This window comes from Dipteris shenzhenensis, chromosome 7 (genome assembly GCF_047967505.1).
Source record: "Dipteris shenzhenensis isolate YYH24624 ecotype China chromosome 7, Dip_SZ_1.0, whole genome shotgun sequence".
Taxonomy (NCBI): Eukaryota; Viridiplantae; Streptophyta; class Polypodiopsida; order Gleicheniales; family Dipteridaceae; genus Dipteris; species Dipteris shenzhenensis.
In genome coordinates this window covers 24937966-25010054 of record NC_141602.1, presented here as the reverse complement: position 1 = coordinate 25010054, position 72089 = coordinate 24937966, and the positions used below count along the sequence as shown (strand labels likewise).

Sequence of the window (72089 nt, the reverse complement as noted above, 5' to 3'; positions counted from 1 at the left end):
CTAGGTTGCAGTGTAGGAAAAGTATTGTGCCCATCGGATATACTTTGCATGGTCGATCGAGCATTAAATACTATTTTTGCTCTAGTGTCATGCACATCCATAAAAAAAACATGTTGCTAGACTTATGTTATCCGATCAAGCACTTATAGGATGGGTGTGCCACTTTTCATGTAATTCAATTCCACCTAGTTGAAGGTGTGCGCAAAGTATTTTGCCCATCGGATATGCTTTGCATTGTCGATCAAGCATAAAACACCGTTCGTGCCTTAGTATCATGCACAACCATGAAAAAACACGGTCCTAAGTGTGTTAATCAAACAAGTACTTATCGGATGGGGGCTCTAGTTTGCACGCAAGTCCGTTTCAACTAGGTTGATATGCGTGCAAAGTATTGTCACCATTGATCGATTACGCATTATACAACGTTTTTCCCGTAGTGATATGCACATCCGCAAAAAAACATGCCCTTAGGTATGTTATCTCACCAAGTACTTATCGGATGGGTGTGCCTCTTTGAGAACATTTCAATACCACCCAGGTTGAGGTATAGGAAAAGTATTTTTCCCATCAGATATGCTTTTCATGGTCGATCGAGCATTAAATACCATTTTTGCCTTAGTGTAATGCACATCCATAAAAAAACACGCTGCTAGGTGTGTTATCCGATCAAGCACTTATGCGATGGGAATGCCACTTTGCATGTAAGTCAATTCCACCTATTTGAAGGTGTGTGCAAAGTATTGTGCCCATCGGATATGCTTTGCATTGTCGATCAAGCATAAAATACCATTTTTGCCTTAGTTTCATGCACAACCATGAAAAAACACGGTCCTAAGTGTGTTAATTAAACAAGTACTTATCGGATGGGGGCTCCACTTTGCACGCAAGTCTGTTTCACCTATGTTGAGGTGTGCGCAAAGTATTGTCACCATCAGATCTGCATGGTCGATCACGCATTGTACACCAATTTTTCCTTAGTGATATGGACATCCGCAAAAAAACACGCCCTTAGGTGTGTTATCTGACCAAGTACTTATCGGATGGGTGTGCCTCTTTGAGAACATTTCAATACCATCTAGGTTGAGGTGTAACAAAAGTTTTGTGCCCATGGGATATCCTTTGCATGGTCGATCGAGCATTAAATACTATTTTTACTCTAGTGTCATGCACATCCGTAAAAAAACACGCTGCTAGGTATGTTATCCAATCAAGCGCTTATGTCGGCGTGCCACTTTGCATGTAAGTCGATTCCTCTTAGTTGAAGGTTTGTGCAAAGTATTGTGCCCATCAGATATGCTTTGCATTGTCGATCAATCATAAAACACCGTTTTTGCCTTAGTGTCATGCACAACCATGAAAAAACACGGTCCTAGGTGTTTTATTCAAACAAGTACTTATCAGATGGGGGCTCCACTTTGCACACAAGTCCGTTTCAACTACCTTGACCTGTCTGCAAAGTATTGTCACCATTAGATATGATTTTCATGGTCGATCACGCATTATACACCGTTTTTTTCCTAGTGGTATGCACATCCGCAAAAAAACATGCCCTTAGGTGTGCTATCTGACCAAGTACTTATCGGATGGGTGTGCCTCTTTGAGAACATTTCAATACCACCTAGGTTGAGGTGTTCGAAAAGTTTTGTGCCCATCGAATATCCTTTGCATGGTCGATCGAGCGTTAAATACTATTTTTGCTCTAGTGTCACGCACATTCGTAAAAAAACACGCTGCTAGATATGTTATCCGATCAAGCACTTATGGGATGGGCATGCCACTTTGCATGTAAGTCAATTCCACCTAGTTAAAGGTGTGTGCAAAGTATTGTGCCCATCGGATATGCTTTGCATTGTCGATCAAGCATAAAACACCGTTTTTGCCTTAATGTCATGCACAACCATATAAAAACACGTCCGTAGCTGTGTTATTCAAATAAGTACTTATCGAATGGGGGCTCCACTTTGAACGCAAGACTTTTTCAACTACTTTGAGGTGCATGCAAAGTATTATGACCATCGGATACGATTTGCATGGTCGATAACACATTATACACCATTTTTTCCCTAGTGATATGCACATCCGCAAAAAAACACGCCCTTAGGTGTGTTATCTGACGAAGTACTTATTGGATAGGTGTGCCTCTTTGAGAACATTTCAATTCCACCTAGGTTGAGGTGTACGAAAAGTGTTGTGCCCATCGGATATCCTTTGCATGGTCGATCGAGCATTCAATACTATTTTTGCTCTAGTGTCATGCACATCTGTAAAAAAACACACTGCTAGGTATGTTATCCAATCAAGCACTTATGGGATGGGCGTGCCACTTTGCATGTAAGTCAATTCCACCTAGTTGAAGGTGTGTGCAAAGTATTGTGCCCATCGGATATGCTTTGCATTGTCGATCAAGCATAAAACAACGTTTTTGCCTTAGTGTCATGCACAACCATGAAAAAACACGGTCCTAGGTGTGCTATTCAAACAAGTACTTATCGGATGGGGGCTCCACTTTGCACGCAAGTCTGTTTCAACTAGGTTGAGATGTGTGCAAATTATTGTCACCATCGGATATGCTTTGCATGGTTGATGACGCATTATACACCATTTTTTCCCTAGTGATATGCACATCCGCAAAAAAACACGCCCTTAGGTGTGTTATCTGACCAAGTACTTATCGGATGGCTGTGCCTCTTTGAGAACGTTTCAATACCACTTAGTTTGAAGTGTACAAAAAGTGTTATCCCCATCAGATATCCTTTGCATGGTCGATCGAGCATTAAATACTCTTTTTCCTCTAGTGTCATGCACATCTGTAAAAAAACATGCTCCTAGGTATGCTATCCGATCAAGCACTTATGGGATGGGCGTGCCACTTTGCATGTAAGTCAATTCCACCTAGTTGAAGGTGTGTGCAAAGTATTGTGCCGATCGGATATGCTTTGCATTGTTGATCAAGCCTAAAACACCGTTTTTGCCTTAGTGTCATGCACAACCATGAAAAAACACGGTCCTAAGTGTGTTATTCAAACAAGTACTTATCGGATGGGGGCTCCACTTTTCACGCAAGTCTGTTTCAACTACTTTGAGGTGCGTGCAAAGTATTGTCACCATCGGATATGATTTGCATGGTCGATCATGCATTATACACCGTTTTTGGCCTTGGTGTCATATACAACCATCAAAAAACACGGCCGTAGGTGTGTTATTCAAATAAGTACTTATCGGATGGGGGCTCCACTTTGCACGTAAGTCCGTTTCAACTACATTGAGGTGTGTGCAAAGTATTGTCACCATCGGATATGCTTTGCATGGTCGATCACGCATTATACACCATTTTTTCCCTAGTGGTATGGACGTCCACAAAAAAACACGCCATTAGGTGTGTTATCTGACCAAGTACTTTTCGGATGGGTGTGCCTCATTGACAAAATTTCAATAACACCTAGGTTGAGGCGTACGAAAAGTGTTGTGCCCATCGGATATCCTTTGCATGGTCGATCGAGCATTAAATACTCTTTTTACTCTAGTGTCATGCACATCCATAAAAAACACGCTACTAGGTATGTTATCCGATCAAGCACTTATGGGATGGGCGTGCCACTTTGCATGTAAGTCTATTCCACCTAGTTGAAGGTGTGTGCAAAGTATTGTGCCCATCGGATATGCTTTACATTGTCGATCAAGCATAAAACACCATTTTTGCCTTAGTGTCATGCATAACCATGAAAAAACACGGTCCTAGGTGTGTTATTAAAACAAGTACTTATCGGATGGGGGCTCCACTTTGCATGCAAGTCCGTTTTAACTATGTTGAGGTGTGTGCAAAGTATTGTCACCATCGGATATGCTTTGCATGGTCGATCATACATTATACACCATTTTTTCCCGAGTGATATGCACATCCGCAAAAAAACACACCCTTAGGTGTGTTATCTGACCAAGTACTTATCGGATGGGTGTGCCTCTTTGAGAACATTCCAATACCACCTAGGTTGAGGTGTACAAAAAGTGTTGTGCCCATCGGATATCCTTTGCATGATCGATCGAGCAATAAATACTATTTTTGTTCTAGTGTCATGCACATCTGTAAAAAAAAAACGCTGCTAGGTATGTTATCCGATCAAGCACTTATGGGATGGGCGTGCCACTTTGCATGTAAGTCAATTACACCTAGTTGCAGGTGTGTGCAAAGTATTGTGCCCATCGGATATGATTTGCATTGTCGATCAAGCATAAAACATCGTTTTTACCTTAGTGTCATGCACAACCATGAAAAAACACAGTCCTAGGTGTGTTATTCAAACAAGTACTTATCGGATGGGGGCTCCACTTTGCATGCAAGTCCGTTTTAACTATGTTGAGGTGTGTGCAAAGTATTGTCACCATCGGATATGCTTTGCATGGTCGATCATACATTATACACCATTTTTTCCCGAGTGATATGCACATCCGCAAAAAAACACACCCTTAGGTGTGTTATCTGACCAAGTACTTATCGGATGGGTGTGCCTCTTTGAGAACATTCCAATACCACCTAGGTTGAGGTGTACAAAAAGTGTTGTGCCCATCGGATATCCTTTGCATGATCGATCGAGCAATAAATACTATTTTTGTTCTAGTGTCATGCACATCTGTAAAAAAAAAACGCTGCTAGGTATGTTATCCGATCAAGCACTTATGGGATGGGCGTGCCACTTTGCATGTAAGTCAATTACACCTAGTTGCAGGTGTGTGCAAAGTATTGTGCCCATCGGATATGATTTGCATTGTCGATCAAGCATAAAACATCGTTTTTACCTTAGTGTCATGCACAACCATGAAAAAACACAGTCCTAGGTGTGTTATTCAAACAAGTACTTATCGGATGGGGGCTCCACTTTGCACGCAAGTATGTTTCAATGACATTGATGTGTGTGAAAAGTATTGTCACCATCAGATATGCTTTGCATGGTCGATCACGCATTGTACACCATTTTTTCCCTAGTGATATGGACATCTGCAAAAAAACACGCCCTTAGGTGTGTTATCTGACCAAGTACTTATCAGATGGGTGTGACTCTTTGAGAACATTTCAATACCACTTAGGTTGAGGCGTACAAAAAGTGTTTTTTCCATCGGATATCCTTTGCATGGTCGATCGAGCATTAAATACTATTTTTGCTCTAGTGTGATGCACATCCGTAAAAAAACACGCTACTAGGTATGTTATCCGATCAAGCACTTATGGGATGGGCGTGCCACTTTGCATGTAAGTCGATTCCACCTAGTTGAAGGTGTGTGCAAAGTATTGTGCCCATCAGATATGCTTTACATTGTCGAACAAGCATTAAACACTATTTTGGCCTTAGTGTCATGCACAATCGTCAAAAAAAGCGGTCCTAGATGTGTTATTCGACTAAGTACTTATGGGATGGGCATGCCACTTTGCATGTAAGTCAATAATACCTAGGTTGAGATGTGTGCAAAGTAGTGTGATGATCGCATATGCGTTGCATTGTCGATTAAGCATAAATCAACATTTTGGCCTTAGTGTCATGGACAACAACCAATAAAAAACATGGTCCTAGGTGTGATATTCTAAAAAGTACTTATTGAATGGGCGTTCCACTTTGCACGGAATACCATACCACCGCTTTTGAGGCACGTGCAAAGTATTGTGCCCATCGGATATGCTTTACATGGTAGATTGAGTATTAAATACCATTTTTGGCCTTGGTGTCATGTACAACGGTCAAAAAACACGATCGTAGGTGTATTTTTCAAACAAGTACTTATCGGATGGGGATGCCACTTTGCACACAAGTCAATACTGCCTAGGTTGAGGAACGTGCAAAGTCTTGTGTCCATTGGATATACTTTGCATATTTGATCTCACATGATACACCATTTTGTTCCTAGTGTTATGCACAATCGTCATAAAATACGTTTGGAGGTGTGTTATCTGAACAAGTACTTACGGGATGGGTGCACCACTTTGTATGCAAGTCAATAAGACCTAGGTTGAGGTGTGTACAAAGTTTTGTGCCCATCGGAGAAATGTAGATGCGATAATATTAGAAAATTCTCGATATGTCTATATATGTGTGTGTGTGGCAAACAATTTTGATACAACAAAGTAAACACCTAGTGCACAAATTATGCACTTCATACCTTGAGTAAATAAGCTTGTTGATGAGGATAAATATGCCCTTGAATAAAAGCACAGTTGTTGTATGACCACAATAGGATAGCTTTGAAACCTGTGATTTTGCCCACATGTAAGTTTGCAAATAGTATAAAAAATCATATAATAATATATTAATAGTTTGCAAATGTGTATAGCAAGTGAGTAATGGGAAGTGGAAGTGGGAGTGAGGAGGGAGGAGTGGAATGGGAGAGGGAAGTAATAGGGGTGTATGATAATAAGTATAAAAAATAGTATAATAATATATTAATAGTTTTCAAATGGCAAGTGAGTAATGGGAAGTGGAAGTGAGAGTGGGGAGGGAAGAATGGAATGGGAGAGGGGAAGGTAATAGGGGAGTAGGATAATAAGGGAGTGAAATCAGTGAGGGAGTTAATAGGGGATGAAAAAGAGGAGGGTGAGATGGGGAAATATGGGATTTTGGGAAATGGGAGGAGTATGAGACGTGGTGGAAATGTGGGATGCGAGTGGTGGCAATGGGGAGGAAGAAGAAATGGATGGATGGGGGGAGGGCTAATGGAAGATTGGGATGAGGGATGGGGGTCCAATGGGAGAGGGGGAGTAATGGGAGCCAATGGGAGAGGGGATAAATGAAAAGCCAATAGGAGAGAGGGGAGGAATGGAAAGCCAATAGGAGAGGAGGAAAACCTAATTTTTCTTATATATAGTCTTCCTTCTTCATTCATTCTCCCCTCATTTCATTCATCGAAGCAAGAAAGCAAGGACGATCAAGAGAGCAAGGAAGGAAGAGCAAGAAAGCAAGAAAGAGCAAACTTACAAACTTTTTCCAGGTACTTGCAAAATTTTTTGATTAATTCTTTATCTAGATTTTTTTTTAAAATTTAAAGAGAGAGGAACTAGAGAGAGAAAGGTTGTGGGGAGGAGAAGAAGAGGATGGAGGGGTTGGAGGGAAGGGAGGAGGAAGGGAGGGAGAGGCAGGGGCGGAGTAGAGGGAAGGGGGGCAGCGGGGGACTGGGTCTCCCTTGGAGGGGGGAAGGGGGGTGGGGGGGAAAGGGAGAGGGGGAAGGGGGGCTGGCGGAAGGGGAGGAGGGGGGGGGACTGGCAGGGGGGAAGGGGGGAGGGGGGGCTGGCGGCGGGGAGGGGGGGGGAAGGGGGGAGTGGGGAAGGGGGGGGGCAGGGGTGAAGCGGGGGGAGAGGGAAGGGGGTGGGAGGGGCTGGCGGCCGCGGCCGCCAGCCCAAGCGAAGGGGGGGGGAATGGGGGGTGGGGAAAAGGGGGGGGGGAAGGGCTGAGAGGGGGGGGGCTGACGGGTTGGCGGCCTCGGGGGAAGGGGGGGAGGGAGGGGGGAGGGGGGACGGGGAGGGGGGTGGCCGGGGGTGAAGGGAGGGAGGGGTGAGGGGGTGGGAGGGGCTGGCGGTCGTGGCCGCCAGCTCAGGGGAAGGGGGGGAAGGGGGGAGGGAGGGGGGAGAGGGGGCGGGGAAGGGGGTGGGCGGGGGTGAAGGGGGGGGGGAAGGGGGGGTGGGGAAGAGGGGGGGGAGGGCTGAGAGGGGGGGGGGGGCTGGGGGGCCACGAAGGGGGGTGGGGGAGGGCTGAGGGAGGGGCTGGCAGCCGCGGCTGCCATTTCGAGGGAAGGGGGAGGGGGGGGGAGAGGGGGCAGGGAAGGGGGGCGGGGGTGAAGGGGGGGGAGGGGCAAGGGGGTGGGGTGCGAGAGGGGGGGGCTGGGGGGCTGGCGGCCGCGGCCGCCAGCCCGGGGGAAGGGGGGAGGGGGGGTGAGAGGGGGGGCGGGGGTGAACGGGGGGGAGGGGAAGGGGGTGGGTACGAGAGGGGGAGTGCGAGGGGGGGAAGGCTGGCGACCGTCGCCAGCCCATGGAGAGGGAAGGGGGTGGGGTGCGAGAGGGAGTGCGGGAGGGGGGGAAGGCTGGCGCGGTCGCCAGCCTATGGAGAGGGAAGGGGGTGGGGTGCGAGAGGGGAGGTGGGAGGGGGTGCGAGAGGGGGGGGAGGCTGGCGACCACGGTCGCCAGCCCGTGGAGGGGGGCACGGACGTGAAGGGGCGGGAGGGGGAAGGGGGCGAGGGGGTGCGGAAGGGGGGGTGGAGGGGAAAGGGGGGAGAGGAGGGGCAGGGAGTGGGTCGGGAAAGGGGGGAGGGGGGGGCTGGGGAGTGGGTCAGGAAAGGGGGAAGGGGGTGCGAGGGGGATCGGGAAAGGGGGGAGGGGGGGGCTGGCGACCGCAGCCGCCAGCCCACGGGAAGGGGGGAGGGGGGCCGGGGGGAAGGGGGGAGGAAGGGGGTGGGACGGCGGGGGAGGAAGTGGGTAGGGGGGGCCGCCAGCCCTGGGGAAGGGGGAAAGGGGGGGTGGAGGGGGAAGGGGGTGGGACGGGGGTAGGGGAAAGGGGGTAGGGGAGGAAGGGGGTAGGGGGGGCTGGCGGCCGCGGCTGCCAGCCCTGGGGAAGGGGGGAAGGGGGGGTGGAGGGGGAACGGGGTGGGACGAGTGCGGGGGGAAAGGGGGTAGGGGGGAAAGGGGGTGGACAGGGGCAGGGGGGAAAGGGGGTAGGGGCGGGGGAAAGGGGAGGGGGGGAGGGAGAAGGGGGGGGGCAGAGGGGGAAGGGGAGGGGGGGAGTGGGAGGGGAGGGGGGGAGGGGTTTTGGCAGCGGAGGGAGGGGAGGGGAGGGGAGGGGAGGAGGGGGGGGGCTCGAGGGATTTGGCGACGGAGGGAGGGGAGGGGGAGGGAAAGGGAGGGGAGGGGAGGAGGGGAGGGTAGGGGGTCGAGGGAGGGAGGGAGAGAGGGGAGCGGAAGGAGAGAAAGGATAGAGAGAGGGAGAGGAGAGGAGGGAGCAGAAGGAGAGAGAGGGGAGAGGAGGATTTGACTTACTATCACGAGCAAGAGCGACAAATAAGATTTGACTTACGAGAAGAATGAAAAGGACTTACGAGAAGAAAGTATCAAGAAGAATGTTGAAGAAAGTATCAAGAAGAACGTTGAACACAAATTTGAATTCAAAAGGAACGTACGAGAAGAAAGTATGAGAAGAATGTTAAGCACAAATTTGAATTCAAATTTATAATGAATTCAAATTTCCCTCTCTTTTTTGAAAATTCAAATTTATGCGTAGGAGGAGTGGGCTAGTTTTTCTTATATATACTTTTCTTTCCATTCATTCATTCTAACTCTCTCCTCATTTTGAGAGTGTTCTCAATGGAAGCAAGAACAGAAGAACGAGAGAGAGAGAGAGAGGGAGACAGAGAGCCACACAGGTTTTGGTGGGTGCAGAACCACCCTAATCTTCTTTTTCATTCATTTATATATGTGTTTGAGTATTGTACATAACTGGGGTAAAGGCACAGTGACTTCAACCCCCACAACCTCCCACTTAAAGGACAATGTGCCTTTAAGGGAGAACAACCAGTGAGCATACTATCCAATGCCCATCAATACACGACAATACTCAAACCGCTGACTAGGTAGACTCTTCGTCAGCATATCTGCAGGGTTATCATCTGTATGAACCTTACAAGCTCTATGCGCTTGTCCTCAAGTACCTCCCTGATGAAATGGTACCTGACCTCAATGTGTTTGGTCTTTGCATGAAAGACCGGACTCCGTGCTAGCTGAATAGCACTCATGGAATCACTATGCAATGTCGGTACACCTGTATGAATCCCCAAATCTCCCACTAGCCGATCAAGCCATATAGCCTCCTTGCAACCCTCTGTGGCTGCAACATACTCAGCCTCTGTGGTAGACAAAGCAATGCACTTCTGTGCACGAGACATCGATGACACTGCACCACCTGCAAAGGTGAACACATAACTAGAAGTGGATCTCCTACTATCCACATGCCTTGCATAGTCTGAATCTATGTACCCAAGTACACGCATGTCTCCTTTACCAAAGTAAATGCACATCTCCTTGGTACCCTTCATGTACCTCATGATGCACTTAACTGCCTCCCAATGCCTCTTTCTTGGATTAGCCCATATACCTGCTAACAACTCCCACTGCAAATGCAATGTCTGGTCTAGTAGCTATCATAGCATACATAAGACTCCCAACCGCTGATGCATAAGGAACCTTAGCCATCATGGCCCTCTCCTCTTCTGATTTGGGACTATCTGTATGACTCAGTTTCACATATGGAGGCAATGGAGTACTCACTGCCTTCCCCCCCTCCATATTGAAACGCTGCAATACTTTTGTAACATACTCTTTTTGTGAAAGCCAAAGGAGTTTCCTACTCCGATCACGCGTGATGCGCATACCAAGAATATGACCTGCAAGTCCCAAATCCTTCATATCAAAGGCCTCATGCAACTTGGCCTTTAATGCATCTAGCTCATAAGTATTCTTGCTAGCCAATAGCATATCATCGACATATAGTGCCAGGATTATGAGGCTATTATCCTTAGCCCTTTTAGTGTAGAGGCAATGATCAATTTCACTCCTTCTAAAACCCTAGGACCGAATGAAAGCATCAAACTTCTGATACCATTCTCTAGGTGCTTGCTTAAGACCATAGAGACTCTTCTTAAGCTTGCAAACTAAATGCTCTTTGCTCTTTTCTTCAAAGCCTTCCGGCTGCACCATGTAAATTTCCTCATGCAAATCCCCATGCAAGAAAGCTGTCTTGACATCCATCTGCATAAGCTCCATATCCTCTGCTGCCACTAGTCCAATGCATCTAAGTGTGGTCATCTTCACAACTGGAGAGAATATCTCATCAAAGTCCACACCCTTCTCTTGCTTGAACCCTTTAGCAACCAAACGGGCCTTGTACCTAGGCACATCATCACCTGTGACCTTCATTTTGTAGACCCATTTACATGGCAATGCTTTCTTTCCATGTGGCAAAGAAACCAAGTCCCAAGTCTTATTCTTCATAAGTGAACTCATCTTTAATTGCATAGCATACTCCCACTTGCATTGATCCTCATGCATCATAGCCTCTTTGTAGCAAGAAGGCTCCCCGCAATCAGTAAGCATCACATAGTCTACCCCTGGAACAAACCTATCAGGCGGTCTAGACACTCTAGATGATCTTCTCAAGGGCATTTCAGCTTGCTGTCCCACTTGCATATCAGCCACATTTGGCTCATCATTTCCACCAATAGATGATCCATCATCTACCCTTGATTGTATACCTATGGGAGTACTTGGTTGTACCATTTCTTGCACATTTGGTGCATGGACAGCTTGCTGTCTATCAACATATGCAGGTGGATTCACATCCTGGAAAGTGATTCTTCTCATTTCCACATCCCTCATGGGTGCCTTATGCATCTTCTTCTCATTGAAGACCACATCATGGCTGCGTATGATCTTCTTTGCTTCTGGATCCCAGAGACGATAGCCCATCTCTCCACTTTCACCATAACCCAGAAAGATGCATTTCCTAGACTTAGGATCTAGCTTCTTTCGAAGCTCTTTTGGCACATGTGCATATGCCTCACACCCAAATATACGCAAATGAGAGTAAGAGGGCTTCTTGCCACTCCATGCCTCTTCAGGAATACCACCATCCAAACTCTTACTAGGTGATCTATTGATCACATGCACTGTAGTCTTCATTGCCTCAGCCCAAAAACCACCAGAAAGGCTTGCATTGGAAAGCATGCATTGCAACCTTTCTTGAATGGTACGGTTCATCTTTTCTGCAACTGGATTTTGCTCTGGAGTACGAGGGGATGTGAGCTCCCTCTGAATCCCACGTGTATCACAGAAATGCTGAAAGTCATGAGAGAGATACTTTCCACCATTGTTAGTCCGTAGGCATTTAAGCGTTCTACCTGACTGATTCTCAACCAAGGCCAGCCATTTCTGAAATACCTGGAACACATCACTCTTCGGAGCTATAGCATAAGCCCACACTTTCCTAGTTGCATTATCAATGAATGTCACATAGTATTCAGCCCCACCTAATGACCGTGTAGGCATGGGACCACATACGTCTGAATGCACCAAATCAAGCATTTCAAACTCTTTCTTTCCCCTTCTTTTATGGGCTGATTTAGTCTGCTTCCCATAGAGACAATGCTCACAAAATTCAAAATCAGAGAAACTCAAATGCGGTACATAACCCAAACGGCATAAGAGTTTCGTTCCATTCTGGCTCATGTGCCCCAACCTGCAATGCCACAAAGAAGTGCTTGGCTGCTCGGTTATTGCAAGAACATGATCAAATACCCCTGATATGTGTAAGGGATACAAAGTCCCACACTTGGCACCCCTGGCCAAAAGCATAGAGCCCTTTTGAATTTTCCAACTCTGAAAGCCAAAAGTGGTGTGAAAACCAGCATCATCTAGCTGACCCACTGAAATAAGACTCTTGGTTAGCTTAGGCACATGTCTCACATGTTTCAAAACAAATGGAGACCCATTTGCAAAAGAAAACTTTATGTCACCTGCTCCCACTATGTCACATGCATAGTCATTTCCAAGATGCACACAACCTGTCTTTCCACTATCATACGTGGAGAACCATTCCCTATGGGGAGTAACATGGAATGAAGCACCAGAATCTAAAATCCAATCCTGGGAATATGCATCATCTGAAGTGGTAAGCAACTCTGCAGATAAACTAGACATGAAGAGAACGTCATTGTCACTATCATGTGTGACTGCATTGATCTCCTCGATCTTCACTTTTCCTTTGTCCTCCCTTGGACTCTCTTCCTTTTGATTTGCACCCCAATTTGCATTCTTTTTCTTATTCTTTTGCTCTCTTTTCAGCTTGTAGCAATCCTTTTTCATATGGCCCTTCTTGCCACAGTGGTAACACTCAATGTTCCATGCCCTGGATTTGCTACGAGACTTCCCTCTTTCTTGGGACTTCCCCTTGAACTGTGATCTACCCCTTTGCACATTTAAGGCTGCATCCTGCTTGTTGCCATCCATAGACTTCCATCTAATCTCCTCGGCCAACAAGCTACCCGTAACATCATCAAATTTCAGCACTCCACCAGGTGCAGAGTTACTGACAGCTGTACGGAAGCTATCCCATGAGGATGGCAATGAACATAAGAGAGATATTGCCTTAGTCTCTGCATCAAAATTCATTTTCTGAGCCTGAAGCTGGCTCAAAATAATATTGAATTCATTCAAGTGAGAAGCAATGGAGACCCCTTCCTTCATCTGCAGCTCAAACAACCTCTTCATGAGGTAAACTTTATTAGAGGCAGTTTCCTTCTCATAAGTGGCACACAGTTTCTTCCACAAATCTTCCATAGTCTGCTCATTTACTACTGTGAAATAAACTGACTCTACAAGATGAAGTCTAATAGTAGACTTTGCTAATGCATCCAACTCATTCCAATCATCCTCAGACATATTTGCAGGCTTAGCTTCAATCTCTGCCAAGGGTTTAATCTACTTCTTTTGAATAAGCACATCCCTTATTTGTTCTTTCCACAAAGAAAAGTTTGTCCCATCAAACTTTTTAATGCTGAAAAACTCCTTTTCAGACGTGGAAGAGGATGCCATGATGCAAATGAAACAAAATCCCAAATGCTAGTGCCTGCAAGAGAGAATCACACCAAATACTAGGTGCACCCAAATGTGTATGCCACAATAGAGTGAAATATCACCAAAATTCAAAGCTCAAAGCATCAAAAGATGCATCTGACTCATGTGCATATACTATGCATCCATATGAGCAAATCTGGCCCAAAAGAAAATGCCAATAAGTGCCAAATGACTCAAGCATAAACACCGTCCACTGGCACATGCATCAATAATATCTCATCCAAGAGAGCATAGCACTATCAGTGCATCACCTGCAATGTGTCAAAGCTGTCCCTCAGCTTAAAATAGCATCCATGTGTAAAGCGTCCATAAAAATAGCATCCCACAAGGCAATTTGGGCCTATCAGCGCATCCAATAAGGACCACAATGCATCCAAATGGCCTATAAATCATCCACTGCAACCCAATGCATACCACGAATGAGCGCACACTGCTCAAACTGCAACCAGAGTGATCTGCATAAGGTATGCTCAAGAAATCATAGTCCCACAATAATGAGCGCTACTGAAAATAGAACCTGAGATGCCTCAAAACATGGGCGCCATTGCATAATCGGAATCGGCAAGAAAATTTGCAAATATCTCTCTTCTGCCAGAACTCCAAAATCCCAACCGATGAGTGAGAAATGGGAGTCAACACTTATCCACTGCCATGTGGCATAAATCTAAGGTTTCAAAACCTTAGAATGAAAAAATGCATAACAGAGAGACGAAATCGAATACACAGAGATCTATAACTCTGAAAATCCTCCACCAAATCGTGCAAGAACTGATAGGTAGGGGTTTTTGGGCGTCCGGAACGCAATGGGACAGACGATTTTGGAAACCGTGGTCTCAATCACTAGGTCCAACACACGGGCTGAAAAACGTTTTTTGAAACATAGCTGTTTGTAAACTCCACCGGAGTGCGATGATGAGCAACATAGAAGTTTTAGGACCTCCTGAGTCCACCGGAACTGACAGATCTGCAGATGGTTGCTCCAAACTTGAGTTCCAACACCTAGGTAAAAAACGCAAGAACTGACACAGTGAGTTAGAAATCCAATGAAATGATCCCAGATTCAAGAATGAAGGTGTTTCCAAGCTCCTGAAGTAATGTGGACACCAAAAGCAAGCAATAGTTGCCTCTACAAGTCAATATGGAGTCTCTGTCATCGAACGGAACAGGGAAAAGCTCAAAAAACGACTTTTTCTTTGAAAGCTCTTAACAGGCTCTCAAAACCACTTCGCAAAGCCAAAGTGACTTTTCCAAATGTTGCTCCAAGGTCTCTGCACACTCGGATGCAAGTAAAGTCACCCACAAAGCTTCCCACAGAGCTTCTCCTTCCTCTCACAGAGCTGCTGAGCTTCAAGCATTCATGCACGCTCAGCTAGATTACCCGAGCTCTGATACCAGTTGAGGGTGCTCTCAACGGAAGCAAGAACGGAAGAAGGAGAGAGAGAGAGAGAGAGGGAGACAGAGAGCCACACAAGTTTTGGTGGGTGCAGAACCACCCTAATCTTCTTTTTCATTCATTTATATATGTGTTTGAGTATTGTACATAACTGGGGTAAAGGCACAGTGACCTTTAACCCCCACACATTTCATTGAAGCAACCAAGAGCGGAAGAGAGAGGATAAGCAGAGCCTTACTTTTTTCACTTTTTCTAGGTACTTGCATTCTTTTTCATTCGTCTTGTAATTCTTTTTCTTTACTTACAATTCTTTTTCAATTAGTTTCTTGTTAAAGTTTTTGAGTTCTATTTCTTAAAATTCGTCTTGTAATTCTTTTTCTTTACTTACAATTCTTTTTAGTTTATTGTTAAAGTTTTTGAGGAGGGGGGTCTTTTAGAAGGCATTACAATTCTTTTTAAATTAGTTTCTTATTTGAGATTTTGAGTTCTATTTTAATTAGTTTTTTATTTATATTTGAGTTTGTAAATTTGAGAAATGAGAGAACAGGGAGGGAGGGAAAGAGAGAGGAGAGAGGAGAGAGGGAAAGAGAGAAATTAAGAGAGAGAAGAGGGGCTCTTGGAGGCTATGGCTGCCAAAGGGAGAGAGAGAATAGAAATGAGAGAGAGAATGAGAAATGAGAGGAGTAGGGAGGGAGAGAAAAAGAGAGAGAGGAGAGAGGGAGAGAGAGAGAGAGATTCACAGACAGAAGAGGGGCTCCTTAAATGAGAGAGAAGAGTAGGGAGGGAAAGAAAGAGAGAGGAGAGAGGGGGAGAGAGATTAAGAGAGAGAAGAGGGTCTCCTGGGGGCCGTGGCTGCTTGAGGGAGGGAGAGAGTAGGGAGAGAGAGGGAGAGAGAGAGAAAGAGAGAGAGGGAGAGAGAGGGAGAGAGAGAGAGAGATGTTTATCAGAATGAAACGTGGCGAAAGGAGAGAGGGAAAGAGAGAAATTAAGAGAGAGAAGAGGGGCTCTTCGGGGCCGTGGGCGCCAAAGGGAGAGAGAGAATGAGAAATGAGAGAGAAGAGTAGGGAGGGAGAGAGACAAGAGATTAAGAGAGAGAAGAGGAGGGAGGGAGAGAAAGAGAGAGAGGGAGAGAGAGAATGAGAAATGAGAGAGAAGAGTAGGAAGGGAGAGAAAGAGAAAGGGAGAGAGACAAGATATTAAGAGAGAGAAGAGGAGCTCCTTAAATGAGAGAGAAGAGTAGGGAGGGAAAGAGAGAGAGCTGAGAGAGGGAGAGAGAGAAGAGAGTCTCCTCGCAGCAATGAGAGAGAAGAGTAGGGAGGGAAAGAAAGAGAGGGAGGGAGAGGGAGAGAGAGAGAGAGAGAAGCGAAGAGGGAGACTTAGGGAGAGGGAGAGAGAAATAGAGAGAGGGAGAGAGAGAGAGAGAGAAAGAGAGAGAGGGAGAGAGAGGGAATGAAACTTCTCTGCTAGAAGTGTAGGGAGGGAAAGAAAGAGAGGGAGGGAGAGGGAGGGAGAGAGAGAGAGAAGAGAAGAGGGAGACTTAGGAAGAGAGAAAGAGAGAGAGGGGGAGAGAGAGAGAGAGAGAGAGAGAGAGAGAGAAAGAGAGAGAGGGAGAGAGAGGGAATGAAACTTCTCTGCTAGAAGAGTAGGGAGGGAAAGAAAGAGAGGGAGGGAGAGGGAGAGAGAGAGAGAGAGAGAGAGAGAGAGAAGAGAAGAGGGAGACTTAGGGAGAGAGAAAGAGAGGGGGAGAGAGAGAGAGAGAGAGAGGGAGGAATGAAACTTCTGTGCTAGAGGGAGGGAGAGAGTAGGGAGGGAGAGGGAGAGAGAGAATAAGTGGGATGAGGATAGAGAGGGAAACACATAAGAGTTGTCCGAGAGAGAGAGAGAGATTAAGAGAGAGAATGAGGTGTCTTGACTATGGCTACAGAGAGATTTAGGAGTCGAGAGAGAGAGAGAGAAAGTAAAGAGAGTTTTATATATTTACATGTTTTATATTATACTTTTAAAAAATTATAAAAGAGTGAATTTATGGTTTGTTTTGAAGGTGAGATAATATTTATATATATATTCATCTTTTAAATTGAAAAGTGTTAACTTTTCTTTAGATACTTGTTCTTCATTTATCTCACATGCAGGTTTAGCCTCTACATCACAACCCCTTCTTTTGCATATTTAAGCCTCTTAAACCCTAGCACATTAAAATGAACACAGAAAAAGAAATTATTTATTGATTTTTCTTCGCTTTGACGGTTGGTTTAGCATAGTTTAGCATAGATTAGATTGCCTTAGAGGAGAGACGATTCTCCAAGTTGCCAATCGAAGCCATGCTCAAATTTTTCTAACTAGTTCCTAATCGTTGTCAGTCCCTTCGCTCACATGTGGTTTAACACTCATAACATGCTATTAAATAAGACCTTTTACCATTTACCAAGAAGTTTATCAGTGGGCAGATTGCATGAGCAGATATCAGTGGATAGATTACATATATTAGTGGACAGATTACATGTCATGGGACATATTGGAGCTTGATGATTATTGGTTATTTTTATTGCATTTTTATAAATATTTAAGCTCCTTTATTGTCATAAAAACCCCTGTAAAGCCTTCTATGCTATTTTTTACATTTATTGTCATATGAAGCACCTTGTAATAAACCCGACCATCCCAACCATTCACTATTTAACGAGTATCAGCGGGATGCATAAGTGGATATCATGTGGGCTGCATAAGTGGATATCAGTGGAAGAGTTTTTAGTGGGTAGATTGCATCAGTTGGGTATCAGTGCACAGATATCAATGGATGGATAGATTACATGTCATCACAAAGATTGAAGCTTTATGACTAGAGGGCAAATCAATGGATGGACAGATTACATGTCTTCATGAAGATTGAAGCTTTATCACTAGACAACATTTTATATTACTTGTAAAGCTTTATTGGCTAATTTTTTTACATTTGTACAAATATTTAAGCCTTGTAAAGCCTTCTAGGCTATTTCCCACATTTATTGCCATATGAAGCCTTGTAAAGCCTTTTGGGCTATTTCCCACATTTATTGTATCAAGGGTTGTATATTGTACTTTACTTGTATGTATCTAAATTCTTCATTATCTTTTCTTGTAGGATTATGGAGCAATCAACTAATGTGATGGCTATCCTAAATGACTCTGAGATCAGAGAATGGGTTTCTGATGTCACTTTGCATTTCAAAGGAAAGGAATATAGCACCAATGGCTTTTGTAGGTGGACTCGATATCACATGGGTAGAAGAGCTTGGTTTCTTCATCAAAAGGAAAAGAGACTCTTTCTACTTATGTCAAAAAGGGAGTTCAATGGTGTTGAAGATCCATGGGATGCTACTTTCTTCAAAAAAGATATGACTTCAAGCCTTGTGGTAGGCATAATAATACAGTGAAAAGACACCTTTGTGGATATTTTAACAAAGAGTTCAAATCCTAAAGTTGGTGGTATTCATTTTATTGTGTCAAGGAGAGACTCAAAGACCTTTGTGATGCCTCCTCGTCAACCATCAAAGTTTCTAGAGCTATAAAGTGCATTAGAAACTCTTTCATATACTTGGGAGCAATTTCCTAGTGTGGTGGCAAAAAGGATGCATGCAAAGATAATGTTTGAGTACTTTCAAGATGCAGAATATGCTCCTCATATTCAAGGATCTTCACATGAAGGAGTTTTTTGGATCAAATAACATTTACAGGGCCTACACATTTTGAGGAAACCTTCAATCGATTCTTTAAAGACACTCTTAAAAATATTCCACATGAACAAGGCGAAGAGGCACAAGGTGAGAATATGCTAAAGGAAGTCAAGAAGGAATTCCTCCTTCATTGCAGATTTTAGCCCATTGATGGTCAACATTGGGCTTATGCTTGTAATCAGATCACAAGGGAAGCAAAGGAGGGCAAAAGTCTCACTCCAGAACAATTTGCAAAGATAAGTCCATTCCATTATTATCCTGCAACAATCTGTATATTCAAGCATGAGATCAAGTATTTGATTGAGTCCGAAAGACTTAATCATTATGCCCATGGAAAGCGTAAGATATCCTCAACATCAGAGGTCTTACAAAAGGCAAGGGTTATATGGACAACATTTGGTTCTCCAAATCCTGATTTGAAGCGAAAGGTCACAAAAGAAGACGCCGACACACTCACAAACTTCTATACTTCTTTGAGTGCAGTTGTGCCTAGGGGAACTCAAGAGCGAGAAGAAAGTATGACAAGCCTCAAGGTGGTGAGGGACAGATATGCCGACTACACTTCTATCATATTTCGTCCTGTTGAAGTGTTCAATGAGATGCTTGAAACGTGCATTGCTTGTGAGCATGGATAGTTGACCTATGAAGCTCCTTTGTTTATCTCCAACAAGTCAAAGGTAATGGATAAGAAGGAGTTGACAGCAAGGATGTGGAGGCCTATAAAGTACTTACTTGACAAGTATGTGTAAAGAATAAGGGAGAGAGATAGGAGACTCAAGTGCAGCTTTCTTCACAACACACAAAAGAGAGAGGACACAAGGTTGGAGGGTGAAGCCTTTCTTCACTTTTGCACACAACAACAATACAATAGAAGAGGGAAATACCCTATATGTCAAACCCTAGAATACGTGGTTCATATGTGAACCCAAACCAAAAACATACGTGGTAGTCTAACTACACCACGAGTACAACTAACATAGGCGGTGACATAAATGATAGTCATCCAGGAGATATATCGGGGGTTGAGCTTGATATCTCAACACTCCCCCTTAAGCTCAAATCCGTCTCACGTACACCAAGCAAGCTCCTAAATCTACGAAGCTTCTCGGTACCCAATGCCTTCATAAAAATATCAGCCACCTGCTCCTCAGTGCTGACATAGACAAGATCAATCTCACCAGCTAGAACCTTCTCTCTCACAAAGTGATAATGCACCTCAATGTGCTTCGTTCTAGCATGATAAACTGGGTTATTAGCAAGCATGATGCTGCTAATGTTGTCACAATGAATGACAACTGCTGCATGAATTGACTGTCCCATATCTGCAAGTAGCTTCCGTAACCAAGCTACCTCACATGCAGCCATTGCTGCACCCCTGTACTCAGCCTCTGTGCTTGACAAGGCAACTATTGGCTGCTTCTTGATGCTCCAACTGATGGCACCACTCCCAAGGGAAAACATAAAACCACTAGTAGATCTCCTGTCTGAGACACTACCAGCCCAGTCAGCATCTGTGTATCCATGTACCTGTAATGCACACCCAGCTTCATAAAACAGTCCATAATGCAATGTGGACTTCACATACCGCAGTATGCGCCTAGCCGCATCCAAATGTGGCTTCCTCGGTGCCTGCATAAACTGACTCACCAGCCCCACAGCATAGCTCGAATGCATAGCTCGAATCTGGTCTGGTTATAGTCATGTAAATCAAGCTACCTACTATGCGCCTGTACATAGTAATATCTTCAAGAAGCTCACCTGTCTCTGCATTGAGCTTCACATTCTGCTCCAATGGAACAGAGATAGGCTTACAGCCTGTCATCCCATATTTGGACAGCATGTCCAAACCGTATTGCCTTTGCAACAGCCATATCAATTACTGCTCTCACGGTTGCCATCCTTGCAACTGGGCTGAAAGTTTCCTCATAGTCAATTCCATATATCTGCGCAAAACCTTTGGCAACCAATCTTGCCTTGTACCTGCTAACAGACCCATCAGTATTGTGCTTTACTTTGTAAACCCACTTGCAGCCAATAGCCTTCTTATCATGAGGCAAAGGCATTAAATCCCAAGTGTGGTTTGCATCCAAGGCAGCCATCTCTTCATCCATAGCTGCTTCCCAATTTTTATGCCCTGCTGCATCCTCAAAACATGTGGGCTCTGGCTCCTCTAGAACCTTGACCATATAAGCATAGTGATGTGTTGTATACCCATCATATCTCAGCCTGTCAACTGGATACTTAATACGAGTGGACCTCCGTACAACTGGATCAGTTGCAGGAGTCTTTAAATCATGCCTGCTTTTCCTTGCACCAGGTGTAACAACAGAAGGAATCCCAAGTTCCTCATTAAGGCTCATTTCAGAGCCGCTTGACTCTCCATCAACATGAGAGCTACCAGCAGACACATCAAACACTGGAGCATGGTCTACTTTTTCTTTTCCCTTATGTGATACCTGCACAACACTATCAGGACTGCCATGTGACGATTCACTAGATCTCAATCTCCCTGTCCATGCATTAGATCCACTAGTAGAGGACTCTCTGGGTCCACTCAAGGCTTGAGATTGCTGCTCTGCATTTATTGCAGCATTCCCATTTCCTGCATCTGCATCTCCTACCATAACAGTTGGTGCATAATACCAACTGCTCATTTCATAAAAAACAACATCTCTGCTCACTTGCATTTTGCGGGTGGAAGGGTTATAACAGCGATACCCTTTCTGGTGCAGAGCATATCCAATAAAGATGCATTTTTCTGCCTTTGGATCCAGCTTTGTTCTCTTCTCATCAGGAACATGAACATAAGCTATGCAACCAAATACCTTCAAGTGAGAAATATCTGGTTTTTGGCCTGTATACATTTCTTCAGGCGTCATGCCATGGACAGCTGCAGTGGGGGTTCTGTTCATAATATAAACAGCAGTTGCTACTGCTTCAGCCCAAAAATAATCAAGCATGTTTTTCTCATTTAGGATCGCCCGTCCTACTTCTGCAATATGCCTGTTCTTCCTTTCTGCAACCCCATTCTGCTGAGGGGTAGACCTGCATGAGTACTTCCTTTGAATTCCCTGTTCTTTCAGATATTCACAAAATTCTTCTGAAAAATACTCTCCCCCTCCATCAGATCTTAGCACTTTAATATGCACACCTTTCTCTTTTTCAACCATGGCCTTAAAAGCTTTGAAATGGCTGAACACTTCACTTTTGTGCTTCATAAAATAAATCCACACCTTCCTAGTGTAGTCATCAATAAACGTCACATAATAATGGCATCCACCAATAGAAGCAGCTTTGGTTGTCCAAACATCTGAATGGATCACTTCCAAAGGTCTTCTGCTCACCTTAGCATTTTTGGGAAATGCATGTCTGGCCTGCTTACCCATTTGGCATGCTTCACATACCTTTTGCATACCCTCAACTCTGAATTTAGGCAAACCTGCAACAATGTTTTTCATTTGCATAGATTTCAGCCTTTGTATATTCACGTGCCCAATGCGCTTGTGCCATATCTCAATATCTGCAATGACACCTCTCCCATGCGCAAACATAGCAGCTTTCACCTCAGGCATATCAACATCCAAGGTGAACATTCTGCCATTTTTGTTGCCTTTTGCAACCAATTTGCAACCAAGCGGCACTTATTTTTCAAGTCCTCAACAAAGCATCCATCAGGATTAAATCTAACCTGCAGACCTTGCTCAACCATCTGGCCAACTGAAACCAGGTTCTTAGTGATTTTTGGAACATGAAGTACATCTGCCAAGTACTTCGTTTTGCCATCCTGCATAGCCAATGGCACTTTACCAACCTGTGTAATTGGGTGCACAGTATCATCACCTGTTTCAACATAACCTGGCTTATCCAAATTTATAACATCATGAAACCACTCACCATGACTGGTCATGTGGTTAGAGGCACCTGAATCAACATACCAAACATCATTACAAGCTGCAGCATCTCCTGACATGGAGTTAACCATATGCTGCATCACAAAAAGGTGCTCATTTCTATCGTCACCATGCCCACTTGATGATGCATAGTTGCTTTGTTGCAACTTCCCACTTTTGATGTCATTCTGCTTTTTATAGCATGTATTCTCCTTGTGTCCAGGCTTTCCATAATAATAGCATTCTGTGCTGCTATTTACTTGCTGGTTCCTTTGCCATGAACCACGGCCTCTTTGGCTCCCCCTGCCTCTAGAACTACCACGTCCTCCTCCATAGGACTGGTTTTCCTGTTGTTGCTCATGGTTCTGATTTCCTGCACGGCCACCAAAACGGCCTCTTCCTCTACCCCTGCCTCTACCTGTATTCGAGTAGAAAGCAGTCTCTTGAGAATTTGAGGTGGCTGAACCACCATTCCTTTGCTCTTCACTCAGCAAGAGAGCAATAAGTTCCTGAAAATCAGGAAATGTTTCACGGACTCCAATGGATGTCCGAAACTGTGCATAATCCTTCCCAAGACCATTCAAGGTCACGGACACTAAGTCCTCATCATCAACAGGTGCTCCAATGGAGGCAAAAGAATCTGCAAGGCCTTTCACCTTCAAGGAATATTCATTTATATTCAGATTTTTCCTTTGCACATTATGCAACTCCTGCTTTAGCTGCATCTTTCGTGCTTTGGTATTTGTGCTATACAGCTTCACCAATGTATCCCATGCCTCCTTAGGCGTCTCTACATCCTGTATATGCACAATCATAGAATCTGAAATGCTAACAGACAGCCAATACAAGCATTTTCTGGCTTTTTCATGCCATTCTTTAAAGGCCTTCAATTCAGCAGGAGTGGGAGCAGCACCCAAAACTGGTTCTGCAGTTTCACCACTGATGTACTCCCAAACTCCCTTTCCCATAAGGAAGTTTGTCATCCTGAACTTCCATGCTTGGAAGTTGTTCTTGTCAAGCTTCTCACTGACAATGGTAGACAGATTCTCAGACATTTTACAAATCACGAATTGCAACAGCAACCTGTAAACACATCAAATGCCTCACAAGGGCAAATAGCAAAACTTCTGCAAAAAGCCTCACAGGGGCAGATCTGCAACACTGACGAAAGTGGTATTTCACCACACAGTCACTTCCTAGTGACGATTTTGCATCAACAGGCAACAGGCATGAATCTGCAACTCCCAATATCTCTACACACAGGCATACGATGCAATTTCTGTGGCACCTTTCCACCGACTAGCCGCGCAGTGGTCGCAGTGGTCGCACAGCGAGAAACAGGGCCTTTTTCTGAGTGCCTGCGAAGAACTTCTGCCTTCAAAACGGGCCCCGAAACGGCCTCAAATCAAAAAAATAAAGTCACCAAGGGCTTCGCCTCCTCCCTCAGCATATACTGCGCTCTCGCCACACCGCGAAGGGCCTCTCAATCTGAAACAGTGCACTCCTGCACTTCTGGCTATGCTACCTGCAGAGATTTGCTCCCAAACTCGAAATAGGAAAGCAACACTGGTCCTCTTACCAGGACACCACAAACTTGGCTTGCTTTCTTGAGCTCCTTACCACGAACAAGGCTCTGATACCATGTAAAGAATAAGGGAGAGAGATAGGAGACTCAAGTGCAGCTTTCTTCACAACACACAAAAGAGAGAGGACACAAGGTTGGAGGGTGAAGCCTTTCTTCACTTTTGCACACAACAACAATACAATAGAAGAGGGAAATACCCTATATGTCAAACCCTAGAATACGTGGTTCATATGTGAACCCAAACCAAAAACATACGTGGTAGTCTAACTACACCACGAGTACAACTAACATAGGCGGTGACATAAATGATAGTCATCCAGGAGATATATCGGGGGTTGAGTTTGATATCTCAACAGTATGCATCCATGGCAGCACAAAAAATTTTAAAGAAAGAATGGTTTTTTGGAAAAAAAGACAAAGACCACTGCATGGAAGAATGCATCAATGTACAGGTGAGGCGTAATGCAGTGCATAGTGCCATTAAGTATTTGCTATCAGAGAAACAAATTCCACTTACTCATTGTAACATTTACTATAATGTGGTGAAGCATATAGCTTCTTTGTCAACACCCAAGGTAAAGCTATGGGCAAACAGGTGGATTAAAAAGGATGAAGATGGGTCAGAAATAGTAACCTCTTATATGAGAAAAGAAATCCCACAACAGGTGGTTGCACATGTGGAAAGATTAATCAGCGAGATAAGGATGCCGACAGATATGCACCAAAGCTTTCAATTCAATGTAGAGGTTACGGCAGAGTCTGGAAAGCTTGTGAACTTTAGGGGAGTCTCAGAAGATGACTTCTTCAAGAATGAGTCAGCATGGGATAAGCCACAACTATTCTTTATCAATGAAGTTTCTAGCAATGATATCCATAACTTCATTGATAGAATAGTATATACCACCATTAGCAAAGTGGCAATTTGCAACATTGTCATTTTTGTTGATAAAAAAGACAAAGAAGCCATGCAGGTTACTCTAGAGCGAGCATATTCATTAGATTTGAAGATCTATAGTGGTGTTTATGCAGCAAAGAGAGGCAAGACAGAATGTGGCATAGCGATTCAATCTCTTGAATCATTCTTTTTGTGTATGCAGAGTCCCAACCCTAATCACTCCTTACAAAGGACATAAGAGGGAATTCAAATAATTTGAGATTGATGCTAGAAGAGCAAGATATTCCCAGGTCCATACATTATCAAAAAAACAACTATGGAAGTCCTGCAAAAAGTGGGAGTCTCTTGCTTACCATGATGGAGAATTTGCTACCGGTAGGTTGGGAGGTCACCTTGTGCAGGATGGGATATTTATTTGAGGATGTCCTCAGAAAAGGCAACTCCACAAATATTATTGAAAATACGCATTTCATGGCTTATTTTTAGCTTCAAGCAGATCTAACCACAGGCTATGAAAAAGAGATAGACCACAAGGACACCGATGACATGGATGATTACCTTGAAGATCATAATGTCCCAGTTGATGATGATGAAAAGATGGACTTACATGACCCGTTCACAGAGAGGTTGGTGGATGAAGACAAACATGATGATGCCTTCTTTGATAATTATGGCTCGCAGGGTTATGAAAAAATGAATATTTAAAGATAATGAATCTAATCTCTCATATTTGTTTACAGGAAATAGAGGGAGAAGAAATGGATGAAGTCAATACGGAGGCACTCCCTTCTACTTCAATAATGCAACCACCTCTAAATTTGATTGAAGAATCAAATTGAGCTGCATTGGATAAAATGGAGAGCTCATTTGAAGTTAGGATCGTTTTGAAATGAGAACCTCAGTATTTGAGCTTTGGTAGAGAGGAGGTTTCAATCCTCTCCAATCCTTTAAAAGAGGTTAATGACAATGTTATCTTGGCCATTCTCAGGTAACGTTTGTTTATTTGTTGCTACTTTAATGAGCTAACATTTGTTTATTTATTCACAGTGTAGTTATATATCAGTTTCCTAATGCAGAATGCAAATCAATTCTATGAGCTAATGTTTGTTTATTTCTTGGTGCAGTGTAGTTATTTCTCAGCTTCCTAGTGCAGAGTGCAGCATCGTGTCTACATGCTCGATGCTCTCCTTTCTTCTATTCTGAGCTCTCCTCAAAAGACTATAGAAGATGTTTGTACCTGGTTAAGCCCTTTGAATTTAGATGGGGTGCGAGTCATCTTAATGCCTTATCATGAGGCGTAAGTATCAACTCTAACCTTATTTTTACTATTTCTTTGGCAAGTTTGTGTAAAACAATAATCATTTTTATTCTGGTCGTGTAGCTCACATTGGAGTCTGATCTTCTGGGACCTTGAACTCAACCGTTTATGGTTTGTGAATTCAATGGAAGGCTATCATGCCAACTCCCCATGGTAATTATTCTTGATACTTTCTTATTTTGTATCTTATGATCATGACATATTCATATATTTAATATGTCATGATGGACAGTGCTGCATATCGGCTAGTATCTACTGTCAGAACAACCACGGAGCAACAAGATCAAGTAGAATTCAAAAGACGTCTACCAATGGAGCAAAAAGATGGACATAGTTGTGGGTGGAGAGTTGCCTACAACTGCATGTTGTTTCTTAGAGAGATTTTTGATTTGGAGTTACCAGTCAAAATGGAATCATATACAGAAACCGATCTGCTAGCATTTCGGGCTGAGAGTATTCAGCCTCTAATTACTACCATTGGGAAACAACCTGAAAATATGACTAGATTGCAGCATGTATAAAACCTTATCTTTATACTTGTATGCTTATTCAAGCCTTTAATTGGGATGTGTAAATCTCATAACTTTTTTATATTTTCCTCCAAGAGGAGAAGAGACTGAGTCTAATGAAAGCATGCTATCTTTATACTTCTATGATTATTTAAACCATTATTTTTATTTGGGATGTGTAAATCTCATAACTTTTTAAATTTTTCCTCTAAGAGGAGGAGAGACTCACTCTAATGAAAGCATGTATGAAACATTTTTAAATTTTTGCTCCAAGCGGAGGAGAGACTCACTCTAATGAAAGCATGTATGAAACCTTATCTGCTTGTTTAAGCCTTTATTTGGGATGTGTACATCGCATAACTTTTTTATATTTTTATAGCAGAAGGAGGATGTGGAGGACATAGCAAGTGAAGAAGAATACGATGTAGACTACTCTCTCAATGAGATGAGTCATGAAAATATGAATCTATTGGACAGATTGGAAGTTCATTCACCGCTATGTTGTTAATTCGACAACAATTTCATTTTTTTGAATTTGGTGAAGAAGAGATTTCAATCCTCTTGAATCCTAAGAAAGAGATTAATGTCAAAGTCATTACAACCATCCTCAAGTTTGATGCAGCCTTTTCCTTGGCTTTATACTTTGCTTATTTTGATTAAACCCAAGAAGCTAATACTTTTTTTTTTAATACAGTAATATTATAGCAAATTTTCTGCAAAATATACAAAGCGTTTCATATATTGTCGATCCTCGTATTTCGGAAGTGCTTAGCAACAAAGAAGAAACCATAGAGGATGTTTGCAAGTGGTTGAAGCACGTTCCTATGAATGACGCACGAGTTATTTTTACAGCATATTATGAGAAGTAAGCATCAAACCCTACTTGTTTTTTCTATTGCATTGCTAGAATTATCTCAAACACAGTAATTATTCTTTATTGATAATGCAACTCACATTGGAGTCTGGTAGTCATGGACATCCTTGCGAAGAAGTGCTGCTTTGCCAACTCAATGACATCCATCCATGGCAATGTGTTAGAGTAAGTATAGACTACACTTGTTGTCACTTTTTGACATGTAGATTGATATGCAATGCACATATTCACTATTGTTATATGTTTTGATGTGTAGATCAGCTCGAAAGTTAGTAGGTGCTATCGACATAGTAATGCGGCAATGTGACTTGGCACAACAAATAGAGTATATAACATGTCAGATATCACATGAAGAGAATAGCCACATCTATAATTGTGGATGGAGGGTGGGCTACAATTGCTTTTTGGTACTTGGTCAAATTTTTGAGATACAAAATGACACCACACTGTCAACATATACGGATTTGCATCTCTATGCATTTATAACATGTACCATTCGAGCAATCATTGATTGTGAAATGAATGCCGTCAAAGAGTCAAAGAGGATAGAAAACCTCAACTCTACAAACATGGCTTCATTGGAAGAATTGGAAAGCTCTTTTAATGTTAGGGTTATGATTCAACATAGACCTCAGTATCTTGAATTTGGGGGAGAGCAGATTTCAATCCTCTCTAGAGCTTCAAATGAGGTCAATAACAATGTTATGATGGCCATTCTCAGGTTTGATACAAACTTTTTCTCTGCTTGATAATTCAATATTTTGATTAAATCTAATAAGCTAATATTCATTTATTTGTTGGTGCAGTATAGTTATCTCATGATTTGGTAGAGCCGTACAAAACCGTGTGTATCTTTAGATTCCTTCCTTTCTCCTATACTTAGCGATAGCAGAAAGACAATAGCTGATGTTTGTAAATGGTTATAGCCTTTACATTTACATGGTGTGCGAGTCCTATTTATGGCATATCACGAGACGTAAGTATCATGGCAACCTTTATTTTCATCTTATACTGCCAATATTGTGTTAAATAATAATGGTTCTTAATTATTCGTGTAGGGAACATTGGAGTCTGGTGGTTTGGGACCTTGAAGACAACTATTGTTGGTTTGTTAACTCGATTGCAGGCTTTCATGGCTCAGTGCAAACGTAAGTATTCTATTAATCTGTTGTTACTTCTATATTATGTACCTTATGTAATAGACACACTAAGTTTTTTTAATATGTCATGATGAGCAGGTTGATTGAGAAGTTGGTATATGCTATCAGAGAAACAGAACAATACAAAGACTCAGTAGACTTCCAAAAGCATTTAGTATTAGAGTAGGAAGATGGGCATAGTTGTGGGTGGAGAGTTGCCTACAACTGCATGTTGATTTTCAAAGAAATTTTCTCACTTAAGCCACAGATCTCATCGGAAGACTCTTTGGAGCTCAAATATTCAGAGGAGGATATACAATTGTTTAGGGCTGAAATCATTCGAGACCTAATTGCTGCCATTAGAATACAATGTCCAACTGAAGCAATATCAGAGCTTGCATTTAAGGAAGAGGAGACTAAGTCTACTATGAAAGCACTACACACTGCAGAAAAGTAGGGACCCAGTGTACACCTACAGCACCACAGCCTTCACTGGAAGCATCAGAAGAGTTGCCACAGCCTTCGCTTGCAATTAAGGAAGAGGATACTGAGTCTACTCCGAAAGCACTACATACTACAGAAGAAGTAGAGATTGAGTGTACATCTAGAGCACCACAGCCTTTATTGGAAGCATCAGAAGAGTTGCCATGGTCTCCACTAGAAGCATCAGAAGAGTTGTGATGCATGTATGATGTTATGTTTGTAATTTTTGTTGATTATACACCAATTTGTGACTTATTACTTAAGTGGCATTTAGTGATGATATTTATATAATTATTTCATGCACACAATTTTATGATATGAATGTGTGATGATGTGATTATTTGGAAATAAATCCTTGTGTGATGAGAATTTTGATATGAATATGTGATGATGTAATATTTGTAATATATTTCTTCATGCACACAATTTTATGATATGAATGTGTGATGATGTGATTATTTGGAAATAAATCCTTGTGTGATGAGAATTTTGATATGAATATGTGATGATGTAATATTTGTAATATATTTCTTCATGCACACAATTTTATGATATGAATGTGTGATGATGTGATTATTTGGAAATAAATCCTTGTGTGATGAGAATTTTGATATGAATATGTGATGATGTAATATTTGTAATATATTTCTTCATGCACACAATTTTATGATATGAATGTGTGATGATGTGATTATTTGGAAATAAATACTTGTGTGATGAGAATTTTGATATGAATATGTGATGATGTAATATTTGTAATATATTTCACTCGCAAGTATCAATTCCCAATGCTCCACTCACTTAAAGTATAGCATTCCCATTGCTCTGCAAAATTTTATTCAGTTGGATAGTCTCCACTCACTTAAAGTAGAGCATTCCCAATGCTTCTCTCACTTTATTCCAACCCTTATCCTTATCATATCGCTCTCTCTCTCTCTCACTTGTAATATATTTCACTCGCAAGTATCAATTCCCAATGCTCCACTCACTTAAAGTACAGCATTCCCAATGCTTCGCAAAATTTTATTGAGTTGGACAATCTCCACTCACTTAAAGTAGAGCATTACCAATGCTTCTCTCACTTTATTTCAACCCTTATCCTTATCATAGTGAACACATCGTGCCTTAGTGCACTTGTATTCTTCCATCCTACTCCTTCCACAAACACTCTCTTATTTCTTACATCCTAGTCCTTCTGAGTAACTTGTATTCTTCTATCCTAGTCCTTCCACAAACACTCTCTTCTTTCATCCATCCTGATAACTTGTATTCTTCTATCCTAGTTCTTCCACAAACACTCTCTTCTTTCATCCATCCTAGTGCTTCTCATTAACTTGTATTCTTCCATCCTAGTCCTTACACAAACACTCTCTTCTTTCTTGCATCGTAGTCCATCTCCCTTTCTTTATCATCTCCCCACCCATGGATGTCCTTGGCATTGTCGAAGACGTGGAGTTTGGAATTAACAATATCAAAGAATGGATTGCTGACTAAGGAGCACAGAGAGAGGCCAGAATTCGACAAGGTTCTCCTTTAACACACATGGAGAGAGAGGAATTTGATGCACAAAGGCACGCAGAGAGGGAGGAGACTCTCAACATAGCAAAGAGTGAAAGACTTTTAAGATGTATGATAAAAGCACAACAAGATCTCTTAGACTTCTTAAGTAACCTGCGTTATCGTAGCTCTCGTCATGGGTGATTTGATGCGGATGCTGAGAGAACAATAAGAGCCTCTCAGAGAAATTATAAAGAAACAATTTGTGATTGCTTAAATTTCTTCTTTTCATGTAATTATGTTGAGGATACAGCTGTGGAGGCAGTGAAAGATTGGGTTGTTGAGAAGATAAGAGAGACCAATGATGAGATCTTCTAGACTTTGGGTGATTAAGAAGATAAGAGAGATTGTATTAAGGTGTTTTTTGACACCATATGGCTTTGAGTTATATGATCTACTTCTTGTACAAATGTGATGTGCTCTTTTTGAAATGTACTCTAGTTTTAATAACGTCATGCCATTTTTTCTAATTTGATTTTTTAAAATCTTACTTTTTGTCTCTTTCAACAATGTGATGTCCTCTATTTTTAATGTACTCTAGTTTTAATAACATCTCACGTCATTTTTTCTAATTTGATTTTTTAAAATCTTCCTTTTTGGCTCAATGTTTTGTTTTATAAGAGCCTCTTTTTTTAAAATTTTTTATCCAAAATTATCTCACAAAATGAATTTGGATAGTGCACGAGTCCATTATTAATGAAATAGGTGTTATTAGAAAGAAGCTTTTATGCCAAGACACCACACCATACTTTCCTCCCTCAAATGAGAATGAAGATGGTAACATCACAAGTGATGTTGTAATCAAGCATAGGGAGAAGGAAAGGATCAGCAGAGGCCATAATCTCAGTGAGCCGGCGGTCTGCGCCAAAGAGAAGAGAGATACGTTGTTGAAAGAAGATCTTGCAGCTCAACATGACATGAATTGATATATATCGAGGAGTTTGAAGGGGCTGATTAGGTCGGATGGGTAGATTCCGAGGAAACATTGCACCTCCTTCATAGACACCTTTACACTTAGCTCAAAACACTCTACAAATTGTCATTAGACACAGAGGCCTATAACTTTCAGTAGAGACATGATATCAAAGATTCAAGCACACAAAGAGATACACCTTAATATGGCTTCACGCTGATATAAGTTTCATTGAAAACAGACAGACGGTTGAAGAGATATGGACAGTTTACTAGAAGGGGGTAAAAACTATCATGAAAACAGATTGTCAGACACAAAGACTCATAAAATTTTGCAGTAGTATCTGACTCAAGGTCTAAGCACTTAGAGACATGCACCTTAAAGAGAGAGCTTCACGCTGATATATGTTTCATTAAAATCAGACTATAGAGTAGAAAGTTATGAGCGAAATACTAACAAGTGGTCAAACTGTCATGAAAACTACCCTCCACCCATGCTAATTTTGCCTGAGCAGGATGCTCCCTCAAGACTCCAGCTTCATCAATGATTCACCCCTCATAGATTTTGTCTAGAAGAGGGGAAGAAGTTTGCATGGTGGCTCGGGAAACAGATGGACCAGGTGTGCACAGTGAGCAGTCGAATAGAAAGAACTTTTAAGGCTTTGAAAGAAAGAAAAGGGAAGAGACACTCAAGAGAGAGAGAACTTGAAGTGACCTTCATTACAAATAGAGTGAGAATCCACTCCAACACTACAAACACAAGGGAGAAGAAGAGGTTTCATACATACAAGAGGGAGCGAAAGCTCCAAGACTACTCATAGAGAGAGAATAAACTAGAGAGAGATGGACTTAAGAGTCTACGTAAGAGAATATCTACAAGAGGGAGAGAAGGCTCATGGAAGAGGCTTGGGGAGACGAGAGCTACAGCAACATGAGGCATAATGGTGGAAGAGATTGATGAACAAGGGAGAGGAGGGCTCCTTTTATAGAGATTTTGTCACCCTCCATCACCCATTTACAATTGCTACATGTAGATTCCTTTTGCCATCAATCACATAAGCATGTATGTCACCATCCATGTCCTTTTTGGCTACTCTTGCCATGTGTCCCATCACAAATGCTCAAGACTCTTAAAATATTGAGAAAGTCAAGAGTCTCCTCACATGGAGCCCATAGGGACCCTCTCTTTTCCACATGTCCACATTCTCCACCAATCTTCAGTAATAGGGATACCAACTCCTCTAAGAGAAAACCAATCACGATCTCTAAAATCATAACCAAGTTTGTGGGAAGGAGACCTAGTGTCCCATGTTCAAAGATTTGAGCAAATCTACAGTGAACTGGACAAGACCAATGCCTTTGGACTAAGCCTTGATAGTAAAGTAGGTCAATGGAGTAGGACGCTAAACCTCGAGGAGAAAAGTAATCGGGACACGCTATGAAGGCCATTCATAATGGGGTTTTCTGCTAGTGGTCCCAAATGGAGCCCTATCAACCAATTGTATGAAGTTAAGTAGAAGGAGACCGAGTCCCTTTGTGACTACATTGTCTAGATTAAGCACCTCAATTCACATTTCGAGCCACACAAGAGGATGATCTATGCAAAAATTTTTCTACTCTTCCTCAAGGCTTCCTCATAAGGATGTGGGACTCCAAACTCTATGACCATATCTTTGCCATGAGCCCTACATCATTTGAGCTTGTAGCAAGATTGCTACATGCTTAAGTGACAACATGAAGGAGAAATCCCAAGGAGATAAGTCACAAGTGGCTTCATCAAAAGTGTCCCAAACTTGGGGGGTCCACCTAAAAAATTTTAGTGTACCACATGCATTCAAAGGGAGGGGTATTTTAATTCAAATTTTTGAAATGACTTAACATAATTACAATAACAGAAGGGGTTACAATAACAAGATTACAATAACAGGATTACAATAACAGGTGGGGTTTTTTAATTCAACTTGAGAAAAAAATCACTTAGCTCATAAGTAAGGAAGGGTATATTGATTGGGGGATAAATTTTAGTAGTGCACCCCTCGAGGTCCCAAACCATTAAAATTGCTAGAGCCAAGTAGACAACTCTACTTGCTAAGGGCATAAACATGGAATAGTTGGCCACACCAACTTCTTGAATTGGCTAAGCCAACAACTCAAGGGGGGATCAATGAAGGCAGACTTTAGAAATCCTTAGCTATTTCCAAGATGAGATAACATGTGCCCTCACCTTAAGGCTAGGCCAGCACTCTATTGTGCCCATCATGCATGATGGGGAAACCATGAGACCTCCCAATGTTTCTATCCTAAGGTCATTCCCCAACTAATGTACCCACAAAGTCTGCCCCTGACCTTGCCAACACTATTTAATTTGTCCCATCGTGTACCATTGCATGGACTATTCAAGGATCCCCTTCTACCAACCAAGGGCAATATAGGACTGAAAACATTCCATTTAAACGTCCACCCATCATGGGTCCTCAACCACCACCACCCTGGATCACTCTTATGAATTAGTTGATAGTGGAGGAACCAGTAATGATTGGGAAGAGACATAACACACCCTCAAATCAAGTGATTATTCACAATACAGAAACTCTCCACACTGGACAGCTATACATGTCATTATATTATGGAGGATGAGCAATATATCTTGGTGTATCAAACATCCCCTATCTCTTAAAAGGCTAGGGATATGAATGCCTTAACTCATAGACCACTGATACAATGTTATACATGTCAAGGTCCCCACCAAGCCAGCGAGTGTCAATACAAGAAACTAGCCAATTAGCTAGTGGCCTGTAAGAAGTGCCAAGGACATCACTTTCTAAAGGATTGCCCCTTTAGTAAGACCAACCCCACCACTAGCTATTACCACCGATTTGGGTGTACCATTGTGTTGTGGCTGAAGGGTGGATCATCTCTACAAAGATTATTTGATGCAAAGGACCCTTAGAATGACTGTAGATCCTAAGACTAGCATTGATTTACTGAGTATCAAAAAGGGCCAATTACGTTTTTTGTCCGTATGTAATAACCAAGGCCTATGCTAGACCTTCTAGCAAAGAACTCTACAAGAGAAACAAAGCCATTACATACCAACCCAAGGAGACAAGCCTTACAAGTGCAGTATAAGTAGGGAAGGGATTTGATAGGGTAATAATTCAAAGTAGGTCCGACGAGGACATATCCACCCTATCTACCTCATCCTTTTCTCATCATACCCCCTCGGCTAAGAACATAATCATCCAACTACCTAAGAGACTGGATGGTACTAGGGAGATGTTGAATTATAGAAAACCTCCAACCTCTATAGGACAAGGTGAATACCTAGACCTAGTTATTGAGAAACAATGCCTCGGGGAGGCACATTTGGTGCATGATTTTAGCAATAGTCTATACTAGCAATTACTATCCATCCAAATTATCAAACCTTCAATAGAGCCCCTAAAACACCTCCTATACTTGAAAAAGTGGAAGAGGAAGGATCATGTAGTTCATCAAGAGGATGGTGTAGATTTCACCATTTAGATAGGGCATTAGGGGGAAACACTAACTGTAACCCTAAGGGGTTCTCATGTATATATTCATGATTATCTTCAATACAACATAGTGTATAGTTAGTCTATCCCACTTGCATTATCATGGTATTAGAGTTGAGGTTCTTTATGTGAGAGTTTTCATGAGAGAGAATGCAACTCTTGCTTCATCAAGTCAACAAGGCCTCCCTTTGAGGTATCTTTTTCTCTTTGAGATTTCATCTCGTAGAGCTTTCTCCATCTTCGATTTGAAAATAAAGAGCTCATGCTTTTGATTTCTAGAACTTTAGATATATTCATTTTAATGTTCCTCTCTTCTTGAGTTCCTATGTGAGGTACATTTTTGAGTTCTTGAGAGGGATTTCCTTGCACCACCACACCACATCATGTGCATCCTTGAAGCGATCGGCACTGTGACGCAACTGGTATCGACGCAAAGCACGCTTCACGCAAGCACCTGCACCATCGTGCTCTGCCTTACCATGCCCTGTCTCGAAGTAGCTCCATGTAATCGGAATGCCTGTCTCACGGTGCCATCTGCAGAACCAATAAAACTGTCTAGCGGATTTGAATTGACCACCGCAACCGTCTGACCAGATCCAGTGCCGCTGCCATGTGACACCATGATCCCTCAAGAAACTATCATGCAAAGTGAAGCAATGCTGCACAAAATGGGCATCATGCGATCGATCATCACTAATGTAGAAGTGATACTCTCGCACAATGACGCGTGAGTCCATGGTGCTATCAATGCCATCCACATGAGCCTGTGCATGACGATACCTAATGTGCACAAATATAGCAACCTGCAATATGGCATTGAAAAAAATATGACTATTGAAATAATTCAATATAATGAGGCGGGGAAAAAATCAATACTCAATCACACGTCACCTGTTCGGAGAAATAATACTCCGATTGGATCTCATGTTGTGGTGCAAAGGTGTAATTCTCCGCAAAGTCCACCACTGAGACAACCACCCCTGTAGGAAATGTCCTCAAACATGCATGGAACTGACGATCCTCCCATTTCGCAGTGTGCGAGTGGCGTATGTAGCGGTACAACTTCCCTCGAAAACTGTCAATGAATACAACACGTGGTGTCTCCTTCCCCACAAGCTTCAACCTCCTCGACTATGCACCACCATCTAATGTCAAGGTACAGTACTCATACTGCTGCCAACGAACCATCTGCACATCACAAGTATCTAGTGCAACTCGTGGCACTCTAGTAAAGTCACCACACAAAGTACACGTGCCTTCCACACAATCAAGGGAGTGGAATAAAGCATCACCATCTCGTGTACACAATATGGAATGAATGAAGTCACGAGGGCTAGTAGGAACCACTCCCCTATGACCATCAAGGGAACGGAATACGTCATACATCAATCCAAAATCCACATGGTAGCGACAACAGCATGTGTCATGCTCCTGAGAGCATCGCACAAACCATGGCCTGCATCGCTCAAATGACCTCTGCCCAATCTTGAACTCCGGGTGCACCTCTACAAACTAAGTGTACAACTCAATCTGGGTACACTCCAAAAAACATGCACCATGCTCAATGTACACACCGCGTGACACCCTCTTCCGCAATGCCTTCTTGAACACCGAGGATGCTCTGCAATGCTCCTCCCAAAACTATTGTATGAAGGACCTAGTGGACTCATCCAACAATCGATCGCTGCAAGGTGCATGACCACTCGAAGCCCAAAGAGCATCAGTCTCACTATCCTCTAGACTCTGCCTCCTAATGATGCCTGCTCGCAATGTGCGCGGTGCAATCTGAAGAAGACGTGAAGCGGTACGCACATGGCCTATCACATGAGGTCTACTAATGGTAGCCACAATAGCACGACGTGCTACCAAGGCATCACTGGAGTTCCTATGCTTAATAGAAGCATAGGAACGTCGAACACTGCTAAGGACCTCGCTAGATACAACCCTATCTCTACATGCACCAAGACGAGCAAGCCTCCTACACTCTACCAAGTCAGGGTGATCAATCAGGGATGTGAGAAGAGAAGACTGCGAAGCTGGCGTGAGGTCACAAAAAAAAGACGGCACAATCTTGCTAGTACGACGATGGATAGTAGACTTCGGCAAGTCACGTCGTGAGCAACACTGCTGCTGCAAGGTGGGGCAAGGGGATCAATGGGAGATGGTAGGGTGGACGGGGGAAGGGAGGCGCCAAGCAGAGCGGGGGGAGGGGGAGGGGGAGGGGGAGGGGGAGGGGGGAGGGTGGAGGGGGAAGAGGTAGAGGTGGAGGCCAAAATGTAGGTGGCTAGGGGAAGGGCGGAGGCTAGAGGTAGGGGAGCGGATGAGGATGGGGGGACAATGGAGGTGGGGGTGGGGGTGGAGGTGGGGGTGGAGGTGGGATGTAGAGGTAGAGCTGGAGGTAGATCAGTGGTGGCAGCGCGAGCTCGAGCTCTAGAGGCTCTCTTGCGCTCACGAGCCTTCCGCTTGCGCTCCTCGTCAATGAGATTTGGGGGGGGGTTCCTACATCTTTCACGTCTACTAGCTCTATGGCTTTGAGAACCCATTCTCAATGAAAGTAGGATGGAAAGTGTGACAAAGCGATGAGGAGGCAAGAATGGCTAAGAATGGGTGAAATGAACCAAAATGTGGTGTCTCATAGAGAGCCTCAACTCATCCACTAGATTGCTCTTCATTATTATTGGTGGAGAGGTGCTAAGATTGAAACTAATTGGCTAAGTTTTGGTGCTAAGATTGATACTAATTGGCTAAGTTTTGTACCTTCAAATACCTCGATCGAGGTCTGCTATGCCCAGAGCCCAGATCATATACCTCGATCAGACCATATACCTCGATTGAGGTATTCAATGCATTATGCATGTATAAACCTCGATCGAGGTATCCCTAGGTGTCCTCGGTCATATACCTCGATCGAGGTATTGTATGCCTCATGCAAGTCATATACCTCGATCGAGGTATTATATGCCTCGCACATCGTCATGTGTATACATCTGGCTAATGTGGCACCATGCATGGTCATGATGTGGTAATATAGTCTCTTCCATGACATTGAAAGGTGATGTGTCATGATGAGTTGGCATTCATGAGGTGGTAGATTGACATGGCAAATTGAGAAGGAGGGATTGGTGACGTGGCAAGGTTGAGGAGGTATGCCAAGGTGGCATTGTGTGATCACATGGCTCATGATGTGGAATGATGAGGTGGCACATGTGGCAGCACGTGTGGCAATGTAAGGTGACATGGCAAGGAGTGATGTCACATCTCCTTGATGAGATGGCACCACGTGGTCTAACAACGTGGCATGGTTTTGATGACTCAGCCTTCCACATGGGCAGCATGCAGACTCCAAAGGCTTGCCACTAGGGTTGGTGATGCTCCTAGCCTACCTCACCAAGCCTAATACCAAGCCTACCTTGTCTTGGTATTAGGCTTGGGTGGCCCTTTTTCCCCCACAAAAGGGAGATTTAACTGTTGGAGGCCATATCGTATGTTTCCCTTACTCAAATTTAACCAAAATTTTTTCCTCTTATTCATCATGCAGAGGACTAAAAATATTGACATTTTTGAAATGTTTGGTCATGTTTGAGAATTACTAGATTTATTTTTAATATTCTTTGTTGATCCTCTAAGGAGTAAAAGTAAAAATTAAACTTCAATCTTCCTAAATCTAACCGTTGGATTTGGGATTTGATGATTCAACCACACACCTTTATGTGCCTACTAACCTTCCACTGAATTGGATTTGCTTAATTATTCAAAATACTAAAAAAATGTGGTGTGCTGCTAAAATGCATATATTTTATGACTTTATTTATTATAAATAATTATTTATAATTAGATAAATCATTCAAAAAATTACTAATAAATCAAGTTAAGCTCTACATAATGCAAAGAGACCACTTACAAAGTTTCAATAACATTTAATCTAAAATGAGTGAGAAATTTAGAATTTAATATGACACTCTCTATTCGTGACAAACGTGTGACCACCCTAGAACCATGCCGTGTGACACAAAGAAATTTTTTGTGTGTGCATCGAATTTTCGATCAGACTATACGATTGTGTGCACAATAGCAAGTGTGATGTTGTGTCAGAAGACTTCAAAGACTAGATCCATAGGGAAGTAGGTGAGATTTGCATTTTTGTGTGCTAAAAAGCTTGTTTTTCCACCTCCTAAGGATTGGGGAGTGAAAAAAAAGTGGACACCCTTAGCTTGCTACTTCCCCAAGTGGAGACTTGTATGATTCCATGTGTTTGCATTTAGAACATGAACGAGGATGCGTGCGACTACTAACTACCAAGACAGATGACAACTAGTAAAATCATGAAGCAGGTTGAATATATGTGCTCTCACATTATATTCTAAAAAAGAACTAGATGAGAATGCAAGCTTGCCCTTGAATTTGAAATCTTCCAGACGAGTGTGATGTGATGCATGTTCAAAATGGTTTCATGATTGACAATAGCAAATCATGCTTTGACTCTATAGTGTAGTGCAGGAGGGGGATGTGGTACTATTGCTAATGAGAGGGGGGAAGAATGATAACGGAAGTGAGAGGGAGAGAGAGAGAGGAGTGCACACGATATAGCTACCTATACACTATGTTGTATTGAACATAAACATGGATTTATACTTAGGGTTAGGGTGAGGGTTTGCTCCTAATGCCCTATAGGTATTGTCTAAATCATGATGAGAAGGAAGTGAATTGAGAATCACATGATGGAGACAATAGATGAAGGACAACGTGATGCGATAGATGATAGATAGATAGTGAAAGATACATGCCACATATAAAGGCTGGGCAAGGGCTCTCACCACCTCACAAATGAAGTCATGCTAGAGAATCTAGCCACACCTACCTCATAGGTGGCACACTAGTGATGCACCATACAAGCACACATATGGTCACACTACACACACTGTCCTACATTCAATAATTTCTAGACGATATGCTAAGCCCATAATCAATTTGTTCTAACACCCCCCCATAAATTGATGACCTCACCCTCGGCAGTAGTACATGGGATGCTCCAAGGCTTGCCCACCATCATGTGGCAACACTCATGGCCCCAACCTATCACTCACTCCTAGGAATCTTGGTTTACAAGTCGATGGTGTCACTAGAACTACCTAGTATATGGACATCAAGCATACTCAAGTGACTAGAAAAGAAAACATATCATTTTAGGATGGACTATTCATGGAAGAGTACCTTATTTACTCAAAACACATAAAGATTCATTTATGCATAGCAAGGGTAGAGAACCCATGGTAGAAAAAATAATTCTCTGTCGAGTGAGAGATGTCCTCCGCACAACTGCTACATACAAAGGTATGCACATTCCGCCGTCCGAATGAAGTGTAGATGAAGCTCTCGGCATGAATGTACTCAAAGGATATGTCGATGACAGCCATAGGCGCAGCTGCGTAGAGCAATCACAGCAAGACTTTGAAAATGAGGACACTCCAACAATATGTAAACCAAGAGGATTCCAAAATCTACCCACAAAATCAAAGCAGATCTTTGATTTTAAGAACAATGTATCAGCTTCAGATCAAGGCAACTTCAGCAACAACAGTTGAAATGGAAACTACATATTTTGAAGGTATAAATCTGTGTGTGCTTTCCTTCAAGTCTCAGGTCTCCTTAACAAAATCCTTCTAGGCCGTATGCTGACATATTGAACTCAACAAGCAGTATGAGAAGGAAGAAGGACGCAGATCAAAAGCCTTCAAGTTACATGCAAGGTTGAGTAACTACAGTTTTCACAGATAGGAAAGGTTGAGCAGCATCTCAATCTCAGTCCAAGACCACACTAACGAGAGATTAGACATGACTGCGCTCAAGAAGATCGTGATGCATCTTCTCCAGGCGGAGCTCAAGTTGCCTAGCTATGCAGCTTCCAGTAGATTTAGACCTTTTATGCCCACTATTGCAAGTCATCAAAATAACAGCATTGAGAAGAAACTTGTCACTTATAATCTCAAAAGTAAGTAGCCTGGAGCAGTCGCAAAAACAACTCACCTTTCTGCTGTAAGCCACATCCAGTAGGCTTCTCAAGGCCATCTTGCTGCTCTCCCATGCGTAGAAACGATTGCTGAACTGCTTACATAGAAGACTTGGTGCTAATACGTGAGCATGTTACTAGTGTCCTTCATGGAGTAGCAAACTTGTAGTGAAACTCTCGCTGCTTACAAGATTGACTAAGTGCGGATTTTCATGGCTCCTTCCGAAGCTTGATGGCTGCTTAGAGTTATTTGGAAGTTTTGCCCGCAATCCAAAGTCACACTTGAGTATCACTGAGACTCGTTGATATAATCAGCATAGCTCCTAAGGCTTGGGTGAGCTAACAAAAGAAGAACTCGATTAAATATTATATCTCCAGCTAGTCTTCAAGCAAAAACAATAGCATACACTCAAGTAGGAATGTCAATCCCTTCATTCTCGCACAGACTGCATCAACACCACAGCACCTCCACAGCCTTTAGCTCATCAAATCGAGCTCTGATACCAAAGCACAAAGTGATGCGATAGATGATAGATAGATAGATAGTGAAAGATACATGCCACATATAAAGGCTGGGCAAGGCCTCTCACCACCTCATAGATGAGGTCATGCTAGAGAATCTAGCCACACCTACCTCATACGTCGCACACCTACCACATAGGTGGCACACTAGTGACACACCATACAAGCACAGATATGGTCACACTACACAGAGTGTCCTATATTCAATAATGTCTAGACCATATGCAGGTATGTTGCAATTTACACCATCCTCACTCCTCTCCCTCTCTCCCTCTCTCACTTCCGCTATTAAGGAATAGAAAGACACAATGAAAAAGTGGGAGAAGGAGGATAAGGATGAGGAGATGTTGGTGCTACGAGTAGGAGTGGCACTAGAGATAGTGGAGAAGGTGGAGGTGATGGTGTTGATGGTGACAATATAGGTGATGGTGGTAGTGGTAGTCATGTTGGTGACACTAGGAGTGGTCATAGTGAGAGCTTGGAAGGTGATGTGATGGCAGTGGTGTGGATGGTAACCTGATCATGGTAGAGAAGCTGCAAGGTAGAATTGGAGGTGGAGGAGGAAAGGTAGAGGAGAATGGTAGGTGTTGGAGGAGTAGAAGATAAACATATAATGTATCATTTGGTAGTCCATGTCCTCATCCACGTCAACAAATGAACTTGGTGCACTCGTGTAGGTTGATAGTTTGCAATAGGATAGGCCACCTTCCAAAAAAGGTAGGAAATTGGAAATGAACGACACGTAATTTCTGGTCTCTTTCTTGCTTCCAAGTTCCTAACTACCATACGAGTCCAAGGAAAAGATCTATGAAACTTTGGAGGTGCCGTAGAGCCAAATTCTTATCTTTTTTAATGAGATAATGTAAACACGAAACGTATTACAAAAGATGCATGATAGAAAACAATGTATTGCAACAGCATGCTTGCCCTAGCTCCGGCTTTCATATGTTATTGACTGATGGGATGGATGCAATCCATGACACATCTAGAACAGAAAAATAACAAGACTGAGAACTAGCTTTCCAAAGCGTCCGTCATTACATTAACTAACGCATGATCGACGTATATACATACCGTAATAATATTGCAATGAAGGAAAGGCACACAACATTCAACGACTAGGAAGGTTTGATTATAAGGAGACTGAAAGTTTGAAACTGGTGCTGATAAGGAACGTTAGTCGGACTGATAAACAGCAGAGTAGCTACTAATGCGGCTACTCTTATGTAACTGATAGTCTGTATTCTGAAAGAACTGATAGTCTGTATTCTGGAAGGTTGAGCATTCGTCTCTTTGCATGACGCAGCATTGGACCGTCCATCACCAGCTCTACACATCAAGCTGTCAAGAACAACAACGACAAAACGTTAAGGAGATTGCAAATTACCCAGCATAAGCTGCTGTAAGCTTGCAGGCTGCTGCGCTGCAAGTAGAGCAAAGACGACGCACCGTTTTTGTATAGCTCAAGGGTGCCCGTGCCCCGGACCTCCATGGCCCTTGCCGCCTCGTCCTCCTGGTCCTTTAGGTCCCGGGCCTCGAGGTCCTCCAAGAAGTTCACCTCCATGTCCCCCAGGTCCTCCACCTCCGCCGCGTCCAGGACCCTGCCCTCCACGTCCCCCTGGACCTCCTGGGCCGTGACCTCCCGGACCTCCTGGACCCCCTGGGCCGTGACCTCCCGGACCCCCTGGACCTCCTGGGCCGTGACCTCCCGGATCTCCTCCGCCACCTCCTGGGCCGTGACCTCCGGAGCCTCCCGGACCTCCCGGTCCCCTACCAGCATCCGCCCGCCTCGACATTGCGACGACCAACACTAATAGCACCACACATGCAAGGAGATTCGTGTGCTTCGCAGCCATGGATGATCGCTATTTATTTGAAACTCTTACCTCAAAAGTTTACACTGAAATGGGATGCATATGTCGAAGTTCATTTGTAGAATTTATAGCCTCCAGAGATTGGGCTGATGGACAGCTACAGAATACATGTCATGTCCGACTCGACAATTCTTCCTTTTGCAGAGTGCGCGTCACAAAGGTAGAGTACGTAACCGCGTAGAGTGAGACGAGTAGACCTTCGTCCAACCAGCAGCGACAAGTGTGCAAGCACCGGCGAGGACGGCACCGACCGTCTATCATGTGTTCCAGCCCAGCGCCGACCATGCTCGTGGTAATAAGCCTTCCACTGCGTCGAGGAACTTATTGATCATGTAGCTGATTTTGATTCCATAGTTAGCACAAAGACAATGTCGTAGCCACGGGAAGGCGTTGTTGATTTGTGTTCTGCTTGCTCTCAAGACTCTAGAATCACAAGGGGCGTATGGATTGTGGGTATTTTTGGCCTGTCCTATGGGGAAGACCTTAGTGACGATTTGGTCTTGCAAGGGAACTAGATTGCTTGGCCAGCTGGGCTCTTGATGAATACTTCTCTCTTTTGCTATCTTGTTGAGGTTCACATGAGTCACGTTGTCAGAAATGATGCAGAAGATTGATGTTCAATTGCATGCAACCTTTTCTAGAGATTTCGTTATCATCCAGTCCTGCTTGTACTTGATGTTGTTCATGTCGACAGTAAAACGTAGTTTTTCTTTTTTTCGGAGGAAGACAAATTCCTATTCTTTGCACTGTAAGCAAATCTATTGTCATTCCACTTCGAGCGAACGACGGGGAGATGTATTTCAAAAATGTATAAATAATAAATCAAAACCAAATTGAGACAGAAGCATGCAACTGTGACAGGAATAATCCAAACCCAAAGCTGCATTGCATGTACGACAAAAGTTCCAGCACCATTTGCAACTTCATTGGATCCCTTTTTTCGAAGGCACAAATGTTTATTTTTTGGGTCAAATTATGTTCCTACGCTTTAGAAAATAGTACTTCCGCGCTCTAGTCGGATGGCCCTCGAGCGTGTTGTAACCTAATGGACCTACTGTGTTGTGGCTCCTTATGTAGTACTGCTCTAAACTTCGTGCTTTGTCTACAGTGTCTGTTGTTTCCAAAACTTTGATTTCGAAATTTTCTTTGAAGGGCTTGTAACGCTGCAAGTCCTCTTTCATTTTCGCCGGTGGTTTTTTATTGTGCTGTTTGATCCTCCGCGGCAAGTCCGTCGTCCTCCCTATGTATTTTTTGTTGTTGGGCTTGCACATGATGCAGTAGACGACGAGGCTCGCACGATTCCCTTGCGCGGGCGCTTTAGTGGAGGCTCCTCCTTCATCTCGAGGCTCGCGTCTTTCAATGTTGTACGTGCATAAACATTGACAATTACGTTAGTCATCGAGGTTTTCGGTCTTTTTTTTTTCGTTTGAGGTCCATAATAGAATGCATTTATTTACTTGCCCTGGTTTTTCTTTGTTGGTGTGAAAGGATCGTTTCCAATACTAAAGCGCTCCTCGTATAAGTCCCTATCGAAAATATACGTAAGCTTCTCCATTGTTGTCACCGGGTGCGTCGCGTCGTGCGTCCCTCCAAATTGTTCCATGAATTATTCGAGTATAGCCGTTCCTTGATCGCGCGTTGTGTCCCTCAGCAACTCCAAGGATACGTTGTACCCGTAATGCAGCAGCTCGCACGCATACGCTGTGATCCCTTTCGTCTTCGTGTCTAGTAGCTTCTGCCCCTCCAAACTTTCCATCATCCTATCGGTCTCATCGAACTCAATGTTAAGCTCGACAAGGATCTCTTTGAGGAGTCCTGCAGGAGAAGTGCAATCCATGATGAGTTTATTGTTCTTGCAACTCGTTAATTCTTTTTCTTAATTGTTGCGGTTTTTTTTAATTTTCGGAAGCATTACGTACCATTTGCGAATCTCAAGCCTCCTGGCTCTCTTTTAGCTGGCAAACGCCTATTGCAGTTGTCAATGAAGTCGCGTAGTTCCGCATACGTATTGAAGCCGTTGATGTAAGCTCCCGGACGTTCTCCTGCATTGTTTGCTAGCCGGAATTGCTTTGTGGTTAGGAAGAACCTCCTCTTTGCTGGTGGAGGTTTTGTTGCCTTCGCGTTGCTTTTATATAGCTCAAATAGCTGCTTGCAGGTACGACTTATAATACCGTCTTTTCAAATGAGCCGTCTTTTTAAATCTTCAAGAATAAAAGATTCTTTCATGCTGGTGGAATTTACCTTGTCTACGTCCATGTCTTATGGTGCAATGTCCCGAGCTTTCTGATTCTCTGCACCTGTTCTCAACAACAGACAAGATATTAAAACCATCTTGCACGCATGTTTGACGTAACATATTCATGACTTGTCTCTGCCTTTTTCAATCTCTGGTAGTGAATACCTTTATGCGCGTGGTTGTGTTGTCGGCTGTGAGAACTCTCGTGGAATTGGTCTGAATATGTCTGGATGTGGGCAATGTAGTATGTGCAGCCTCGTTCTCTCAGTCACTTTGGACAACATCACGTATGCTAGGCCAGGGGCAAACACTCCTCGAAATATGAGCAGCGCTTTGTTGGATATGGTTGCGCCTTGGGATTTGTGTCCCGTGATAGTGTATGCTAGGGTTAGTGGAAATGTGGACTTGTGGAACCATTTTCCATTTATTGCCTTTCGCTGATGCTTCGAGCATCGTAATGTGAGCACGGCTACTGTTGTGTCCATGACGACAGTGATACTGTTGATTTCTCCCCTGCTAGTTGCATTGGTGCTGTTGATTTTGCACATTGCTCCATTTGCGGCACCTATTGCGAGGTCGATGTTTTCCGTTATCATTGCCTTTGCCCCCACGCAAATTTTTCCTATCATGTTGAAGCTTTTGTCCTCCAACCATTCTTTGAGAGCTGGTTCGCTCGCGGCGTTACTGTGTATTTGAACATGCACAATCATCTCGAGAGTGTTGAATTTCTCCACAAGCTCATCGTTGAAGGTAGCGACATCGATTCTGTGTGTGCAAATGATGGTTGTTTCGGCATCGATGAAGTGGCATGCACCTTCCTTGTCGATAATGCACTGCCCAAACAATCGAAAATCTCATCAGTTGTGGGCGTCCTGAGTCTTATGGTATGCAAGAATGCCAGGAATGGCATGTCTCGTGCATGTCGCACCGAGAATTGCATGTGGTACATTTTCGCTTGAACCCAGTGCGCGGAGGACGTGATGTGGCATGGCTCGCAGAGATCCTCGCGGTGTTTGCAGATTGGCCGTAATTGCGCCAGGTCACCAAAAATTATGAGCATTTTGTGTCTGAATGGCTCATGCAATGTGCCATTAGTCACATTGACGATTTGTCTTACCACGAGATCAAAAGTCATCCTTGTTAGCATGGACATCTCGTCAATGATGATCGTGTTGGCTTCCTTGATTGTGAGGTGTCGCTCATCCGTCTCATAGATGTTCAGTGGGTACTGACTGCTGCGCATAGGGATCTTGAATTGGTAGTGTACAGTGGTTGCAATCCCGCTCAGCCGCATCGCAGCCGCCCCTGTTGATGCACAGAGTATTCCCATTTTGTTTTGCGCTACCAGATGCGAAACATAGTACCGTATCAAGAAGCTTTTGCCGCTACCTGGTGTTCCACAGACAACGTGCAGCCCCGAGCTTGTTGAAGCTAGGCTTTCGAAGACTCTTTGTTGTTCTACTGTCAATGTGGCATTGGCGACGGTGCGAAACTCGGCCATTTTTTCCAACATCCTCGTGCGTGTTGGCCCTTCAACAGTTTGCTGGTCGATGTTAGGCGCTTCCATCGGGCAGTCTCGGATGATCGCAACCTTTTGTAATATCATATTGATCAACTGGTCCATGTGGTCAGTCGCTAGCAAGTTCCTTTGTGTGTATTCGGTCATATACATCTGGAGGTCCTCGTTGCTCAATATGAGGCCGTGCATTTGGCATTCGACAAAGTAGGATCCAGCTGTGTTGGCACATGATATGAGCTCCATTTCATTCCTAAAGCTGAGTTTTCGCAAGAGCACGTTGTAGAAGTACCCCTCTAGTTGATGTCCAGGGTGGTAGTTCGTGAATCTAACTACTTGCTCACATTTTGCGATCTTGTTGCCTAAGAGGTCAAGACCGACCGTTCCACGTTGCGTTTCCTTGGGCTTTCGGATCACATATTGCCTATGGGAATCATAGGTGCTATCCTCGATGACACTCGGTCTCCCGCAGTATATGTCGACCGGGTGCAGGGTGACGTTGTTGTTTCGCGAGATGATGCGTTGTCTTAGAGATGGTGGCGAGGAGTCGACATAGTGAACGGTCTCGCTCCTTGTGATTGTTGGTATCTGCATGCAGTTTAGCGCGGCCTCTGTTGGAGAGGTTGGTTTTGATAGGAGCCTTGTGGCAATGAGTTTCAGCTTTACTTCGTCGAGACGTTGCAACCCCAAACGCGAGGCGTCTTCTGAACGGATGTTCAATTTGCCCATTGGTTCTGATTTCATCGCGTACTTGAGGAGGTAGTGAGAGATTGAAGAGTTTGTCATCCGCTGTATGTTCATGTGTGCACCCCACAATAGTAACACGGAAGGGTGGTAAGGGACGACGTTTCGATGCTCATGTCCCGGCCGGTAATACAACCAACGTTGCGTCAGAGGGTCGAGGATGGGTTCATATTCTGGCTGTGTTGCGAAAGGGAAGCCGTGCTTGCAACTGTGGTGTGATGGTCTGATGTAGCACGCTTTCCTGCATACGTGCAATTGCTTCCTGAGAACTAGTTCTCGCAGCCTTGTGTTCTATTTCTCTTGGATCTGGAGATGTGTCATGGGTCAGCAAGAAGCAACCTACAGTTGCTCTTTCTTCTACTGAGGCTAAGTACAAATCAACATGTTTTGCTTCTTGTGAGGCAGTGTGGTTGAGGAGGATTTTAGGGGACATGGGTGCAGTAGTGCAGAACAAGCCTACATAGTTATCATGTGACAATTAGAGTTGCATGGCAATTGCAAAGAACCCTGTGTTCCACACTCGCACAAAACACATTGAGATTCAATATCACTTTGTATGCGAGCTCATCATGGATGGAGAGGTCGACTTGGTGTACTGTCCAACTACAGAGAATGCTACGGACATCTTCACGAAGGCTCTTAGAAGAGACTTGCTGGAGAGGCATCTTCATCGACTTAGCATTGGGCCAAAAAAGTAAGTTTGACATTGAGGGGGGGTGTTATATATCAATTCTCCACTGTCGTGTAACTATGTGAGAACTAGCTAACTCTACTTGTAAGCCCCCCATATGAGGAGAAGGCATTTGAGTAGCTCGATTATCCAGTAGGTCCTAGTTTGGACACCAGATGGGGGCCATGTGTGGCCTGATGGCTAGATGGCTTTAGATAGATTTGGCACACTGCCAACCAGGCTACATGCAAGTGTGGGAAGGCATCCCATGACTGATCGCACTGAGGGTAGATGGAGCATTTCCCGGAGTAGCCTACTCTTGAGTTGTGGGGCCCGCGTTTGGAGCCCTAGATGATCCCGGATGACTCTAGGCCGAACGATGACCGTAGGCTAGTTGCTCTATTCTTTGCCATAGTTCTATCATGTGGTCGGTGGCCCATTTTGGGACAGACCTCTAGTCAGCCATTTTGGGTGGACTAGGTCGGTCTCCCAATTGGGTCTAACCGACTATGACTGGTGGCTATACAAGAGCAAGTCTGTGAAGCCCATCATCGTCACTGGCTATAGCAACCTTGATTCCTTAGCATCCAGCCTCCATCCTCTACTGTTTCTAGCATGCCATCGAGGCTTCTCACACAAGAGCGCACAGCTGGGAGGCAGCACCATCTATTGTATCAGTTTTATAGTAATCAAAATTTTGATTCTCCATACTATCTGCTTTTCTCTCTTGCATACGAGCTCCTATTATTTGTTGAGCACAGACGTTGTATTGTTTTCTTAGAGGGTGCACGGGGAATGAGATTGTCCATAGTGGTTTGGAACTTGCAGGTCTCCTGAAGTGCATTCACACCTAATTTTTTGTGCCTCTTAATCTTTGGGGGACCCTTCACTGGCCTTTGGACATGGCTCCATGGCTGCTTGTCCACTTTGAACTTCTTTTGTCTCTCCTCCCTTACAACCACCTCTTCAGACTCCTCTTCCTGTGTCTGGTGGGTTATTCAAGGTGGCCTCTCATGCCTAGGGGTCTGCTTTGTCCTTGGTCTCTTTTCCTTTTCACGAGGCTGTGAGACAGCAGGCTAAGGCTCTTGCTCAACTCATACTAGAGGCTCCTCATATCTGATAATCTCGAGACACAGAGGGTTGATGGTGCTCTTCCATGCAGTCTACTTGGTTGGAGGATTGGGGCTAAGGTTCATTATATCTGCGAGCCCGCCAAATACTTCCTCTTATTGTGGCCCCTGTAATCTCTCCATCTCCTCTCTTTTCCTTTCTTGCTCCCCTTGTTGGTCTAGATGCTCCAGGCCAGGATCCCATAGAGGAGGGAGGGGTAGTTGATCAGGATTGACTGGACTATTTTGCCCCATAAAGAATATGCTGTAAAGAAAAACATTGTATTAGAAACATAAACTGACTCAAGTTTAAAGCACAAAATTTCAACCTAAGGAGGATTACCATGTAATGTGTAATATGTGACTCCCCCCATTCTTCTACCATCAATGATATGAATTCTCCCAATGTTGTCTTGAATCTCTCATAATAAAGCTCATCTGTTTGACCTTGTCTAAGCAAATTTATAAGGGCATCAAGCTTTGTCCACAATTTTGCTCTCAAAGTTGCAACTCGCTGATGTGAAGCTTGATTTGTGGTGCACTTACACAAAAATTTCTAGTACTCCCAACCTAGGGTCCTTTGAGCCAATGTATGTTTTTCTTTATCAACATTGTGGTTGGACAAGAACCTCCTTGCCTTTCCTCCACCCACGGACACTTTAGCAGGAAGATTTTGTGTCTTTCTTGATTGTTTCTTGTCCTACTTAAGCTTCACATTGCCTCTGTGAAGTCCCATTAGTGAGAGTAGTTCTTCAGCTTTTGCAATGCATTGTGTAGATACTTGTTGTTGAATGCTTACAAGTCAGTGGAAGATTCGAAACAAGTTGTGAGGAGAGTCTATGAGGAGATTTGCGATGCCAGCCCTAGTTATGCATGGCCTGCAAGTTTAAAGTCTGCTTGTTTTCATGAAGCCAATGCCATAGTAGGCACTTTCGAGGACATATGCTCTCTCTAATGACTTAATAGTCAAGTGATGGAAATTTAATTCCATAGAAATTTAAAGTAACTATGAAATTTAATTCCCAAGACTTATGTGTTTTCTAAAGTAACTGTAAGAGACAAAGATGACATCTTCTAGACTGAGCTAATGGAAGGTGTTTGTTAACACCATATAGCTTTGAGTTATATGATCTACTTCTTGTACAAATGTGTCATGCTTTTTTTTTAATGTACTGTAGTTTTTTAAATGTACTCTAGTTTTTTTTCTAATTTGATTTTTTAAAATCTTACTTTTTGTCTCTTTTAACAACATGCAGTCCTCTTTTTTTAATGTACTCTAGTTTTAATAACATGTCACGTCAATTTTTCTTAGTTCAGTATAAGTAGAACGTACTTCATTTTCTCTTTCATTCAAAGTTCATTCTTTCACACTCCACGCTTCTCTCCTCTCATCAACTTGTTGCAGGATTCTCAAAATTTTCAAAATGTTGCAAGAGGTGAGTTCATTTCCAATTTATTATGTATGCAAGAACTTCTAAGAATCAAGTTTTTATAAATTTAATTTTTGTTTCAAATCCGATTCTTTTCTCAAAAACTTGTCGCGTACGCAACAACTTTAAAAAACCATCTTTTGCATTAAATCTTTTTTCCCACAAATTTTCCTCTTTAATTTAAACTCTCACAACCTATTGTCACAAATTTCTCTCAACCTCAAACTCTCTCAGCCTATTGGGCATGCAATAATTTTTCAAAGAAAATAAATTAGAAAAAAATCTATTACAAAATTTTCTCTCAACATCAAAACCACTCAAACCTCTCTACCTATTGCGTACGCAAGAACTTCAAAATAAAAATTAACCATAAATCTCTCCAAAAACTCTTCTCACGACACTTTATTAATATAAAAAATCCATTTATAATATATTTGCTCCATAATATAATAAGCTTTTATTAACTAATATTAAAATATAATTTTGCTAAAAATATATATTGTTAATCTATAATTTAATATAAATATTATATAAATAAAAATATATAAATACATTAATTAGAAAAATATGATAATGAAAATATTTTTGAATGGGAAATCTTCTAGCATATGTGCTTTATATAATACTTATGCTTAAAACAATGAAGAATTAGTGAATGTATTTGTAATGTAGTTCTTATATGAAAATCCTCTATAATATTCTTCCTATTATTAATTAGATATTAAATTTTAGTTTTAATAAAAATATACATTATTAACTTAAAAACTAATATAAATATAATGTAATTATTGTATAAATTTAAATAAATATATAAATTATTAATATTATACATTAATAACATTTAAAATTATGTATATTATATACTAATATCCTTTAAATTTTAAAAAGGTATTCAATCAAAGAATTGAATTAATTTAAAAAATAAGGAAATATTAAAATTTACACAAGTACTTTTAGCATGTATGCTTTTCTTCCATGTGTATAATACTTGTTAGTCGAAGAATGAAGAATTAGATAATGTATTTGTAAGGTAGGTATTTAAAACCATAGAATTTGGAAGAGGTTTAGCATACTTGCTTATCTTTGTTATAATATGTAATACTTTGCAAAATCCTTAAAGTTTGTTTAAGGCTTTGTACAAAACTACAGTATCATTGAATCCATATCATTTTTCTACTATAGCAACCACCAAATATCCATGGTATCAATCCATGATATGGAATACATATTTCTTATCACATACTTCTTCATTTCTTTTGATACACCATGCAGCATGAATGTAAGAAAATATGAATCGGTGTGCTTTTAGCCTATGTGCTTATCCCTAATAAGTAGGATACTTTAACTAGGTAGACTTATAATTACTTAAAGTAAAGCATTTGTAAAGGATCGTACCTAGTATTGGATATATCCAACCTGTTGCACAAATCAAAAAAATTGCACAAATTAAGAATTTTCTTGATTTGTGCAACAGATTGGATATACGATTGGTTGGATAAATTTTAAACAATTAATACCAAAACATCTTAACCACCGTAAATCTTAAACTTTAAACATTTAATTCCTAAACCCTAAACTCCTAAATAATAAATCCTAAACCCTAAACTCTAAATCCTAAAACCTAAATCCTAAATCCTAAACCCTAGACCCTAACCCTAAACCTTAAATCCTAAACCCTAAACCCTAACCCTAAAATACATCCAAAATTTAATGATTTTTTTTTATGTTTGCAATAGGTTGGATATATCTCCCAACCTGTTAAACCCTAACCCTAAACCCTAAATTTTAAACCCTATGCCCTAAACCCTAACCCTAAAATACAACCAAAATTTAATGAATTTTTTTGAGTTGTGCAATATGTTGGATATATCCCCCAACGTGTTGCTTGAGCAACAGGTTGGGATATATATCCAACTTGTTCTACAAGTCCAGAATTTTCTTAATTTATGCAACAAGTTCGATTGAGCAATAGGTTGGGGGATATATCCAACCTGTTGCACAAATCAATAATTTTCTTGATTTGTGCAACAGATTAGATATATCCCCCAACCTGTTGCTTAAGCAACAGGTTGGGGGATATATACAACTTGTTCTACAAGTCAAGAATTTTCTTGATTTGTGCAACACGTTGATGAGGTTGGGGGTGCACCCCAACCTGTTGCTTGAGCAATAGGTTGGGGGATATATCCAATCTGTTGCACAAATCAAGAAAATATATCCAACCTATTGCACAAATCAATAATTTTCTTGATTTGTGCAACAGATTGGATACATCCCCCAACTTGTTGCTCAAGCAACAAATTGGGGGATATATACAACTTGTTCTACAAGTCAAGAATTTTCTTGATTTGTGCAACAGGTTGATATATCCCCCAACCTGTTCCACAAGTCAAGAATTTTATTGATTTGTGCAATAGGTTGGATATATCCCCCAACTTGTTGCTCAATCCAACCTATTGCACAAATCAAGAAAATTCTTGACTTGTGGAATAGGTTGGATATATCCCCCAACCGTATATCCAATCTATTGCACAAATCAAGAAAATTCTTGATTTTTGTAACTTTCTTGATTTGTGCAACATGTTGGATATATCACCCCAACCTGTTGCTTGAGCAACAGGTTGGCGGATATATCCTGTTGGGGGGTATATCCAACTTGTTCTACAAGTCAAGAATTTTCTTAATTTGTGCAACAGGTTGGATTGAGCAATAGGTTGGGGGATATATCCAACCTGTTGCACAAATCAATAATTTTCTTGATTTGTGCAACAGATTAGATATATCCCCCAACCTGTTGCTTAAGCAACAGGTTGGGGGATATATACAACTTGTTCTACAAGTCAAGAATTTTCTTGATTTGTGCAACAGGTTGATGAGGTTGGGGGTGCACCCCCAACCTGTTGCTTGAGCAATAGGTTGGGGGATATATCCAATCTGTTGCACAAATCAAGAAAATATATCCAACCTATTGCACAAATCAATAATTTTCTTGATTTGTGCAATAGATTGGATATATCCCCAAACCTGTTGCTCAAGCAATAGGGTGGGGGATATATACAACTTGTTTTACAAGTCAAGAATTTTCTTGATTTGTGCAACCAGTTGATATATCCCCCAACCTGTTCTACAAGTCAAGAATTTTCTTGATTTATGCAACAAGTTGGATATATTCCCCAACTTGTTGCTCAATCCAACCTATTGCACAAATCAAGAAAATTCTTGACTTTTGGAATAGGTTGGATATATCCCCCAACCGTATATCCAATCTGTTGCAGAAATCAAGAAAATTCTTGATCTTTGTAATTTTCTTGATTTGTGCAACATGTTGGATATATCACCCCAACCTGTTGCTTGAGCAACAGGTTGGGGGATATATCCAACCTGTTGCACAAATCAAAAAAATTCATTAAATTTTGGTTTTATTTTAGGGTTAGGGTTTAGTGTTTAGGGCTTAGGATTTAGGATTTAGGGTTTAGGATTTAGAGTTTTGGGTTTAGGGTTTAGGATTTAGTATTTAGAAGTTTAGGGTTTAGGGATTAAATGTTTAAAGTTTAGGATTTACAGTGGTTAAGATGTTTTGGTATTAATTGTTTAAAGTTTATGATGTAGGGTTCAGGTTTAATGCCTTCTCTACTAGTTTTAATATAAAAGTTATTAAGTAATGATAAGCTCAATGATTATTTATTGTGTCTTTTTTTGAGTTGCTAATCTATTTTTGTACATAAAATAGGTATTCACCCTAACAGAGGGTATGGATGTGGTGTTATATAAGAAGAATGAAGTGGTGGCTTTTGGACGAATTCATAGTGTTGATCCTATGAATGTATGTCATTTCCAACATTGTGGTGAGAGAACATGTGTAATGATAATCACCAACGTTGTAAATCCTGAAGTGCATTTAAAATATCCACATGGAGACTTTGAAAGATTGGGAGATATCTTACAATGTGACATATTTGATATGCAAGCGCACAGAATGCTGTGGGACTAAGACGAGATTGTTCCAAAGACATACTTTCAAGATATCAAGAAAACTTATTTTGAGGGGGAAAAAGTAGAGATGTTATCTTGCTCCAGAGAAGTTTTAGCAATTGACAACTTTAAGGGCTATGCTCAGAGTTTTCTCTGTATAGTGGAGATAATTAAGTTGACTAGTGCAGGTGTCATTCAAAATGCAATGGATAGTACTTCACATCTAGATGTCCATAATGCTACGTCTCATCTACAAGTTCATAGTACTTGTAAATGGGGGTTAGCTTTCTTGAAATCAAGTTTTCTCAAGACAGTTTCCTTCAATGTCATGGAAGACACAATAGAATATTATCAGAAGAAAAGGACTATAACACAAATGGGATCCAAATTTATAAGAAGGTGTAGTAGTGATCTCAAGAGTATCATAGTGTCATACTCACAGGTATTGAGGACATTATTGTAATAGATGTTGATGCAGAAAAGGTTTCTTGTGCTGAAAGTGACTCAAATATACTCATTGGTATAGAAGACTTGTCTTGTGTTGCAAGTGACTCAAGTAGACTCACTAGTATAGAAGACTTGTCTTGTGTTGCAAGTGACTCGAATAGGCTCACTGGTATAGAAGACTTTTCCTGTGTTGCAAGTGACTCGAATAGGCTCACTGGTATAGAAGACTTGTCCTGTGTTGCAAGTGACTCAAACATGCTTACTGATATAGAAGACTTGTCTTGTGTTGAGAATAATAAGATGGGACCACAAAGAAAAATACACTCAAAGATTGATGGGATAAGTGATGCAATAACAGGAATTGATGATATTAGTCACAATGGTCATGATGTTACCACTCAAATGCAGGGAAAAGGGGGCAGAGAATCTGAGACTTGTCATGTTGGTAGCATGCCAGAGAATATAGATGGGAGAATCTTGAGCTACGAAGGAGAAAGAGTTCAACCACAAAATTCAAGAGGCATTGGCAACAAATTGACATCAATGAACATGTCTACGAGATTGCCATTTCCAAGATATTATAAGGCATCAAATAATTCTCAAGCCCACACAGCATTTGATTATAGAGATGAAGATTCAAGGGAAATGGATTTGAGGTTTGATGGTCTTACAATTGGAAAACGCAAGATACTATTTACAAAAAGAAAAAAGCTATTTCACATGTCAATAAGTCTATGTGCATCACCATTGATGGCATGTACCAGAATACAACTTTGCCACGATATAGATGTATCCCACTAGCATTGGAGGGCAAACATGGACTAAAAACCACACTTGTGTGGAGTATTAGTACATGGATACCGAATCTTTTGTGATGTATGGATTGATAGTTTGCATGACCATGATAGTAACCAGGTTGTTACATCAATCATGAAAGCAATAAGAAAGGTTAGAGATGCTTGCGGATGTTTACCTAACACATTGCGAATACAAGCTAATAATTGTTGGAGAGAACAAGAATAAATATATATTTGCTTTATGCTCTATGCTGGTTGGTTTGAACAATTAATTACTACTATGAATGAAATAGGACAATGTTTATTAATTAACTGATTAAATGACTATGCTATTGCCACGATAAACAAGAAAATGTAATAGTCAACCTAATCTATAAAGGGAGACTAACCCTTATTACACACAAACCGTACGTAGTTAGAACATTAGATAACCTAAACTATAAAACTAAGTAAAAGAATTAACACAAAAAGTAACATTATATATAAGACTAAGTAAACCAAGAAACACTAAACGGACATACTAAACTACAAAGCACAGGGAGAGCGGAGTCGATGCCTAAAACCGCACAAGCAATTGTGAGGACTGAAGGTGTGGTCATAGGTAATCGGAGGACTTGGAATCGGTAGAGCAGGCAGGAGGCATCAATCAAGCACATGAAGCTACCGTAGTAGGCAAACAATGCTATGCATGATCTGACAGCCAGTGAGGTAGTGCACCAATAGCTAGATCTAGCACTATAGCCCCTCATTCGGGACATGACATAGCACAAGCAGTGCGGCTAGATCATAAGCATGTACGCAACACCAGAAGGTCGACGAAGAGACCACTGTGGCATAAACCATGTCGTCAAGCAGACGAAATTGCAAGTAGGTAGGAAGATGCATAAAGGGGGGTTTTGTAGATAGGTGGGAGACGTATGGACCAAGTTTGTGGTGTAGCAGCACTGATTGAGGGAGAGAGCAAGAACAGCTAGCATACCATACACTTCACGTAAAAAGTAGGTACATAGCCGAATGAGTTGCAAGGAGTAAGCATGAGAGGTGCACTTGAGATGAAGCCATGAGTGATAGGGAGAGAGTAGGAAGAGGAGAAGTAGTCGTGAGTATTGGGTCAATGAGTGGGGAGGATGTTGATGGCTTGAAGGGTGGGGCAACACTTTAGATATAGGTAGCACTACTATACAATAAATTTCCACCATATGCATAGCATAGTAGGCCAAGGATGACACCATCTCCCATCTATTGATCTAACCATAAAAATTTTTGAGTTAAATACAAATTTATTATTCTTTAGCTCATCAAAAACCTATATGTTCATTCATTAATCCATAGCATGGCATATAATATTGCAAAACAATAGCCAAGGGGGAAGGGAGTAGTAATAGGTGAAGAAAAGACATCCTATTCATTTCAACTCACATTAATAAAAGGCGTTGGAAGAAAATTTTGCTCATTAAATAGATTAGGACTTATTAAAAGATGTCATAAAAAATTGGATTGGCTAGTGTGTCATAGACCCATGTGTATGTGTGTGAGGGGATATGAGTGGGATAAAAAGCATGTGCACGTGTGTGTGTGTGTATATATAATTTTTGTAGGGCTAGGGGAAGACATTCATGAGTTTTATATTTTATCCCTTACAAAAAGATATTTAGAAGCCTTATCTACTATTTAAATTTTCGTGAGGAAAATATTATAAAAAAGATGTCATAACAAGCATGGGCTAGCTTATGTATGTAATTCCAAACATAATAATTAGAAATGGACTAAAAAAGTACATTATGGTTTCGCAGAAATTTCCCTAGTCTCACAAAGATTTTCGAGGTAAATTTTTTTTGTACACATGAATGTGTATGTGTGTATGTGAGGGGGTACAAATAGGATAAAAGTGTGTGTGTGTGTGTCTCTTGATCCAATGGAGGCTTGTGTTTTGCTTGTGATAGAGACAAGCAATAAGGCTCGTACATACATCAGTAGAAATGACTCCATGTTGCATGAAGCGGGAAGATTCATGGAGTGCACTTGAGGTTGTGTTCTTGCATACATTTTTAGCAAGTTGTCCTACACATAATCAGAGGGCATTGAAAACCAAAGTTTTTGGCAAAAATTACTCCTCTCACAAATTAGATTTAGTGAAGAAAGAAAGACCTAAATTGTGTTTACGGTGATGTTCCAGTGCCAACAGTACAAATCAACACTCACCTATTGCCATTCTGCTTGCTTGCCGCTCATTTGGCACCAAATCTACCCAAGGTAAATCACATAGAGGATAGCACCGAACCAATAATGCCTATGTAACCTTAGTAAAATTTTTGATCCAAGCAATGACCTTGGCCTTCCTATCGAGGTAGAAGGGATCTTGTGGATGAACGTTGGATAACAAGGTTCATCCTGACCAGTTTTGTTAAACAAAACTGTGATACCAAAGTGAACTAATTCCACCAACATCAAGATTCTTGCAAAATAGATATCCAAGAACCACAAGGAGGAGATAAATCTCCGAGCACCACTGTTGAGGCCGAAGAGAGAGTGCATAGCCTCAAAAATCGTGTGCGATTTAGTAATGTCAAAAGGGAGAGGGCTACATATTTCATTTCTTCAGATTTTCACAATTTTTTATATAAACAACCACTTGAGGTGAGGAGTGCTCTCATGTTGATAATGGAGATATTGTAATGTTACAAGCCTTGAGCCTCTTGTCTATCACTTCTGCTAATGATTTTGGTATATTGTTGTAAGACAAATGGATTGCTATAAGACATTGGTAGTTTGGGACTTGTTATCTTGAGTTGATCAATACTTTTACTGAGATTATTGTTTTCAAGGAATGAGGACAAACAAAATCAGGAACAAAGCTGAATGCACAGTGCCCCCTAAGGATGTAAGAATGTGAGTGCCAGAGGGAGGGAAAGATAGAGAGAGAGAGAGAGAGACACACACACATAGAGGAGTCTCATGAGGAAGAGGGTGTGAGCAATGCATGGAGTGGAGTCCTTCATAGACACCTTTACACTTAGCTCAAAACACTCTACAAACTGTCATTAGACACAGAGGCCTATAACTTTCAGTAGAGACATGATATCAAAGATTCAAGCACATAAAGAGATACGCCTTAATATGGCTTCATGCTGATATAAGTTTCATTGAAAACAGACAGACGGTTGAAGAGATATGGATAGTTTACTGGAAGGGGGTAAAAACTATCATGAAAATAGACTATCAGACACAGAGACTCATAACATTTCGCAATAGTATCTGACTCAAGGTCTAAGCACTTAGAGACATGTGCCTTAAAGAGAGAGCTTCGCGCTGATATATGTTTCATTAAAATCGGACTATAAAGTAGAAAGTTATGAGCGAAATACTAACAGGTGGTTAAACTGTCATGAAAACTACACCCATGCTAATTTTGCCTGAGCAGGATGCTCCCTCAAGACTCCAGCTTCATCAATGATTCACCCCTCATAGATTTCGTCTAGAAGAGGGGAAGAAGTTTGCATGGTGGCTCGGGAAACAGATGGACCAGGTGTGCACAGTGAGCAGCCGAATAGAAAGAACTTTCAAGGCTTTGAAAAAAAGAAAAGGGAAGAGACACTCAAGAGAGAGAGAACTTGACCTTCATTACAAATAGAGTGAGAATCCACTCCAACACTACAAACACAAGGGAGAAGAAGAGGTTTCATACATACAAGAGGGAGCGAAAGCTCCAAGACTACTCATAGAGAGAGAATAAACTAGAGAGAGATGGACTCAAGAGTCTACATAAGAGAATATCTACAAGAGGGAGAGAAGGCTCATGGAAGAGGCTTGGGGAGATGAGAGCTACAGCAACATGAGGCCTAATGGTGGAAGAGATTGATAAATAAGGAGAGGAGGGCTCTTTTATAGAGATTTTATCACCCTCCTTCACCCATTTACAATTGCTGCCTGTAGATTCCTTTCCCCATCAATCACATAAGCATGTATGTCACCATCCATGTCCTTTTTGGCTACTCTTGCCATGTGTCCCATCACAAGATGCTCAAGACTCTTAAAATATTGAGAAAGTCAAGAGTCTCCCCACATGGAGCCCATAGGGACCCTCTCTTTTCCACATGTCCACATCCTCCTTATTCCACATAGGAGTTCTAGAAGGATTCCTCTTGACTTCACACTCCTCCACATGCCTTCCACACACTTCGCATGTGGCCTCTCTTATATTATTGGAACACATGGACATGAGCCCACCTCTTTATATGACTCACTCTTCCTATTTTCTAAAAAAGTCCATAATATCCCATACACAAATAACTCTCACCCCATACCAAGGTATTTATAATTCATACCTATGGTATTTACAATGAGCCACTCCACTCATCCTCTCCATGTGATACAATATCATAGAAAATAGAAATAAGTGAGAGCCGCTAGGCTATCACTTGATACTCAAACTCTTATCAAACATAGAGAAAAACAATACCAATGCCAAATTAAAAATATCAATTTTTGGCGTCACACCACCAATCCCACCTTTGTTTCAACCTATGACCTTTTATAGTCCAGTATAGCCCATTCATGGGATAGTGTCCTCAATGCTAGCAAATCCTCCTGTGCCATAGATGATGCTTACAAATGAAGCTATGAGGCTCCTAGTGCAAGCACTAGGAAGGGCGGCCACAAGCCACCAATCTTTAGTAATAGGGATACCAACTCCTCTAAGAGAAAACCAATCACGATATCTAAAATCATAACCAAGTTTGTGGGAAGGAGACCTAGTGTCCCATGTTCAAAGATTTGAGCAAATCTACAGTGAACTAGACAAGACCAATGCCTTTGGACTAAGCCTTGATAGTAAAGTAGGTCAATGGAGTAGGACGCTAAACCTTGAGGAGAAAAGTAATCGGGACACGCTATGAAGGCCATTCATAATGGGGTTTTCTACTAGTGGTCCCAAATGGAGTCCTATCAACCAATTGTATGAAGTTAAAGTAGAAGGAGACCGAGTCCCTTTGTGACTACATTGTCTAGATTAAGCACCTAAATTCACATTTCGAGCCACACAAGAGGATGATCTATGCAAAAATTTTTCTACTCTTCCTCAAGGCTTCCTCATAAGGATGTGGGACTCCAAACTCTATGACCATATCTTTGGCATGAGCCCTACATCATTTGAGCTTGTAGCAAGATTGCTACATGCTTAAGTGACAACATGAAGGAGAAATCCCAAGGAGATAAGTCACAAGTGGCTTCATCAAAAGTGTCCCAAACTTGGGGGGTCCACCTAAAAAATTTTAGTGTACCACATGCATTCAAAGGGAGGGGTATTTTAATTCAAATTTTTGAAATGACTTAACATAATTACAATAACAGGAGGGGTTACAATAACAAGATTACAATAACAGGATTACAATAACAGGTGGGGTTTTTAAATTCAACTTGAGAAAAAAATCACTTAGCTCATAAGTAAGGAGGGGTATATTTATTGGGGGATAAATTTTAGTAGTGCACCCCTCGAGTCCCAAACCATTAAAATTGCTAGAGCCAAGTAGACAACTCTACTTGCTAAGGGCATAAACATGGAATAGTTGGCCACACCAACTTCTTGAATTGGCTAAGCCAACAACTCAAGGGGGGATCAATGAAGGCAGACTTTAGAAATCCTTAGCTATTTCCAGGATGAGATAACATGTGTCCTCACCTCAAGGCTAGGCTAGCACTCTATTGTGCCCATCATGCATGATGGGGAAACCATGAGACCTCCCAATGTTTCTATCCTAAGGTCATTCCCCAACTAATGTACCCACAAAGTCTGCCCCTGACCTTGCCAACACTATTTAATTTGTCCCATTGGGTACCATTGCATAGACTATTCAAGGATCCCCTTCTACCAACCAAGGGCAATATAGGACTGAAAACATTCCATTTAAACATCCACCCATCATGAGTCCTCAACCACCACCACCCTGGATCACTCTTATGAATTAGTTGATAGTGGAGGAACCATTAATGGTTGGGAAGAGATAGAACACACCCTCAAATCAAGTGATTATTCACAATACAGAAACTCTCCACACTGGACAGCTATACATGTCATTATATTATGGAGGATGAGCAATATATCTTGGTGTATCAAACATCCCCTATCTCTTAAAAGGCTAGGGATATGAATGCCTTAACTCATAGACCAATAATACAATGTTATACATGTCAAGGTCCCCACCAAGCCAGCGAGTGTCAATACAAGAAACTAGCCAATTAGCTAGTGGCCTACAAGAAGTGCCAAGGACATCACTTTCTAAAGGATTTCCCCTTTAAGTAAGACCAACCCCACCACTAGCTACTACCACCGATTTGGGTGTACCATTGTGCTGTGGCTGAAGGGTGGATCATCTCTACAAAGATTATTTGATGCAAAGGACCCTTAGAACGACTGTAGATCCTAAGACTAGCATTGATTTACTGAGTATCAAAAAGGGCCAATTACGTTTTTTGTCCGTATGTAATAACCAAGGCCTATGCTAGACCTTCTAGCAAAGAACTCTACAAGAGAAACAAAGCCATTACATACCAACCCAAGGAGACAAGCCTTACAAGTGTAGTATAAGTAGGGAAGGGATTTGATAGGGTAATAAGTCAAAGTAGGTCCAACAGGACATATCCACCCTATCTACCTCATCCTTTTCTCATCATACCCCCTCGGCTAAGAACATAATCATCCAACTACCTAAGAGAATGGATGGTACTAGGGAGATGTTGAATTATAGAAAACCTCCAACCTCTATAGGACAAGGTGAATACCTAGACATAGTTATTGAGAAACAATGCCTCGGTGAGGCACATTTGGTGCATGATTTTAGCAATAGTCTAGTACTGGCAATTACTATCCATCCAAATTATCAAACCTTCAATAGAGCCCCTAAACCACCTCCTATACTTGAAAAAGTGGAAGAGGAAGGATCATGTAGTTCATCAAGAGGATGGTGTAGATTTCACCATTTAGATAGGGCATTAGGGCGAAACACTAACTGTAACCCTAAGGGGTTCTCATGTATATATTCATGATTATCTTCAATACAACATAGTGTATAGTTAGTCTATCCCACTTGCATTATCATGGTATCAGAGTTGAGGTTCTTTATGTGAGAGTTTTCATGAGAGAGAATGCAACTCTTGCTTCATCAAGTCAACAAGGCCTCCCTTTGAGGTATCTTTTTCTCTTTGAGATTTCATCTCGTAGAGCTTTCTCCATCTTCGATTTGAAAATAAAGAGCTCATGCTTTTGATTTCTAGAACTTCAGATATGTTCATTTTAATGTTCCTCTCTTCTTGAGTTCCTATGTGAGGTACATTTTTGAGTTCCTGAGAGGGATTTCCTTGCTCTAAGGTTCTTTTGTTAATTGAATGTTTTTAATTTTCCACTCATCCTCTAGTTTTATGCTACTCATCAAGGCCTCTTTGATCGCTTTTTCTTGGTGATTTAGTGGCACATACAATGGCCAAACAATTGCCATCACTAGACTCCAAGTATCCCATAGCTAGCCAATGTTGCTCCGCTAACAACAGAAACAACACAAGTTTGCAGCCCCGCAAAGAAAACAATCAACAAAAGAAAAGTAGAAGAAGGTGTGAGGCAAAGGTAGTTAACATTCAAGTAGTGGTCAGCATGAAGAACCTCGGCAACAAGCTTGCTAAATGTCGGTCTCCAAGCTGAGCTACAGTACCTCGTACGTATGGCACCCTGCGAAGCCCTAAGAGGAGAAGAAAGACAATTCCCAAGATTTTTGTTGGGGTATAACAAACACCATTGGAGGCTATGGCATACCTAGCCTAGTCAAGCAGTGAAATTCAAGGCAAAGTTTCTAGTCCTTCGGTGCTAAGGGGAAAGGTGAAAAATAGAGATGCCCTCAAATGGTCAGGACTTTACTTTGAAATTTTTCTATGCGGGCATTTAGAGAATTTCACATAGGGTTCTCATGGGTAGACACTCTCATTAGTACATGGGTAAGCCTCCAGCACAGAGCAACATGCCTCCTCTAGCATGGAGTCATCAACATTACACAATTGATGATACACTACTCATGACTCTGGATGTGATCCATTAGGTGGAAAGAGAATCTACTTCAAGACTTCATTGCCAAAGGGTATGTAATCATAAATGGTGCTGACTCAAGAATTGGTCTTGAGAGATTGGACATAGATGTTCCACATGTTAGCATGTGCCAACCTTCATAATCTGATCCTATACATTTGAATCTAAGCCCTTAGCAATATGAGGCACATTTGACTATAAGTTGTTAGCACAAGGCACTCCATCTATGTTAGCGCATTCACAGATGGATCTAATTCCATTTATTGTCATGCCAGATGATGGCAGATATTCAATAGGAGTTTATCATTGATCATGTAGATTTCTAGTAGGTAAATCCTCAGTATGAGGCTCTCACATATCTAGTACAATATTTAATTGTGAAACATATCTAGCATATCTTGCTGTGATAAACATGGCACAAAACTTGCCATAAAATATCTAGTTGTAAAAAGTATCTCTAGAATTGCTCTAGAATCCAAAAATAGTTATAAAGTACTTTGGAGTAGGCTAGGTGTACCAACCTTGTAAGATCACTCAAGATATAAGCTCCATGTCTCCTCAATCAGTGGTGGCTATGTTAAAGAACCAACACCGTGCTTGGCTTGGGCCAATAGGAATGTATGATAGCTCTACATGTCCTCACCATGTGGTGTGCTAGGAAATAGCCTTGCTCTATGGCTACCTACATGTGTAAGTGAGAAACTAACACAATGGTCAACATGGGGGAGTGAGCTAGTCTATGTGCCATGGTGAGTCTGCAAAGGGAAATGTGTTTTGCACAAAGAATTAGCACATTTATTGACATGTGCTAATGGGATGGTTGCATTCCACCATGAGACCATGAATTACCATGAGTCTCACATCAAAATCCAGTGCTCATTGTGGTACAGAAGTGGTACACATGAGCTATTGGCATAGTCTATGTGCAACGAAATGCTATATGTCCACATCAAGAGCCAGTTTTGGTCCATATAGAACACCCAGCTAGTCCATGTGTGCCACTATGAGCTAGTGAAGTGAACCATGTGACATGGCAAAGAACCAACAAGGCCGTTAACATGACATGAGTCATGGAATTGGTTCAAGTGTGCCATTATGATTGTATCAAGTGGAGACTTGTATGATTCCATGTGTTTGCATTTAGAACATGAACGAGGATGCGTGCGACTACTAACTAGCAAGACAGATGACAACTAGCAAAATCATGTTCAAAATGGTTTCATGATTGACAATAGCAAATCATGCTTTGACTCTATAGTGTAGTGCAAGAGGGGGATGTGGTACTATTGCTAATGAGAGGGGGGAAGAATGATAGCGGAAGTGAGAGGGAGAGAGAGAGAGGAGTGCACACGATATAGCTACCTATACACTATGTTGTATTGAACATAAACATGGATTTATACTTAGGGTTAGGGTTAGGGTGAGGGTTTGCTCCTAATGCCCTATAGGTATTGTCCAAATCGTGATGAGAAGGAAGTGAATTGAGAATCACATGATGGAGACAATAGATGAAGGACAAAGTGATGTGATAGATGATAGATAGATAGTGAAAGATACATGCCACATATAAAGGCTGGGCAAGGGCTCTCACCACCTCACAAATGAAGTCATGCTAGAGAATCTAGCCACACCTACCTCATAGGTGGCACACCTACCACATAGGTGGCACACTAGTGATGCACCATACAGGCACACATATGGTCACACTACACACACTGTCCTACATTCAATAATTTCTAGACGATATGCTAAGCCCATAATCAATTTGTTCTAACACCCCCCCATAAATTGATGACCTCACCCTCGGCAGTAGTACATGGGATGCTCCAAGGCTTGCCCACCATCATGTGGCAACACTCATGGCCCCAACCTGTCACTCAGTCCTAGGAATCTTGGTTTACAAGTCGATGGTGTCACTAGAACTACCTAGTATATGGACATCAAGCATAGTATATGGACATCAAGCATACTCAACTGACTAGAAAAGAAAACATATCATTTTAGGATGGACTATTCATGGATGAGTACCTTATTTACTCAAAACACATAAAGATTCATTTATGCATAGCAAGGGTAGAGAACCCATGGTAGAAAAAATATTTCTCTCTCGAGTGAGAGATGTCCTCCGCACAACTGCTACATACAAAGGTATGCACATTCCGCCGTCCGAATGAAGTGTAGATGAAGCTCTCGGCATGAATGGACTCAAAGGATATGTCGATGACAGCCATAGGAGCAGCTGCGTAGAGCAATCACAGCAAGACTCTCAAAATGACGACACTCCAGCAATATGTAAACCAAGAGGATTCCAAAATCTACCCACAAAATCAAAGCAGATCTTTGATTTTAAGAACAATGTATCAGCTTCAGATCAAGGCAACTTCAGCAACAACAGTTGAAATGGAAACTACATATTTTGAAGGTATAAATCTGTGTGTGCTTTCCTTCAAGTCTCAGGTCTCCTTAACAAAATCCTTCCAGGCCGCATGCTGACATATTGAACTCAACAAGCAGTATGAGAAGGAAGAAGGACGCAGATCAAAAGCCTTCAAGTTACATGCAAGGTTGAGTAACTACAGTTTTCACAGATAGGAAAGGTTGAGCAGCATCTCAATCTCAGTCCAAGACCACACTAACGAGAGATCAAACATGACTGCGCTCAATAAGATCGTGATGCATCTTCTCCAGGCGGCGCTCAAGTTGCATAGCTATGCAGCTTCCAGTAGATTTAGACCTTTTATGCCCACTATTGCAAGTCATCAAAATAACAGCATTGAGAAGAAACTTGTCACTTATAATCTCAAAAGTAAGTAGCCTGGAGCAGTCGCAAAAACAACTCGCCTTTCTGCTATAAGCCACATCCAGTAGGCTTCTCAAGGCCATCTTGCTGCTCTCCCATGCGTAGAAACGATTGCTGAACTGCTTACATAGAAGACTTGGTGCTAATACGTGAGCATGTTACTAGTGTCCTTCATGGAGTAGCAAACTTGTAGTGAAACTCTCGCTGCTTACAAGATTGACTAAGTGCGGATTTTCATGGCTCCTTCCGAAGCTTGATGGCTGCTTAGTGTTATTTGGAAGTTTTGCCCGCAATCCAAAGTCACACTTGAGTATCACTGAGACTCGTTGATATAATCAGCATAGCTCCTAAGGCTTGGGTGAGCTAACAAAAGAAGAACTCGATTAAATATTATATCTGCAGCTAGTCTTCAAGCAAAAACAATAGCATACACTCAAGTAGGAATGTCGATCCCTTCATTCTCGCACAGAGTGCATCAACACAACATCACCTCCACAGCCTTTAGCTCATCAAATCGAGCTCTGATACCAATTGTCGGAATCGTGATGAGAAGGAAGTGAACTGAGAATCACATGATGGAGACAATAGATGAAGCACAAAGTGATGCGATAGATGATAGATAGATAGATAGTGAAAGATACATGCCACATATAAAGGCTGGGCAAGGCCTCTCACCACCTCATAGATGAGGTCATGCTAGAGAATCTAGCCACACCTACCTCATACGTCGCACACCGACCACATAGGTGGCACACTAGTGACACACCATACAAGCACAGATATGGTCACACTACAGAGAGTGTCCTATATTCAATAATGTCTAGACCATATGCTAAGCCCATAATCAATTTGTTCTAATAGGTATGTTGCAATTTACACCATCCTCACTCCTCTCCCTCTCTCCCTCTCTCACTTCCGCTATTAAGGAATAGAAAGACACAATGAAAAAGTGGGAGAAGAAGGAGGATGAGGATGAGGAGATGTTGGTGCTACGACTAGGAGTGGCACTAGAGATAGTGGAGAAGGTGGAGGTGATGGTGTTGATGGTGACAATATAGGTGATGGTGGTAGTGGTAGTCATGTTGGTGACACTAGGAGTGGTCATAGTGAGAGCTTAGAAGGTGATGTGATGGCAGTGGTGTGGTAACCTGCTCATGGTAGAGAAGCTGCAAGGTAGAATTGGAGGTGGAGGAGGAAAGGTAGAGGAGAATGGTAGGTGTTGGAGGAGTAGAAGATAAACATATAATGTATCATTTGGTAGTCCATGTCCTCATCCACGTCAACAAATGAACTTGGTGCACTCGTGTAGGTTGATAGTTTGCAATAGGATAGGCCACCTTCCAAAAAAGGTAGGAAATTGGAAATGAACGACACGTAATTTCTGGTCTCTTTCTTGCTTCCAAGTTCCTAACTACCATACGAGTCCAAGGAAAAGATCTATGAAACTTTGGAGGTGCCGTAGAGCCAAATTCTTATCTTTTTTAATGAGATAATGTAAACACGAAACGTATTACAAAATATGCATGATAGAAAACAATGTATTGCAACAGCATGCTTGCCCTAGCTCCGGCTTTCATATGTTATTGACTGATGGGATGCATGCAATTCATGACACATCTAGAACAGAAAAATAACAAGACTGAGAACTAGCTTTCCAAAGCGTCCGTCATTACATTAACCAACGCATGATCGAGGTATATACATACCGTAATAATATTGTAATGAAGGAAAGGCACACAACATTCAACAACTAGGAAGGTTTGATTATAAGGAGACTGAAAGTTTGAAACGTAGTATATTACTTCAACACGGTGTACAACCAATGAGCAGGAAACTGGTGCTGATAAGGAACGTTATTCGGACTGATAAACAGCAGAGTAGCTACTAATGCGGCTACTCTTATGTAACTGATAGTCTGTATTCTGGAAGAACTGATAGTCTGTATTCTGGAAGGTTGAGCATTCGTCTCTTTGCATGACGCAGCATTGGACCGTCCATCACCAGCTCTACACATCAAGCTGTCAAAAACAACAACGACAAAACGTTAAGGAGATTGCAAATTACCCAGCATAAGCTGCTGTAAGCTTGCAGGCTGCTGCGCTGCAAGTAGAGCAAAGACGACGCACCGTTTTTGTATAGCTCAAGGGTGCCCGTGCCCCGGACCTCCATGGCCCTTGCCGCCTCGTCCTCCTGGTCCTTTAGGTCCCGGGCCTCGAGGTCCTCCAAGAAGTTCACCTCCATGTCCCCCAGGTCCTCCACCTCCGCCGCGTCCAGGACCCTGCCCTCCACGTCCCCCTGGACCTCCTGGGCCGTGACCTCCCGGACCTCCTGGACCTCCTGGGCCGTGACCTCCCGGTCCCCCTGGACCTCCTGGGCCGTGACCTCCCGGACCTCCTGGACCTCCTGGGCCGTGACCTCCCGGTCCCCCTGGACCTCCTGGGCCGTGACCTCCCGCATCTCCTCCGCCACCTCCTGGGCCGTGACCTCCGGAGCCTCCCGGACCTCCCGGTCCCCTACCAGCATCCGCCCGCCTCGACATTGCGACGACCAACACTAATAGCACCACACATGCAAGGAGATTCGTGTGCTTCGCAGCCATGGATGATCGCTATTTATTTGAAACTCTTACCTCAAAAGTTTACACTGAAATGGGATGCATATGTCGAAGTTCATTTGTAGAATTTATAGCCTCCAGAGATTGGGCTGATGGACAGCTACAGAATACATGTCATGTCCGACTCGACAATTCTTCCTTTTGCAGAGTGCGCGTCACAAAGGTAGAGTACGTAACCGCGTAGAGTGAGACGAGTAGACGTTCGTCCAACCAGCAGCGACAAGTGTGCAAGCACCGGCGAGGACGGCACCGACCGTCTATCATGTGTTCCAGCCCAGCGCCGACCATGCTTGTGCTACTGCGTCGAGGAACTTATTGATCATGTAGCTGATTTTGATTCCATAGTTAGCACAAAGACAATGTGTCATAGCCACGGGAAGGCGTTGCTGATTTGTGTTCTGCTTGCTCTCAAGACTCTAGAATCACAAGGGGCGTATGGATTGTGGGTATTTTTGGCCTGTCCTATGAGTGACGATTTGGTCTTGCAAGGGAAAAATCCTATTTTTTTTGGTCACGATTTCGTCTTGAAAGGAAAAATCCTATTTTTTTGTTTTTTGGGTTGTTCAAAATTCCCATTGGCGGCTCCTAACCTTGGTAATGATTTTGGGCCATTCGCATTTACTCCTCTAGGCACACTCGTAATCTCCTTGCATTTCACCTTCATCGTCCCTTTCTTAATTTTGGGGCCTTTCAAAATCCTTTTTTTTTTGGGGGGGTTGTTCGAAATTCCCATTGGCCGCTCCCAATTATGAGTTTTGGTCCATTCGCACTTACTCCTCTCGGCACACTCCTAATCTCCTTCTTGCTTTTCACCTTCATCGTCCCTTCGTGAATTTGGGGCCTCCAATTTAATGCTTGTTGTGTGCATTTCACTCAGGCAAAGGCATGCCTGATGAATAATATATATATCATTCACCTTGTTTGTGTACGTGCTCGAATTTTGTGATCAAAAAGTCGTATTAACCATCATTAGTGGTAATGGTGGGTGTTAAGGTCTTCTTAGCACTAAACTCTATTTAGTGGAGGTAGTTAGGTGGACTGATGCTTAGTTCAATAGGACATTAAGGTTGGGTGAGGGATACCCTATTTCCCTCATCCAACCCTTATCTCTTTCTCACTTGGTTGCTCCTCTTTTGCTACCCCTCCGCCTCTTGCCTGCACGTCTGTGTGGTGCTTCATTTCTCGTGCTCCCTTGTCTCTGGCTCACACTCATCCTTCTTGCACATATGTTAATGCGGTGGCTCTTCTCTGTCACACAACAGCGCAATCTTGCTTACTATTCGCAAGTCATTGTTAAGGAGCATGTTGAAGAGGGCGATGGCAGCATGATTGTGGTCTGAGGTGGCTCGATTACTGTTTGTTGGGTTGGCTTCCTTATGCTAGCCAAGTCATGCTCATTTCTCTATTCTCTGTGTTTGTTTGCAGGGTCCTTAAAGTGAAATAGAAGTTTTTGCAGTTGAAAAGAATGGTGCATGCAGTGCGATCAGAGTTTAGGGTGGGGCTTTTATGTTGTTCTCCACATCGCATTATTCGGGTGTTCTCTTTATGGTATTTGGGCTATTTTGTTGTTTTTTCATGGCTTATCCTCTCCTTTAACATATATCCAATATTCTCTAACAATTTATTGTGTTTGCAAGGTGGGAGAAGATTCGAAAATCTAGACGGTTACTTGATTTGTCAGTGCTGACATTTCGGATACCTCTACCTCTCCTTTTGGCAGCTCTCTCTCTCTTTCGTAGACTCTATATAAGATCTTTTCTAGTTCTACATGTCTCTGTCTCGGTTTATGTTTCCCTCATCTATCTTTTCTTGCTTCGATTCAGAC

At 42.2% G+C, this 72089-nt stretch overlaps 2 protein-coding genes across 6 annotated transcripts; both read right to left on the bottom strand.

Annotated features, from left to right (window-relative positions):
- Window positions 1–43253: 43253 nt before the first annotated feature.
- Window positions 43254–43887, bottom strand: LOC147900135 (uncharacterized). Of its 2 annotated transcripts, XM_087377546.1 has the most exons (3): window positions 43678–43887; window positions 43437–43647; window positions 43254–43328 (listed from the first exon to the last, which is right to left on the bottom strand). In XM_087377546.1, exons 1-3 carry the CDS (start codon window positions 43765–43767, stop codon window positions 43324–43326), a joined length of 306 nt encoding a protein of 101 aa, XP_087233672.1. In that variant the 5' UTR covers window positions 43768–43887; the 3' UTR covers window positions 43254–43323. The 2 variants fall into 2 exon arrangements, with proteins under 2 accessions (XP_087233672.1, XP_087233671.1); XM_087377545.1 differs by having other exon boundaries at window positions 43437–43887.
- Window positions 43888–69597: 25710 nt separating this feature from the next.
- LOC147900134 (uncharacterized) lies at window positions 69598–70293 on the bottom strand. Of its 4 annotated transcripts, none has more exons than XM_087377495.1 (3): window positions 70033–70293; window positions 69777–69975; window positions 69598–69668 (listed from the first exon to the last, which is right to left on the bottom strand). In XM_087377495.1, the coding sequence occupies exons 1-3, from the start codon at window positions 70171–70173 to the stop codon at window positions 69664–69666; spliced, it is 345 nt and encodes a 114-aa protein (XP_087233621.1). In that variant the 5' UTR covers window positions 70174–70293; the 3' UTR covers window positions 69598–69663. The 4 variants fall into 4 exon arrangements, with proteins under 4 accessions (XP_087233621.1, XP_087233619.1, XP_087233620.1 ...); XM_087377493.1 differs by having other exon boundaries at window positions 69777–70053; window positions 70084–70293; XM_087377494.1 differs by having other exon boundaries at window positions 69777–70098; window positions 70153–70292.
- Between the last annotated feature and the right edge of the window lie 1796 nt (window positions 70294–72089).

What these genes read in the sequence shown, in the direction of transcription:
- LOC147900134 (XM_087377492.1), bottom strand. Translation starts at nt 70,173, where the DNA reads ATGCTGGTAGGGGACCGGGAGGTCCGGGAGGCTCCGGAGGTCACGGCC.
- LOC147900135 (XM_087377545.1), bottom strand. Translation starts at nt 43,767, where the DNA reads ATGCTGGTAGGGGACCGGGAGGTCCGGGAGGCTCCGGAGGTCACGGCC.